We start from the raw sequence: 72,089 nt of genomic DNA, 5'->3' as shown, positions 1-72,089 counted from the left end.
TCGCGTCTCTTGCTAGTGATCAAGAAATACGCGAGATGCGGTGCTGGCCGCATCGTCGCCTGTGGTGACTGTTGATGTTCTCCAGCTTCCTTGTATTGATAGAAGTGTTCACTGGACGCGGTGCGAGGCCGCATCGCTGTGAATACTTCCGTTTTCATACACCAGATGTGATGCTATGTCGCATCACTCTACCGTTCTCATGTTCCATGTAAGTCCTCCTTCGTTACTAGGTAGATTGGATTCACCCCTTGTGTCAATGCGTTCTCGCATGGGCACAAGTAGGTTGTTAACTGGTGGGGGTTTTGATAAGGGTAATGGTCACTCGCGGTCGATGCTGACGCGAGATCTGGGACCATACCCCTTCAACATACTAAAGAGGTACGTTTGAACCAATCGCGTCTCTTCACGAAACGACATGTCTCTTGATGAGTCATCGCGACCCATTCTTCCGATTGACGTGTCTGCTTGTGTTTGGCGCCTCTTGAATCGACGTGTTGATCAGATACGTTGTATCTCTTCATACGTAAGTGAGTTTCTAACTTGTCGCTTCTAATCCTTATACTAACTTAACGAATCTAAACATAACATAAAGTTATCTATTAACTAATTAAACTTCTAACTCGTATCTTCTCTTTCAAACTTGATCAAAAACACTTAGACAATTAAAGTCCAACAATTTTGATTCAATTGATCAGTTCAATACAATTGGTATTAGAGCACCAGGCTTTAGGCTTTGGGAATCGCAAGGCAATGAATCACAGGACACTAATTGCAGCGTCTTAAAGAGTTCAATTAGATGTATATATAACATATTTATCATCTTTATATTGTTATAACAAGATAGATTATTTGTTAATTTGTTTGTTGGTTGTAGGGATTTGATGATAGGGGAAGGTTCATTTGAGAAGACAGTTAAATTAAGAAGAAAAAAACAAAGGGTACAAATGTAAAACATTAAATATTTTTTTCTTTCAACTCATTTATTATTACCATTGACTAATTAATTAGTCATAAACACTATCATCCTCTACACTTAAATTTTTGTTTACACACATCAAAATTTATCCTACACGTTTTGAAATTTATCCTACACATATTGAAATTTATCCTACACAGCTCGTAATTCATCCTACACACCTTATAATTTATGCTACACTTTAAATTATATATTTTTTTCTTTTTTTGAAGAATATGTTTTTTTTAAAATAAGTTACAAATTTAATATAGTTAGCTATCAAAAAGGAAGACTACCAATTAATAATCTATCTAAGTTTACCAATATACCCTTACAATAATATTAAATACAAAAATTAAATGAAGTAAAATGAAGTATTCTTATTGGTTGAAATTTCTTCTTTTTTATTTTTATAAAAAAATTCTTCTCATTTGAACTCTCCACTTTGATGATACTTCATCACTACTCTTTTGGATGGTTTGAGTGGTGGTGGTCGGCAGGAGTGGTGGTTGAAGTATCTGAGCGGTTGATGGCATATTTTTATGGTTTTATTTTTTAAATAATATTAAATAAAGGGGTAAAAAGACTAAAATACCATTGGGTAACCAGATTTAACAAGAAAATTTAACTAGATTAGCGCTAAAAGACATAACGTGCAACAATTTTCCCTATAAAGGGCAAAACCTGTCAACTTTCATTGAAAATGACACCGCCTGAAAAAGGGTATCAAAATAACTGACAAAACTTGTTATTTTTTCTTAGTTTTAAGCTTATATATATTTTTTTTACTATTTAACTTTTAATGATTTTCTTTTGTTAGTTATACCGGTACTGGTACCGTATAATATCGGTTTAGCATTTTATTTATAAAATAACGTCAATTACCCTTTTCGTTTTTTATTAGCATAAAATAACGTTTTATAAAATTTCGAATATACCGTCATCATGTGCCTATTCTTATGTACGATTTGATAAAATTTCTATCTAAACGGGTCATATACAGTTGATTTTTTATCATTACAAACCGAACATATACCAACCAAACAACATCGCTACCGTTACCATATACATTTTACTAGTTTTCTCAAAGTGTCAGTATAAAATTCGTTGAACACAGAGTTATATTCGCAATAAAGTATCTTTTCATAGCGTAAACTATATCAAGTGTCTGTACGATACCGGTACTGTAACGAACCGATACCAACTGAACAATACTAGTATCGATATGGGTAGTATTCACTTTTTAAGGTTTAATTTTCAATCTATCTAAAACACGAGTTGATTGTTATGTCGAGTGCCAAGTTCGTACTGATACCGTAATGAACCGGACAGATAACAATTGAAAGCGCGCAGTGAAGCGCACAAGAATCCCGCTAGTTTTGTTTATTTAAAAATTTCAGCAACAGCTGGGTGTGCATTTAAAGATATTAATCCAAGGTTGTTTGCGTTGGTTTCGAGATAGGACTTGTGAAATTGATCAATGCTAAATATATTGGGTCGGATCCAGTTTCCATGAGACAACGAGCCATAACTACGAACTTAACCAAAGAAACATAGCAATGATGTGTTCATAGTCAAATTTAAGGTTGATGATCGAGAAAATGGTAAATGAAGTCATGAAAGTAATAATAATAGCTAAAGTGAAATTAGCAATTATAATTGAAGAATTTGAAAATGGGCCATAAAATTAATCACATGGGACTAACTGAAAATCATATGGGCTTTTTTATACAACAATGTGGTTGATTAGGACTTACTTGGGCTGGAACTAAATTATGTTGTGGCCTAGAAAAGAAATTAAAAAAAAATCACATACAACGAACAAAAAGGAACGGTGAACACTACACACGGAGGTCGACAGAGTTTCTGGAGTAGGGGGAGGTTCCTACGGAGGGCCCTTGGGGCGGTTTTGCTCATAGAATTAAGCAGAAAGACATGTTTTATATGAAGAGTTTTATGGTCACAATATTTGATTCTTTCATTATAATGTTTGGGTAATTGTTTTCTCACGATCACAGCTGAGACCCAGGTTGATATTTTTTATAAGACTTTGATTTATATTTGTTTGTTTGAACTTTTGGCAATTATCGTAGTTAACATGTAAGTGTGTATGATTGCGCTTTTGTTTTGATTTTTGTGTTAATTTGAAGGACAGTTTATTTCTAGCATACCAATGATGGTCATTCCTTTTATAGAGAAACTCAATAGGGTTGTACCATGGTCCTATGTGATTGAATTATTAGACTATTTGTCGTATCGCCAACGAGTCATTCTATTATGAAGGGACCCCTCATGTTGTATTGTTTTCTATGCCACTGATTGACTTTGATCTATTTGGATAATGTGAGGTATACAAATTATGTACGTCTATGTAATTTGTGAAACATTTTCAAACTATAAATAACTAACATTGTAGTGCTTCATGTTGTTATACTTCATGCATTGGGAGCTTTTCAAAAAAAAAATATTGATTTTTTCATTGTTAACCCAAAGGTTTTATCTTTTCATTTTAACCCATTTGATTTTATTTTACTTTTAACCTAAAGTTTTCATCTTTTCAGTTTAACCCCATCACTTTTTTATTTTCAACTTTGGTCCTCCATACTTTTTATCTTTCACAACTTATTTGTTTTACGTTTCGTTCAAAATTTTGGAAGTTAACATGCCGCAACGTGCGTGTGGGGTTCAACGTTTTTTCGTCTATTTTTTTCTGATTTGATAGGCCCATCGTAACACGTAAACTTTTTCTATAAACGAGCTAGTTTAAATGAAATTGCAAGTTTATATTTGATTGATTAAACCTGAATTTGGGAGGGATTGTGTGTTTATTATCTTGTGTCTTTTTTTTTTCTTATTTCGTAATTTGATCATTGCAACCTAGCTCAAACATTAGTTTAAAATAAATCAAATATAATCTTAGGTTTCTAGCTTTTATAATCAAATAAACCATATAATTGTTGGAAAAATAGGTGAAAATAGCATTTTCCACAAATATAGGAAAATGATTTTTATCTATTTTGGACAAAAAATAAATATAAGAAAATGAGCGGGTTTTTATATTTATTTGTGGGTTTGTGTTCTATTTTGGAAGAGCTTCGCAACGAAGTAAACCACGTCCAAAACGGAGCTAAGATGAATGAGATATCGATGCTCAAAGTTGGGTGTTTGAAACATTGAATGTTGAAACAAAAGGGAAAGTAGCACCTTGTCCCACATCGGAGGAGAGATGGAACTTAAATGGGTATTTAAGGTGGAACTCTTCGTCCTTATTGTTTCATGGAAGCACACACTAAGTGTCCTCGCAAAGGGTGCGGAGCACCCCAACTCGCACTCGCACACGCGCGCGCGTGGCGTGGGCAATGTGGCGCTTAGATGGCGCACTTCGCACACTCGCATCGCCGCGAGCCGCTTGAGAGCCGCCTTTGTATTTTTGACCACGTGCGCGTGGTGGATCACAGAGGCTTCAAGGACCAAGTGGTGAAGTGGCGTGTAGGTTTGAGGCGCGTGACGTGCCAGTCCTCGCGCGAGTACAAGTGGCACGAAGGCGCGTGGTTGCGCATGGTGCATGAGGCCTGATGTGACGTGCGCGGCGTACCAGAGTGAGCCAATACGGCGCGACTGTGTGGCGTGCTCGTATAGGCTCACAGGTGACGTGGCGCACGCGCACATGGTCCTAAGTCAGTGTGGCGCACGAGCGCATGGCAGTGAGACAAGAGGACGCAGCGCGCACGAGCGTGCAGACCTGCGTGCGCAAGGACGCGCGCGCACCAGTGTGTCTTGCGGCGCGCGCAGAAGTTTCTAGCATTCAATAGCAATGCAGTTACACCTCAGCAACGAAACTGCAAAGTCGAACGGTTTTGACTGGGAATTAAATGACGTATTAAATTGCATTGAAGACGTTTAATGCAATTTAAACCTCTCATTTAATTCGCTTGTGGGCTGTTTCAAATCGGAAGCTGTATAAATACAGCTCTATACCCAACTGCAGGAGACACCAGCAACACAATAGCTTATGAAAACAACTCTCATCCTACTTCTGATCATTTTCTTGCAGTTTTCAAGGTAACCTTCGGGTTATAGGCGAACTCCGGCGGTAGTACTACTCCGGCTATTGTACCCTGGGAAACAAAACGAGTACTTCTGGGAGACTCGGAATTTGTTTTAAGGGGAAGCGTGTGTGTACACGTGACCCAGCCACTCTGCTTCTACCCCTTTCTTGTATTTTGGTTTATTTCAGTTGTAATTGTACTAGAAATATTTAGCTTTCTTATTTCTGTATTGTAATCCAAGTAATAAAATTTGTTTATTTTATTTTATTACGTGAACGGTTCCTACAATCTTAAAACAAATTTTTAAAACTATTCGTGTAATCAAAACCATTCTGTTTTGTGACTCAAACTAGTTTTGATTCACTCAGTTTGTGTTTTAAAAACAGATTTTTTTTGGTTTTCATCTTCAAAGGAGCGACTTTGGTTGAAACTTTCTGATTTGGTCTTCAAAGTTGGACTTAGAAGCAAATCAATAAGTTCTAAAGTTTATAAATTTTCTATTTTTGGTCTTCAAAGTTGGACTTAGAAGCCGAAACAGTAAATTGTGGTAAAATTAAAATTTATTAGTTTACTTCTGTTTTTGCGTAAAACAGACCTTTTGACTAAAATTTTTAATTTGTCAGCATGTCGAACGAAAATGTCAACGTTAACAACAATACCAATGTTGTGACGGGAACCCCCTGAACGCCACCACTGTGGGAGCGTCCACAGTGGCTAATCACGCTGAACGACCCGAGAAGTTCTCGGGTCTACACTTTAAGAGGTGGCAGCAGAAGATGTTCTTCTACCTGACCACCATGAACCTTGCAAGGTTCTTAACGGAAACCGCTCCCCAACCTGTGGAAGGGGAGACTGACACACAAAGACAGTGTGCGGTAGATGCATGAAAGCATTCGGATTTCATATGTCGTGGCTATGTGTTAAACGGCCTGTCGGATGTGTTGTATAATGTGTACTACAACGTCAAGACTTCCAAAGACCTTTGGGATGCCTTGGACAAGAAGTACAAAACGGAGGATGCTGGCACAAAGAAATTTGTGGTAGCCCGTTTCTTGGATTCCAAAATGGTTGATTCTAAAACAGTTATGAATCAAGTCCAAGAATTCCAAATTATACTACATGACATCTTTGCGGAAGGCATGACACTTAGCGAGACATTCCAAGTAGCAGCGATGATTGAAAAGTTACCTCCTAGTTGGGTTGATTTTAAGAATTATCTTAAACACAAACGAAAGGAGATGACTATAGAGGACCTTATTGTTCGTCTTCGGATTGAAGAAGACAATAGAATTGCCCAAAAAGGCAGCCTTGCGCAGACTAGTGCTAGCGCAAATCTGGTTGAGCATGGGCAATTCTCTAAGGGCGCGAAGGGCAAGGGGAAAAAGGACAAATAGAAAGCAAAGGCTAGCAAATTTGGACCGAAGAAAGGGGTTGTGAAAAAGAAACCTCAGACGTTCCAAGGGACTTGTTACAACTGTGACGAGCCGGGGCATCGGGCTAACCAATGCAAGAAACCAAAACGTGAGCGTGCGCACATGGTGGATGAAGACGGAATGCCTTTGGTGGCAATGATTTCCGACAAAACCGCAATGTTGGATGAGGTCAATGTTGTGACCAACACTCCAAAAGGATGGTGGGTTGATACAGGAGCGACCCATCATGTGTGCCCAGACAGGAGCCTCTTTACCACCTTCAAGGAGCTTGCGGGAGATGAGAAGTTGTACATGGGAAATGCAGCCACCGCGGAAATTAGGGTGAAGGAACGGTGATTTTGAAGTGGACTTCAGGGAAGGAGCTCACTTTAAGCAACGTGTTATATGTCCTAGACTTGCACAAGAGCCTAGTCTCGGGATGGTTGTTTAATAAGTTTGGATTTCATTTAGTTTTTGAGAACGATCAATTTGTACTTACTAAATGAGGAATGTATGTTGGTAAGGGCTATGCCCAAAATGGTATGTTCAAATTGAATGTAATGGCAGTCAAGAAGAACATAAATAAAATTGCTACTACTTCTACTTATATGCTTGAGTTTTCTGATTCGAATAAATGGCATGGTAGATTAGGTCACGTTAATTTTAATTCAATACGCCGTTTAATAAATTTAAATTGTATACCAACATTCCATATTGATTCACATTATAAATGTGAAACTTGCGTAGAATCCAAACTTACAAGATCATCATCGAAATCGGTTGAACGAATAACCGAACCCCTTGATTTAATTCACACCGATATTTGTGATTTAAAAGCGGTACCCACATGAGGTGGAAATAAGTACTTCATCACGTTTATTGATGATAGTACTAAATATTGCTATGTATATTTACTAAAAAGTAAAGATGAAGCAATAAGTAAATTTATCTCGTATAAAAATGAAGTTGAGAATCAACATCAAAAGAAGATAAAAGCTTTGCGAAGCGACCGAGGAGGCGAATATGTTGCACCTTTTGCTGATTTATGCGCAAAAAGTGGCATTGTACATGAGTGTACACCTCCTTATTCTCCACAATCAAATGGCGTGGCGGAACGAAAGAACCGAACACTGAAAGAAATGATGAACGCCATGTTGATAAGTTCTGGGGTGAACCAGGAAATGTGGGGGGAAGCCATTCTCTCGGCTAAGTATCTTTTGAACAAGATACCACTCAAAAAGAGAGACGAAACTCCATATGAGTTATGGGAAAGGAAGAAGCCTTCATACAAATACTTGAAAGTGTGGGGGTGCCTAGCAAAGGTGATTGTACCACCTCCTAACGATCTTAGGATAGGACCTAAAACTGTTGATTGCATATTCATTGGGTATGCACATCAAAGTAGTGCACATCGCTTTCTTGTACATGAGTCCAAGAATCCTGATGTACACGTAAACACTATCATGGAGGTGAATCCTAACGTTGAAAATGTGTTTCATTTGAGAAGACAAACACATGCAACGTCATCAACACCTAATTTTGAAGTAGGTGAAAGCTCATCTACACCAGTTTATGAGGTAGTTCATGATAAGACACATGAACGACCTGAGGTTGAAGAAAGTGATCGTAGGCGAAGCAAAAGGCCAAGGGTTGAAAAATCCTTCGGTCCAGACTTCGTTAGCTATATGGTTGAGGGTGAGCCCAATACATATCGCGTAGTGGTTTCATCTTCAGAAGGACCTCAATGGAAAGAAGCAATAAGGAATGAAATTGATTCTATATTGCAAAATCATACTTGGGAGTTAGTAGATCTTCCACCTGGTTGCAAACCACTTGGATATCGTTGGATATTAAAAAGGAAGATGAAGACTGATGGAAGTATTGATAAATACAAGGCTAGGTTGGTGATTAAAGGATTTAGACAAAGGGAAGGTCTAGATTACTTTGATACCTACTCGCCTGTGACGTGCATAACCTCGATTAGATTGGTTCTTGCTATAGCGGCTTTAAGAAATTTGGAAGTTCACCAAATGGACGTTAAAACCGCATTTCTAAATGGCGATTTAGAAGAAGAGATTTACATGGAGCAACCTGAGGGTTTCTCTGCCCCAGGTCAAGAGGGTAAAGTATGTAAACTCGTCAAGTCTTTGTATGGCTTGAAGCAAGCACCAAAACAATGGCACCAAAAGTTTGATCATGTCATGATTGACAATGGTTTCAAAATAAATGAGTGCGACAAATGTGTTTATTTCAAAGACACAAATGAAGGTTATGTGATCTTATGCCTTTATGTAGACGATATGCTTATCATTGGGAGTAATGATAAAATTATCAAAGCTACTAAAAGCATGTTGAAAGCGAGACTTGACATGAAAGACATGGGTTTAGCTGATGTGATTCTTGGAGTAAAGATCATAAGAACCCAAGATGGTCTTGTGTTAAGTCAATCTCACTATGTGGATAAAATTCTTGAAAAATTCAACTCGGGAGACACGAGTGTAGCTCGAACTCCAGTTGATACCTCCCAACATCTCAAGAAAAATAAAGGAGATGGAGTTGCTCATTTAGAGTATTCAAGAATTATTGGCAGTCTAATGTATCTAATGACATGTACTAGACCCGACTTGGCTTACGCGATGAGTAGGCTAAGTAGATACACCAGCAATCCATGAGCGGATCATTCGAAGGCTATCACGAGGGTGCTTAGATACATAAGATACATAAGAGATTATGGACTGCATTATACCCGACAACCAGCAGTGATCGAAGGATACATTGATGCAAACTGGATATCGGATAATAAAGATTCCAAATCAACAAGTGGTTACGTGTTTACACTTGGAGGAGCTGCTATTGCTTGGAAGTCTTCTAAGCAAACAGTCATAGCAAGATCCACAATGGAATCCGAATTTATCGCCTTGGATAAGTCAGGAAAGGAGGCGGAATGGCTACGTCAATTCGTGGAATATATTCCAAGATGGCCAAAGCCTTTGCCAGCCATATGTATACATTGTGATAGCCAATCAACGATTAGTAGAGCTCAAAGCTTGATGTACAATGGCAGATCAAGGCACATGCGATGTAGACATAAAACGGTACGACAACTACTCTCAACGGGTGTTATCACAATTGATTATGGGAGATCAACGGATAACATTGCGGACCCGTTTACAAAAGGCTTAAGCAGAGAGTTAGTAGAAACGTTGACAAGAGGAATGGGACTAAAGCCCGTGATACATGGGAATATGAGGGAAACCTAACTTAGTTGACTGGAGATCCCAAGATCTAGGTTCAATAGGACAACTTAATCATATTACCAAAACGGAGTCACTGTGGGGGAGTACCCTAAACTAAATAAAAGGGAGTTATATATACTTCCTAGTCTATTCCAATCAGTGAGATTGAAGTGAGGATAAGCATATTAAGGTTAACGATTTTGGGAAATTAATTAACCATGATGCTTTTAATGATTCAGAGGAATCACCTATGTTTGAGAGAAGTGGGGTCGCTTCAAATGGATTTGTGGGGTGCGCAAATCCTAGAGCTCTCGCAGAACCAGGCTAGTGTTCCATGACCATAATAGGACACGACAATGAGGGGTTGGCCAAACCAGGAAGAGTATTGTGTGAAGTGTATTGTCGTTTACACAAAGGGGGTATGTTCAAGGACATCGCGTCTACAAACCGCTAGTAAGCTAAGTATGCTTCACAAAAGAAGGTTCAAAGGTAACAACCTACCTATCTTGCAATACTCAACTGTCGAAGTTTATCGTTGAAAAGTGTAAGGAAAAGATCCATTTCCATACATGTGGGGGATTGTTGGAAATTTGATGAAAATAGCATTTTTCATGTGGGGGATTGTTGGAAAAATAGGTGAAAATAGCATTTTTCACAAATATAGGAAAATGATTTTTTTCCTATTTTGGACTAAAAAGAAATATAATAAAATGAGCGGGTTTTATATATTTATTTTTGGGTTTGTGTTCTATGTTGGAAGAGCTTCGCAACGAACTAAACCACGTCCAAAACGGAGCTAAGATGAATGAGATATCGATGCTCAAAGTTGGGTGTTTGAAACATTGAATGTTGAAACAAAAGGGAAAGTAGCACCTTGTCCCACATCGGAGGAGAGATGGAACTTAAATGGGTATTTAAGGTGGAACTCTCCGTCCTTATTGTTTCATGGAAGCACACACTAAGTGTCCTCGCGAAGGGTGCGGAGCACCCTAACTCTCACTCGCCCACGCCCCCGCGCGCGCGTGGCGTGGGCGATGAGGCGCAATGTGGCGCTTTGATGGCGCACTTCGCACGCTCGCATCGCCACGAGCCGCTTGAGAGCCGCCTTTTTATTTTTGACCACGTGCGCGTGATGGATCACAGAGGCTGCAAGGAGCAAGTGGTGAAGTGGCGTGCAGGTTCGAGGCGCGTGACGTTGCAGTCCGCGCGCGAGTACAAGTGGCACGAAGGCGCGCGGTTGCGCATGGTGCATGAGGCCTGATGTGACGTGCGCGGCGTACCATAGTGAGCCAATACGGCGCGACTGTGTGGCGTGCTCGTATAGGCTCGTATCTGAGCGGTTGATGGCATATTTTTTTTCTTTTATTTTTTAAATAATATTAAATAAGGGGCAAAAAGAATAAAATACCATTGGGTAACCAGATTTAACAAGAAAATTTAACTAGATTAGCGCTAAAAGACATGACGTGCAACATTTTTCCCTATAAAGGGCAAAACCTGTCAACATTCATTGAAAATGACACCGCCTGAAAAAGGGTATCAAGATAAATGACAAAACTTGTAATTTTTTCTTAGTTTTAACCATATATTTTTTTACAATTTAACTTTTAATGATTTTCTTTTGTTAGTTATACCGGTACTGATACCGTATAACATAGGTTTAGCTTTTTATTTATAAAATAACGTCAATTACCCTTTTTGTTTTTTATTAGTATTAAATAATGTTTTATAAAATTTCGAATATACCGTCATCATGTGCCTTTTCTTATGTACGATTTGATAAAAGTTCTATTTAAACGGGTCATATACAAGTGATTTTTTATCATTACAAACCGAACATATACCAACCAAAACTGTTACCATATACATTTTAATAGTTTTCTCAAAGTGTCAGTATAAAATTCGTTGAACACAGAGTTATGTTCGCAATAAAGTATCTTTTCATAGCGTAAATTGTATCAAGTGTCTGTACGATACTGGTACCGTAACGAACCGAACCAATACCAACTGAACAATACTGGTATCGATATAGGTAGTATTCATTTTTTAAGGTTTAATTTTCAATCTATGTAAAACACGAGTTGATTGCTATGTCGAGTGCCAAGTTCGTACTGATACCGTAATGAACCGGACATATAACAATTGAAAGCGCGCAGTGAAGCGCACAAGAATCCCACTAGTTTTGTTTATTTGAAAATTTCGGCAACAGCTGGGTGTGCATTTAAAGATATTAATCCAAGGTTGTTTGCGTTGGTTTCGAGATAGGACTTGTGCAATTGATCAATGCTAAATATATTGGGTCGGATCCAGTTTCCATGACACAACGAGCCATAACTACGAACTTAACCAAAGAAACATAGCAATGATGTGTTCATAGTCAAATTTAAGGTTGATGATCGAGAAAATGGTAAATGAAGTCATGAAAGTAATAATAATAGATAAAATGAAATTAGCAATTATAATTGAAGAATTTGAAAATGGGCCATAAAATTAATCACATGGGACTAACTGAAAATCATATGGGCTTTTTTTATACAACAATGTGGTGGATTAGGACTTACTTGGGCTGGAACTAAATTATGTTATGGCCTAGAAAAGAAATTAAAAAAAACACATACAACGAACAAAAAGGAACGGTGAACACTACACACGAAGGTCAGCAGTTTCTGGAGTTAGGGGAGGTTCCTATGGAGGGCCCTTGGGGCTGTTTTGCTCATAGAACTAAGCAGAAAGACAAGTTTTATATGAAGAGTTTTATGGTCAATCTGATTCTTTCATTATAATGTTTGGGTAATTGTTTTCCCACGATCACAGTTGAGACCCAGGTTTGGATATTTTTTTATAAGACTTTGATTTATATTTGTTTGTTTGAACTTTTGGCAATTATCGTAGTTAACATGTAAGTGTGTATGATTGCGCTTTTGTTTTGACTTTTGTGTTAATTTGAAGGACGGTTTATTTCTAGCATACCAATGATGGTCATTCCTTTTATAGAGAAACTCAATAGGGTTGTACCATGGTCCTATGTGATTGAATTATTAGACTATTGTCGTATCGCCAACGAGTCATTCTATTATGAAGGGACCCCTCGTGTTGTATTGTTTTCTATGCCATTGATTGACTTTGATCTATTTGGATAATGTGAGGTATACAAATTATGTACGTCTATGTAATTTATCAAACATTTAAATGAAGTTGCAAGTTTATATTTGATTGATTAAACCTGAATTTGTGTGTTTATTATCTTGTGTCTTTTTTTTTTCTTATTTCGTAATCTGATCATTGCAACTTAGCTCAAACATTAGTTTAAAATAAATCAAATATATAATCTTAGGTTTTTAGGTTTTATAATCAAATAAACCATATAATTGTTGGAAAAATAGGTGAAAATAGCATTTTTTACAAATATAGGAAAATGATTTTTTCCTTTTTTGGACTTAAAATAAATATAATAAAATGAGCGGGTTTTATATATTTAGTTGTGGGTTTGTGTTCTATGTTGGAAGAGCATCGCAACGAACTAAACCACGTCCAAAACGGAGCTAAGATAAATGAGATATCGATGCTCAAAGTTGGGTGTTTGAAACATTGAATGTTGAAACAAAAGGGAAAGTAGCACCTTGTCTCACATCGGATGAGAGATGGAACTTAAATGGGTATTTAAGGTGGAACTCTCCATCCTTATTGTTTCATGGAAGCACACACTAAGTGTCCTCGCGAAGGGTGCAGAGCACCTTAACCCTCCCTCGCACACGCACGCGCGCGTGGCGTGGGCGATGAGGCGCAATGTGGCGCTTTGATGGCGCACGCTCGCATCGCCGCGAGCCGCTTGAGAGCCGCCTTTTTATTTTTGACCACGTGCGCGTGGTGGATCACAGAGGCTACAAGGACCAAGTGGTGAAGTGGCGTGCAGGTTCGAGGTGCGTGACGTGCCAGTCCGCGCGCGAGTACAAGTGGCACGAAGGCGCGCGGTTGCGCATGATGCATGAGGCCTGATGTGGCGTGCTCGACGTACCAGAGTGAGCCAATACGGAGCGACTGTGTGGCGTGCTCGTATAGGCTCGTATCTGAGCGGTTGATGGCATATTTTTTGTTTTATTTTTTAAATAATATTAAATAACGGGGTAAAAAGAATAAAATACCATTGGGTAACCAGATTTAACAAGAAAATTTAACTAGATTAGCGCTAAAAGACATGACATGCAATAATTTTCCCTATAAAGGGCAAAACCTGTCAACATTCATTGAAAATAAATGACAAAACTTGTAATTTTTTCTTAGTTTTAACCTTATATATTTTTTTTACTATTTAACTTTTAATGATTTTCTTTTGTTAGTTATACCGATACTGATACCCTATAATATCGGTTTAGCTTTTTATTTATAAAATAACGTCAATTACCCTATCCGTTTTTAGTATAAAATAACGTTTTATAAAATTTCGAATATACCGTCATCATGTGCCTATTCTTATGTACGATTTGATAAAAGTTCTATTTAAACAGGTCATATACAGTTGATTTTTTATCATTACACACCGAACATATACCAACCAAACAACATCGCTACCGTTACCATATACATTTTAATAGTTTTCTCAAAGTGTCAGTATAAAATACGTTGAACACAGAGTTATATTCGCAATAAAGTATCTTTTGATAGCGTAAACTATATCAATTGTCTGTACGATACTGGTACCGTAACGAACCGAACCGATACCAACTGAACAATACTGGTATCGATATGGGTAGTATTCATTTTTTAAGGTTTAATTTTCAATCTATGTAAAACACGAGTTGATTGCTATGTCGAGTGCCAAGTTCGTACTGATACCGTAATGAACCGGACAGATAACAATTGAAAGCGCGCAGTGAAGCGCACAAGAATCTCGCTAGTTTTGTTTATTTGAAAATTTCGGCAACAGCTGGGTGTGCATTTAAAGATATTAATCCAAGGTGGTTTGCGTTGGTTTCGAGATAGGACTTGTGCAATTGATCAATGCTAAATATATTGGGTCGGATCCAGTTTCAATGAGACAACTGTAACACCTCAAAATTTTTGCGTCCAATAACGTATTGACACGTGTCTTGAGTTTACACGTGGTGATAAATACTGAATAAAGGACTAAAGTTGACAAACATTGAAAGTATGTAAATTCGAGGGTTAAAAATGTCAACGGGGGATAAATACATTGTACAGTAACCCTAAATGATGCTCGTACCTTCAAACGGATAAATCATGGATCGTACGGAACGAAATACGGATGAAAGTGAGAGATTACAAACTACAGGGGTTAATTGTGTCAACATGTTTAAGTGATACCTCTGAGTGACCCTTTAACATACCCGAGGCTTTGTAACAGTAAATTACGCTCACTAGAATATACGATATAAATTTCGCGAAGTTCCGTTTTAAAACGAGAAAGTTATGATCAAATCCGTATGCAAGGGGTTAGAAGCGTCAACAATGAAAGATAAGGCTTTTCGGATAGTAATTAAACTAACCGGGGACTTAACGGCGCGGGTAAAAGTCACGAGGCCCTTATTCGTAAATAATCGAGGCCCAAATCGCAAAGTTACCCTTTCGAAACCGAAAGGTCAGGCTAATAATGGCAAAAGATTTGAAAATCTTGAATTACAGGCCTCAGGCGGCCCGCATTAGAGAAACAAGGAAGCTCACGCGGGCCGCGAGCCATGTGAAGATCCGGTTCCTGACATAAGGATTCAGGCGGCGCGCGTGAGCCTAGCCTGATCCTTAATGCGGGCCGCGTCAAGGTGCCAGATGCAGAAAACATACACAGATTCACTGTTTGATGTTTTAACCGACCTTGGGTGCAATTATGGCAGCATGGGCGCCCCCTACATGTCCCCTAACACTCAGGGACAGCTGCTGATCATCCATGAGCAATTATAGACTTAGTTGTGATGATCTTATGCACAATTTTTCACTATAAAAGGCAATGTAGTGCACACAATTGAAACACACCTCAAACCTGCTTTCTTGACCACTTCTGGAGCTCAAGAGCATTCTTCTAACATCTCTGGTCGTGCACCAAGCTTCTGTAAGTATGCCTAACCCTTTGTGGCTTAGATTTTGCTTAGTTATAGCCTAAAAGTCAATCCGTCGTAATTAACGGTTGACTTGATGATAAATCACAAATGGTCCAGTGGTTTGTCGAATCAAAAGTAGTTATATGTTGGTAATCATGTGGGCATTAAACCCCTAAAAGGGCACCCTCTGATTCCCACTCTAACTAGTCCGAATGTCGAGTCAAACTTGCTTAGAAAAAGTCAACAGAATGCTATTTTACGATTTTATGCATAATCAGTAATGTAGATGGCGTGTAACATGTTTTAACACTCATATAACATGATAATAAGTATATTAGCTAGTCTAAGCTTGTTTGATCCGACCATTTACTGTTTTGACCCGGTTCGGAACCGAAAGTCGCAAAACTTTGACTTTTGCTTTGACTTCAGTTCTGACCCGTTATGGTATGATTTAGATATGCCTTAGGACTCTCTTAGGACCAGGTTACATGATGGTGTAACCCTCTGTGACCGGTTCGTTGTTTGTTCGAGTCTTTAGCACATTTCCGTTAAATGCGTAAAAGTTGACCGTAACGCCCTTTTCAATTTAAAACGGGAATTTTTGACATGTGAAAGGACAATAACCTTAGTCACTAATTTCTAAGCATCTCCCTAAAATTTCATGTCAATCCAAGGTCTAGAATAGGAGTTATGCTAAATAGCGCAATTACAGAAACTTTAGTAATTAAACGGCGCATTTAGCATAACGCCTATCTAAACCCAAATTTCGGTACCAAACCTTTTACCCACAGATGTAAAATAATATTTTGAGATTTTTAAAGATTTTTAATGATTTTTAACCTGCTCATAACCTGCGGTTATGGCATCGGTTCGGTAAGTACCGAATATACCCTTTTCGAACATAACTTGAGTTCTACAAGGTATTTTGACCCGATTCCAGTTGCTACTGATTTTAAATAATAAATAAAGTATTTTGGACTTTATAAACTGTTCGGAAAACTCAGATTTCCTGTAGAACTCAGAAACCTCTTTTATGATCCTTAAAAATGACCGAAATACCTCTACGGGGCATATAATGGATTTAAACTCGTTATGGGCATTATGGAAGGTATCCTACTGATACCACAGCCTCTTTAAAGCATATTGACTTAGGAAACCTGTGTAGGACTCTTACGGTTACCCGTTTCGCCTTTTGCGCGCACGGTTCGGCTTATGTAACTAGTTTACATAAACTAGCCGAAACGGGTCAAACCTTATCGTTTTGACCTCAAAATCCAGAGTGTCATTGTATTACCAATATAAAACAAGTCTTCAAACTTGTTGGGTCCGAATCACATTCCATTCCCGGTTTTCGCCTTTCACGCGATTAAACCGTAAATATCCTTTGAAACCAACCGGTCTAGCTAAGGCTACATTAAAGACCCGTTAGGATTCTAATAGGTTGTTATAAACCTTCGTTCCAGAATAGGAGACCAGTAAAAGATGCTTGCATTTATTTGATTGAGGATATTACTTGCAAAGGTAAATACTTTTAACTTATTTTCCGTTATACGGGCTTTGTCACACCCCGACCACGAAGAACATACAAATCGTGGCGGAAACATCGGGGAGTGTTGTAACAGAATCAATTGTTTCAAATCCATGGCAATTGAAGTTTCGTTTTATTAATCAAACATGAATGTTTACATTGTTTAAACAAGAACCAAAGAGTACATAACATAAATTAACTAGTTCTTGTCTCGTTTTAAGGCACTAAGGCACAGGTCCGCCTAAGTATGTCTTGACAAGTCCTATGCATCATCTCCTGAAAACACATGTGAAAATAGGTACGTCAGCATAAAAATGCCTGTGAGATACATTGGTTTTGTGAAAACGGAATTCACGACTTATGTTTGAGAAAATGTTTAGTCATGAACCTCGTATTTTGCTTTGTCTTGTAAATCATTTGAAAAGCGGTAAGATCAAATGGTATGTATAAATAAGAGAACACTGTATGGTTAAACGGATAACCATGTAAAATGAGTTTGTATAAGATGAGTCGTTTGTAAAACAATGTCTCGCGAAAAGTGTGTTATTTGTATAAAATGTCATATGTCTCAAATTGAAATGATTCAAATAACGCTACGATATGTTAATACCATACAAACACTTATATATAGGAAGTACCAGCGGCGTATCCACCATGCTTGTATCATATTACACACGCCTCGTTACTTAATCACTTACTCAAACCAAACCATCGAGATGAAGTGTTTAACAATCGTGGAAATGTTTATGTATAGTCAAATGTCTATTGTCATATGTAAATCATGTCAACGGATACAACTGGTTTACACGGTTCAATGGTTACAAACGGTTCATATAATCAAAAGGTTAAGACGGTTCACATAGTCAAATGGTTACAACGGTTCAAAATGTAGTATAATGTGTTCATATGCTGGATGAGCATATGCAACAGAAATGCAATGTGAAACAATGTACTACGTATGCACACAATGGACGTACGTAGCATGAAATGTATTGTAGAGTACAACGGTTCAAAATGTAGTATAATGTGTTCATATGCTGGATGAGCATATGCAACAAAAATGCAATGTGAAACAATGTACTACGTATGCACACAATGGACATACATAGTATGTAATGTAAAGCAATGTACTAAGTACGCACACAATGGGCATACATAGCATGTAATGTATTGTAAAGTGATGTACTAAGTATGCACACAATGGGCATACATAGCATGTAATGTATTGTAAAGTGATGTACTAAGTATGCACACAATGGACATAGCATAGACGGAATGAAATCATGTACTATATATGTACTATCGAACATAGCAAGTATATGATGTGAAAACCGGAAAGCATGAAAGTAACAGATAGGCACATGTGTTTCACCCCAAAACAGTTTGGAAAACGGTAAAAGAGGGGTTCAATGTACTCACCTGAGATTGCTTCGGAGTTCTTGTATAATAACCAGATAATGCTAGAGATCACGGAATATCAAACGGCACCTAAGAGGTAGCTACATTAATATACCGGACCAAAATCGGAAGGTTCGGATAGTATGCGGGTTCGTAAACCAAACGAGTATGGAGACTCGTGTAATATGGTTTAACAAACCCTACATACTAAAATGAAACCTAACCTAAGTGCTTGCGACCCATTACGACCCGTTTAGGTAGCTTATGCTACCCTAACGCGTCGTTCGCGTAGAACGCGTTCGGAACGCCTAACATCGCGACCACAAGGTATAACCTCGGAAGGTTATAGCTATGGTCACCTAATGTGTTTGGTCGGATCCTAATGATCGACCAAATGGGTCGGGTTCGAAAGTATAAGCGATGGTTTAGATCGCTTACCTTACGACCCTATATAAGCACTAAACTAAAAGTGACGAGCTAAGCATGTTAGAACATGCTTAACTAAGTTTAGAAAACAGGTTTGGCATCAAAACAAAAGGCTTTGATGCTCACGAGTAGTTTGGTTACAAAATACGCAAGAATGCGCATTTTGGCCGAAACTACGACTCGTCACTGAGCCTAGATAACGTGGTAATCAGTAGGTATAGTCACTACGGACTATAACCATCGTGATCACGCTCACGTTATGAAGTTCCACGAACTTCTTATTGACCATTGGCTGGTCAATGCAGAAAATCAACAAAACGTTGACTTTCGGACTCGAAAAGCGAATAAAAGAACGAAAGAATACTTACGGAGGGTCCCCGAATGCTAATCTAGATCAAAGAGCTCAGATATGAAGCAATGGCATCAACTTAGAGCATTTTGATCAGATTTGTGTGGGTTTTACACCAAAGGGGGGGTATTTATAGGAAAAGTAGAGCCGTTAGGATCGTTTCTTGATTTTCGTGCCACGATCCTAAGCGTCCACTTGTCAAAATGTTGTGGTTACTGAAAATGGCCCTTGGCTCTTGATTGGGTGAAAGGGCATTGCCCCTTGAACGAACGAAAGGCCAACTGCAAGTGGATTCAAACATTGAATCTGGTCTGCAAGTCTGACGCGCCCCGCGTAAGGATTTGGGCAATCCTTACGCGCCCCGCCTGAGGGTCACAGTTCAGAATTTTCAGTTTTAGTCCCTGCACTTCAGAAACATGCAATTTGGCCCATTTTTGGCACGTTTAAGCCCCGTTAACCTCATTTCAAGGCTCTAAGATGAAGTTAGAGTGTAGGGGACTTGAAATATGCTCAAAAATATTTCGGATGTCGGTTCGTTTGGTCGTACGATCGCGATGTTCGCTTAATTACGACGGAATGCGCATAAGCGCGAAAGACGATCCAAATGACGCGACGAATGGATTTTTCTCATGCCAAACACTAAGGCATAATATAAGGATGCTTACATAAATTTTTGGATGTCCGGATGTATTCAGAACGTAAGTTACGCGCGAAAGTGCAAACTTGTGCACTTTTTGACACTTTTAGTCCCTGAATGACCCAAAAGTTTATTTTAGCATACCAAACCCCTCAAAGCCTATTTCTAAGCTATGTAAAGGATATTTATGGTATGTTTAACTTATGGACATGTTCCGGAATGTTCGTTACAGTTCAAATTGGCATACTTTCGCAGTTTGTCAAGTTTAGTCCCTGTAAGCGAATTAACTTGTTTTTGCCATACCAAAGCCTTCAAAACTTATTTCTAAGTTATGTAAAGGTTATTTAAGGTATGGGTTAAGTATATGTTGATGTTCTGGAGTATTTGTCGCATTAAACTGAGTATGTTTACGCACTAGTTTGCGTATAATTCCCCAGAAAGTGTTGTAGAATTTGAAATTGAACAAGAATTGATATGTGCAAAAGATACACATATTTATACAAGATCCCAAGTATGAAATAAAATATTTCATTGGCTTGGTATTTGTTTGATGGTCGCGGTGACACAGGTGTCACAGTCTCCCCTACTTTAGGAAATTTCGTCCCGAAATTTATTCGTAGGAGTCTATTTGTGACTCTGCCAAATAACCATCAGCGATATGCAAGGCAAAATCCTGTCATTTCCTTAACGGTCATTCCTCAGAAACGAATATGAACAGACGGAGTCATTTTCCTCAACGAGTATTCTTCAGAAATGAAAATGACGGAATAAGCAAACGGATGTTCATTTCCTCAACGGACAAATCTTCAGAAACGAAAAATGAACAGACGGAGTCATTTTCAATGGCTGCTTCATCAGAAATGGAAATGAAGGATTACACAACGGATATTGATTTCCTCAACGGATAAATCGTCAGAAACGAAAACGAACTAACGGAGTCATTTTCAACGGTTGCTTCATCAGAGTTGGAAATGAAGGATTACACAACGGATATTCATTTCCCCAACGGATAAATCGTCAGAAACGAAAATGAACTAACAGAGTCATTTTCAACGGTTGCTTCATCAGAGTTGGAAATGAAGGATTACACAACGGATATTCATTTCCCCAACGGATAAATCGTCAGAAACGAAAATGAACTAACGGAGTCATTTTCAACGGTTGCTTCATCAGAGTTGGAAATGAAGGATTACACAACGGATATTCATTTCCCCAACGGATAAATCGTCAGAAACGAAAATGAACTAACGGAGTCATTTTCAGCGGTTGCTTCATCAGAGTTGGAAATGAAGGATTACACAACGGATATTCATTTCCCCAACGGATAAATCGTCAGAAACGAAAATGAACTAACGGAGTCATTTTCAACGGTTGCTTCATCAGAGTTGGAAATGAAGGATTACATAACGGATATTCATTTCCCCAACGGATAAATCGTCAGAAACGAAAATGAACTAACGGAGTCAATTTCAACGGTTGCTTTATCAGAGTTGGAAATGAATAGGGTTAACTCTAAACACATGACAGAACCTGCTGTGATTTCTGTGCACTAAATTCCATAATTATGTATGCATCCATAATTACGTAATCCCTTGCACAGTCCGCACAGTTTGTTTTGTAATGTTTTGGGGAAGGATATCAAACTTGTGATGAGGGTGACTAGACTTCCATCGGGTCCTTTTAATTAGATCGACAGGGGATCTTCTTAGTTAGGCCACCAAGGAGTCCCTTCAGCTATATCATTACATGATATCCCTAACCAGATTTTTTTTTTTGGATCAATCTGTTTAATTAGACCACACAAGGGGTCTAATTATGAAGTAGTACTTTATAATCCAAGGGACTTAACTGTAACGTAGAAGTCCATTAAGGATTTTAAGTACTACTTTTGGGTATCCTACGATGAATCTCTTGTACAAGGATGTAGGATTCTACGAGGATTTGGATAACATAATTTGGATCACACAACAAACACATAAGGGAACACATAAGCACAAAGTCACATAATTGTTTAACTTGATTATAATTTGTTATTAACTTGTTTATCGATTGAATACGGATATGGAAACCTGTCGACGGGCCTCAATGTTCACTGGAATCTATCTGAGAAGATAAGAAGATCTCCCAAAATTCGATTTTTTATTACAAGGAATCACCACATTCGAATTAAGGTATACAACAATTTAGGACTTACGGGAAATCCTTAGGTACCGTATTAAGGATTTATAGTGGTACCTTGGGTATTCGTCTCATGTTGTAACTTGCGCTTTGTACTTCGTTTCCTTAGAATAAACGGGTACTTAGGAATCTTGTGGAAGACGCAAGCGATTATAGAATGGGAGAATTTTGGGGGGTAGTTTGTTCTTTAAGGAATACGGTTCCTTGATTGTCGGTATTGTAAGGGATATGTCGTTTATACATGCAACCACAGAAATACATTGCAATGCAAATAAAAGATTTATTTATAAACAACGATAACAACTGTTTCTTGGATTTTGACAACAAAAGAAAATAATACATAAGACATGATTATTTCTAAACGATGTTGTCTTCTAGTCAGTCAGATGCTTATCCCTGTGCTGGATTTGCATTAGCAAGCCTTGGGCAATTTCTTCGGAAATGACCCATCTCGCCACAGTTGAAACAAGAGCCTGGTAGAAAACGACCTTGAGCAGGATTGTAGCCAGCTTGGTTTGGTGCAGCTGCAGCTGGGCAGACCCTTGTTGTGTGGCCTATAAGTCCACAAGTTTGGCATTTGCGGCACTGCACATTGGCGTGATGATGGAGGCTACATTGGTTGCACAAGGGTGCAGTTCCATTGTATGGTTTTCTAGCAGGGGGTTGAGCTGGTTGGTTGGGGACGGCTTGACCATTGTGAGCGACCACGGCGAAGTTCTGAGAAGCCTTTCGCTTCTTTGACTTCTTAGGAGATTCAGTCTGTTCATCCATGGTCTTTGATTCCTCGATTGGGTTCGATTCCCCGACCGGTTTCTTGTCACCCTTTCGGAAAAGTTTACCTTTCCTGATCTTTGATTCAGTCAAGGTTGCAGATAGCTCAATGGCCTGTCTAACTGTAGTAGGGTTGCTACCAGTCACAATGTCTTGTATTGAGTCAGGGAGGCCATCAATGTACTTTTCGATTGCCTTATCCAAAGGTGTAACCATATCCGGGCATAACAAACTTGACTCCTCATAACGGTCCGTGTAGGCTCGATGCTCACCGCTAACTTGCTTTAGATTGTCGAACTCCGTTTCCAAGGCCCTGATCTCGTGACGAGGACAGAATTCCTTCATCATCAGAGCTCGAAGCTCTTGCCATGTTTGAGCCAGTGCCACATCGGCACCCCTATCTCTCATCACACCATTCCACCATGTCAAAGCTCGTTTCTCAAAGATGCTAGATGCGAATTCTACCTTTCGCTCGTTTGGACATTGAACATGTCTGAAGGTGTTCTCTAAACTCTCGAACCATTGCAGAAGGGCAGTCGCTCCTTGAGATCCAGAAAACTTTGATGGCTTAGCCGAGTTGAACGTCTTGAAGTTGCAGGGGGCATTATTGTTGTTGTTGGCTTGGTTCCATTGAGCAAAGAGGTTTGGGAATTGAGCAGCCATTTGCTGCGCAATGATCTCGGCTAGTTCGGCAGTCGCTATCTGGTTTTCGCGTTGAGGAGGCATTCTAGTAGAGAAACAAGAAAGAAAACAAATGAAAGGGCATTGGGTAAGAATAGGATGTTACAATTACCGGCCATAATCATGGTTGATGGTCATTTGTTTGAATCCACGAAGCAAACAAACAACACCAAGGCTGAATCAAAGCAAATAGATCCTCATAGTGTATCGCGAAGACATGCTCGCCTATAAGTGGATACTCACCCCAAGAGTTCCCAGGTAAGAGTGACTGGTCCGATTATGTGGATTTGTACGAACACTCTAACCTTAGACAGAAAACCCGGGGTACAGGCATTCACTCTTCCAGTTTGCACGTGTTCACACTATTTAGGATCCAAAACTTTGACGAGAGTTTTGAAAATTCAAAGGGGTTCAAAACCTTATAACAGAGGGTTCAAAACCTAGTAATCAATCATCCTAGAACAGATGATTAGTATTCAAAGCGGTTTTGAAATTTATGTTCTTGTTGTGGTCGTCGCCTAAGGATAGGTGACGGTATTGTTTTATGACTAAACGCAAGTAAACTCGCGTTAGGGTCCAAGGAAGGTTATAGACTAGGTCAAAGCATTACTAATAACCTAATTCCCTATAACCATTGGCTCTGATACCAACTTTTCTGTCACACCCCGACCACGAAGAACATACAAATCGTGGCGGAAACATCGGGGAGTGTTGTAACAGAATCAATTGTTTCAAATCCATGGCAATTGAAGTTTCGTTTTATTAATCTAACATGAATGTTTACATTGTTTAAACAAGAACCAAAGAGTACATAACATAAATTAACTAGTTCTTGTCTCGTTTTAAGGCACTAAGGCACAGGTCCGCCTAAGTATGTCTTGACAAGTCCTATGCATCATCTCCTGAAAACACATGTGAAAATAGGTACGTCAGCATAAAAATGCCTGTGAGATACATTGGTTTTGTGAAAACGGAATTCACGACTTATGTTTGAGAAAATGTTTAGTCATGAACCTCGTATTTTGCTTTGTCTTGTAAATCATTTGAAAAGCGGTAAGATCAAATGGTATGTATAAATAAGAGAACACTGTATGGTTAAACGGATAACCATGTAAAATGAGTTTGTATAAGATGAGTCGTTTGTAAAACAATGTCTCGTGAAAAGTGTGTTATTTGTATAAAATGTCATATGTCTCAAATTGAAATGATTCAAACAACGCTACGATATGTTAATACCATACAAACACTTATATATAGGAAGTACCAGCAGCGTATCCACCATGCTTGTATCATATTACACACGCCTCGTTACTTAATCACTTACTCAAACCAAACCATCGAGATGAAGTGTTTAACAATCGTGGAAATGTTTATGTATAGTCAAATGTCTATTGTCATATGTAAATCATGTCAACGGATACAACTGGTTTACACGGTTTAATGGTTACAAACGGTTCATATAATCAAAAGGTTAAGACGGTTCACATAGTCAAATGGTTACAATGGTTCAAAATGTAGTATAATGTGTTCATATGTTGGATGAGCATATGCAACAGAAATGCAATGTGAAACAATGTACTACGTATGCACACAATGGACGTACGTAGCATGAAATGTATTGTAGAGTACAACGGTTCAAAATGTAGTATAATGTGTTCATATGTTGGATGAGCATATGCAACAAAAATGCAATGTGAAACAATGTACTACGTATGCACACAATGGACATACATAGTATGTAATGTAAAGCAATGTACTAAGTACGCACACAATGGGCATACATAGCATGTAATGTATTGTAAAGTGATGTACTAAGTATGCACACAATGGACATACATAGCATAGACGGAATGAAATCATGTACTATATATGTACTATCGAACATAGCAAGTATAAGATGTGAAAACCGGAAAGCATGAAAGTAACAGATAGGCACATGTGTTTCACCCCAAAACAGTTTCGAAAACGGTAAAAGAGGGGTTCAATGTACTCACCTGAGATTGCTTCGGAGTTCTTGTATAATAACCAGATAATGCTAGAGATCACGGAATATCAAACGGCACCTAATAGGTAGCTACATTAATATACCGGACCAAAATCGGAAGGATTGGATAGTATGCGGGTTCGTAAACCAAACGAGTATGGAGACTCGTGTAATATGGTTTAACAAAGCCTACATACTAAAATGAAACCTAACCTAAGTGCTTGCGACCCATTACGACCCGTTTAGGTAGCTTATGCTACCCTAACGCGTCGTTCGCGTAGAACGCGTTCGGAACGCCTAACATCGCGACCACAAGGTATAACCTCGGAAGGTTATAGCTATGGTCACCTAATGTGTTTGGTCGGATCCTAATGATCGACCAAATGGGTCGGGTTCGAAAGTATAAGCGATGGTTTAGATCGCTTACCTTACGACCCTATATAAGCACTAAACTAAAAGTGACGAGCTAAGCATGTTAGAACATGCTTAACTAAGTTTAGAAAACAGGTTTGGCATCAAAACAAACGGCTTTGATGCTCACGAGTAGTTTGGTTACAAAATACGCAAGAATGCGCATTTTGGCCGAAACTACGACTCGTCACTGAGCCTAGATAACGTGGTAATCAGTAGGTATAGTCACCACGGACTATAACCATCGTGATCACGCTCACGTTATGAAGTTCCACGAACTTCTTATCGACCATAGGCTGGTCAATGCAGAAAGTCAACAAAACGTTGACTTTCGGACTCGAAAAGCGAATAAAAGAACGAAAGAATACTTACGGAGGGTTCCCGAATGCTAATCTAGATCAAAGAGCTCAGGTATGAAGCAATGGCATCATCTTAGAGCATTTTGATCAGATTTGTGTGGGTTTTACACCAAAGGGGGGGGTATTTATAGGAAAAGTAGAGTCGTTAGGATCGTTTCTTGATTTTCGTGCCACGATCCTAAGCGTCCACTTGTCAAAATGTTGTGGTTACTGAAAATGGCCCTTGGCTCTTGATTGGGTGAAAGGGCATTGCCCCTTGAACGAACGAAAGGCCAACTGCAAGTGGATTCAAACATTGAATCTGGTCTGCAAGTCTGACGCACCCCGCGTAAGGATTTGGGCAATCCTTACGCGCCCCGCCTGAGGGTCACAGTTCAGAATTTCCAGTTTTAGTCCCTGCACTTCAGAAACATGCAATTTGGCCCATTTTTGGCACGTTTAAGCCCCGTTAACCTCATTTCAAGGCTCTAAGATGAATTTAGAGTGTAGGGGACTTGAAATATGCTCAAAAATATTCCGGATGTCGGTTCTTCTGGTCGTACGATCGCGATGTTCGCTTAATTACGACGGAATGCGCATAAGCGCGAAAGACGATCCAAATGACGCGACGAATGGATTTTTCTCATGCCAAACACTAAGACATAATATAAGGATGCTTACATAAATTTTTGGATGTCCGGATGTATTCAGAACGTAAGTTATGTGCGAAAGTGCAAACTTGTGCACTTTTTGACACTTTTAGTCCCTGAATGACCCAAAAGTTTATTTTAGCATACCAAACCCCTCAAAGCCTATTTCTAAGCTATGTAAAGGATATTTATGGTATGTTTAACTTATGGACATGTTCCGGAATGTTCGTTACAGTTCAAATTGGCATACTTTCGCAGTTTGTCAAGTTTAGTCCCTGTAAGCGAATTAACTTGTTTTTGCCATACCAAAGCCTTCAAAACTTATTTCTAAGTTATGTAAAGCTTATTTAAGGTATGTTAAGTATATGTTGATGTTCCGGAGTATTTGTCGCATCAAACTGAGTATGTTTACGCACTAGTTTGCGTATAATTCCCCAGAAAGTGTTGTAGAATTTGAAATTGAACAAGAATTGATATGTGCAAAAGATACACATATTTATACAAGATCCCAAGTATGAAATACAATATTTCATTGGCTTGGTATTTGTTTGATGGTCGCGGTGACACAGGTGTCACAGGCTTGGGTTACGGCATTTAAAATACCGCTTGGTCGGGCAATTGACCCCAACTCATTAGTAGTTGGGTGTTATCAATGTGACCCGTTTAAAAACTTGTTTTGTTGGCTTTACGCCTTTGGGAGCTTAATGACCATGTCCCGGATATCCTTGGCATCATTTTACGAAATGGCCATGACCCCGACACACGGGTGTAGGCGTACACCCGTAATGTGTCTATATTATTAAAGGTGTAACCGTTGGTTTTACCGCCATGGCTTTATGCTTTGTGGCGCGTCTATTAACCTTTAACCCGGCACGACCCGGGCGACCGAACGCATAGTAAACATGTAATTCTTTTACAAGATTTAATTATAAATTATCCCAAGTTATAAAGAGTTTGTGCCTTGTACATTCAAATCAATTTTATTAAACATTTTACAAAAGTGTCGGTTGAATGTATTTACCAGTGTAAACTGACGTATTTTCCCTAAAAAGATTAAATGCAGGTTCTAAGCGTAATTGGCTGGATATTTCTCCTTAGCATCAATAAAGAGTCTCGCAAGCTTAAGATGTCTGCGTCTGTTGAACAATACTTGTATTTTATTTTGATCCTCTGTGGATTATATTTCGACAAATTGTGATACTTTGATATTACGTTCAAAGGTTGAAATATATTTATCTTATTGCTTCCGCTGTGCATTTATATATTGTCTGGTTTGACTATATTGTTGCCAACTATGTCACGGAAATCCCCCACCGGGCCCACCGGTGAAACACGTGGAAATAGGGTGTGACAGGTTGGTATCAGAGCCAACGTTGAGTGAATTAAACACTATCTTTATGTGTTTAATCTCAATGACACAATTGCACATACTTGAGTCTAGACAAGAACATCAGACAAATTCGAATTGTTATTCCAGTTTGTCTTTTATCGTTTAGTGTGATTTAAAATTTTGTTAAGCAGGAAATATGCCACCAGCAATTAGAAGAGGAGGAAAAGGCAAAGGGCCGATCACTACTCATAATGATCACGAGGCCGGACCTTCGAACATGCGAGCTCCTTCCAGTACAAGGAGTGAGGAACCACAGAGGCGCAGGAGGAACCTCTTTGAGCCTGCAAGACATTCTACCTCGCACAGTTCGACACCTTCATACCGTCACTCTTTTGGACCAAATTTGGAGAACGATCCCAGTAACCCTCAACCTTCGTTTATACCTCTCCAGCGATCTGCATCGCACCGTTCCTATGACGATCCTACTCCTTTCTTTCAAGGCCGATTTAACCCGGCTGATTATGTCCAAGAACCAATAGGTTATAACCCTTTAGGGCCGGAATACCATTTCTCCGAAGATAATGAGGTAGATATGGATGAAGACACGGATCCCATAGAACCTGCAAGAGGTACTCCCAACCATCCAATCGAGATCTCTGATGGGTCATCCTTCCATGGAACACCCTATCAAGGTCCCGACAGTTACCAGGCGAGGTTTAACCAGTGTGATTGGTACTTCACACCTTCTCATCACTTCTCGCCTCATGAGCAGCAACAACAACAGGATCCTTCGGAGGATTCACGTTTCGTGGCAGTTACGCCACCGCCTCCTCCACCACCAGTTCAGCAAGCACCTCCTGATCCGCCAAGGCGTAGGAGATCAGGCGCACGGATGTCTACCCGAGGAGGGGAATTCCACTTTAGCACCCCTCGCCACTCGAGTGCAAGTCACTTCCCGCCAGTGCCTGAAGAACCACAGTTAGGGGAACCTTCTGGTCACCCTGCAGAGGTGAATTCTGCACCAGTTGCACCACCTCCGCCACCATTCGGATATGACAATCCGATACCAGCGTACGCCGGTTCCACCACGTACAACCCGTTTGAGCAGCCAACTCACACGCACTACAACTATAATTACGATGCCGACCCATACGTGGTAGCGGTTAATTACAATGCTCTCCATCCCGACAGAGCTTATGGAAACCTTTGGGGAACAGATTACTCAACTCATGGGTATCCAGTACCTTCTAGACCTCCGGTTCAACAACCGTCGCAACAGCCACATTTTTCTCCACCGGAGCAAGAAGAAATCCTCCACCGTCTAAACCGAGTGGAACGAGACTTTGAGCAAGAACGTAAAAGTAATCACAGATTCCTTAAGGGCCTAGCAAACCTACTAAAAGGGAGGAAGAAACGAGATCATTAGTCTCTTTATGTACTATAGTATTTACTATTACAATCATGTCCCTGCGAGGACATTTGCCCTAAGTATTTTAGTCCCTGCGAGGACATTTATCGTGTTTAGTCCCTGCGTGGACAATTGCATTTCAGTCCCTGCGTGGACTTATCTTTCAGTCCCTGCGTGGACTTATCTTTTAGTCCCTGTGTGGACATTCATCTATATATTTGGTCCCTGCGTGGACTTGTTTTCTGTAAACCTCTGCGTAGGTATTTATTTATTTAAAAAGTCCCGTTTAGGGCAGTGTGTAACCATTATTATGATTAATGGAATATATGTTATAAATTTCGTTTTGTTATTATATACATTGTTATATGAAATGAATCAAAGGTCATTCATTTTTAAATTAATCTGCCTAAATAAAGAATCTTAATGGTGAAACCTAGCCTGGTGTCATTATAAGACCCGACCAAGATGGTAAGACTTAATTAAAAGATTCAGATTCCAGGTAACCTCTGTAAACATGTTAACATCCTTGGCAGATGTGATTCGTTAAAATCACACGCGTCATTCTTATATACGAATCCATTAAGGGATTCCAAAACCCAAATTAATGATTGGTAAATCATGGGTTAAATCGTCAATAAAGATGATCATTTATTTAAAACATCCATTAGTAATGAAGTGCCTACGGGCCATACTTATTGTCATACAAGACAAAAGACAGTTGTAGTCTATGACTCCCTGTCAGGAAAGGTAAAAGAACTATGGTTCAAACCTTCATGCCTTGATTCTCTGTAATCCCGGCTTATATTATAAAAACGTCCTTGTAACTAGGCTTTCGTGCCACTAACAATATTATTTGTAAATAGGATAAGTTATATTCAAATCCTAAATAAAAGTGAGTAACAAATTAACCAGATGTGGTCTATGTTTACCATGGTTAATGAATTGCCACAACAGACAATTCCATAATAAACTCCTAAATAAAACATTGTCATTATCTTCTGTAGCAGATTCAAGTTTGCAATGGCTGAACCAAGTGGAGTTAATAGTCATTCGAAGGAGGATGACAATGATAATGCCCAGATTCATTTAACGGGCGCTGAACTAAAAGCTTTGGTAGACAACGCTGTCAAGGCAGCCTTGGATCGACAGTACGAGGAATACACCGAGTCCCGAAGCAGAACCTTGTCTACACCACACCCAAAGCCAAAAACCCACTCTAAATCTCACAGCAAACCACCCTTAGCTCCGTCTAAGCCTAAGAAGGATGACGATAGACACTCATCCAATGAGAATAGCGTCCACCCTAAGAAGAAAGTAGTCGATGATACACCTCGCGCCAGGGGTTGCACGTATAAGTATTTGTATCTTGCAAACCCCGAGATTTTACTGGGGAAAGGGGCGCGGTGGATTGTATGACCTGGTTGGACGAGATGGACACTGTGGTGGACATCAGTGGTTGTGCAGGGAGAGATTTGGTGAAGTTTGTTTCACAGTCGTTCAAGGGTGAAGCCCTAGCGTGGTGGAGATCTCTGGTTCAAGCCTCTGGGAAGGCTGTTTTGTATAGCATGACATGGGAGGAATTTATGGCTCTCATCAAGGAAAATTACTGCCCTCAGCACGAGGTTGAAAAGATCGAATCTGACTTCCTATCGCTAGTCATGAAGAACCTGGACTGCCAGGCATATCTCACGACTTTCAACACTCTGTCGAGATTGGTTCCGTATCTTGTAACACCGGAACCCAAACGGATTGGGCGCTTCATTGGGGGCTTGGCCCCAGAAATAAAAGCTAGCGTAAAGGCTTCTAGGCCTGCTACCTTCAGATCCGTGGCAGATATATCTATGCCTCTCACGCTTGATGCAGTGAGGCAGAGATCGTTGAGGAATGCCGACCGTGAGAAGAGGAAGCGTGAAGATGATGATTCGCGTAAATCCAACAAGAAGCACCGGGGAAATCGTGACCACAAGAGGGGGTCAGAAAACAAGAGAAATGACCGACAGTCGGGCGAGAAGCCCTTGTGCAAGGTTTGTCAGAAGCACCACTTTGGAAGGTGCAGGTTTGAAAAGAAATCCCCACCGAAGCCATGTGGGATATGCAAGTCCTCTGAGCATAGGACTCTTGAGTGCAAGAAACTCAAGGATGCAACTTGTTACAGTTGCAATGAGAAGGGGCATATCAAGACGAACTGCCCAAAGTTAGCAAAGAAGGCTGAAGAAGGTAAGAAGACCAATGCGAGGGTCTTTCAGATGGATGTTAAAGAGGCTATTCAGAACGACAATGTCATAATCGGTACGTTCCTTATCAATGATGTTTTCGCAAGAGTCTTGTTTGATTCTGGAGCAGATAAATCCTTTGTGGATGATAAGTTCTGCGAGTTATTAAAATTGCCTGTTAAAACCTTGAATGTAAAATACGAAGTAGAACTAGCTGATGGGACTATGGGAACAGTCTCAACTGTTTTAGATGGATGTGTTATATCCATTAGGAACCACTCATTTTCTTTATCCCTGTTACCCTTTAAACTCGCTGGTTTCGACGTAGTGTTGGGTATGGATTGGTTATCGCATAACCAAGCCCAAATAGTGTGCAACCAGAAACAAGTGGTAATCAAGACTCCGTCTAGAGAACCACTTACCATCCAAGGAGATACTCGACATGGATTTCCTGCACATGTATCTATGCTAAAGGCATCCAGATGTTTGAAGAAAGGATGTGTCATTTATATGGCACAGGTAATCATCGGTGAGGAGAAACCCAGAATTGACGACATTCCAGTAATCTCCGACTATCCTGAAGTTTTCCCAGAAGAACTGCCTGGTTTGCCACCAGACAGACAAGTGGAATTCAGTATCGACATCATTCCAGGAGCCGCACCTATCGCGAGAGCACCTTATAGGTTGGCACCCACGGAAATGAAAGAATTGAGGACACAGCTAGATGATCTGCTGGCCAAAGGTTTTGTTAGACCGAGTTCATCTCCTTGGGGAGCGCCAATCCTGTTCGTCAAAAAGAAAGATGGTTCGATGCGTCTATGCATCGATTACCGTGAGCTGAATAAAGTTACGATCAAGAATAGGTATCCTTTGCCCAGGATCGACGATCTGTTCGATCAGTTGCAAGGAGCGAGCTACTTCTCCAAGATTGATCTAAGGTCAGGGTACCATCAATTGAAGGTCAAGGACGAAGACGTGCACAAAACTACGTTTAGGACTCGATATGGTCATTTCGAGTTCCTAGTGATGCCTTTTGGGCTCACCAATGCACCTGCCGCATTCATGGATCTCATGAATCGTGTTTGCAAGCCTTATTTGGATAAATTTGTCATTGTCTTCATCGATGACATCCTTTTCTACTCGAAGAGTCAAGCTGACCACGAAAAGAATCTTCGATGTATCCTTAAACTGCTTCATCAAGAAAAGCTTTATGCCAAGTTCTCTAAATGTGACTTCTGGCTACGAGAAGTCCAGTTCCTTGGACATGTAGTCAGCGAGCGTGGTATCCAGGTGGATCCCGCTAAAGTTGAAGCCGTCATGAACTGGCAGGAGCCGAAGACACCTACGGAAATTCGCAGTTTCCTAGGTCTAGCAGGATACTACAGACGCTTCATCGAAAACTTTTCAAGAATTGCTGCGCCCCTAACTTCTTTAACTAGAAAGAAAATAAAATTCGATTGGGGCCCTAAACAGCAAGAAGCTTTTGATATCCTCAAACAAAAGCTGAGCAATGCTCCAGTGTTGACATTGCCAGACGGAATGGAAGAATTCGTCGTATATTGTGATGCATCGCACATCGGTATGGGTTGTGTGCTTATGCAGAGGGGCAAGGTGATTGCCTATGCTTCGCGACAATTGAAAGTGCATGAAAAGAACTACACCACCCACGACTTGGAATTGGGTGCCGTTGTATTTGCACTAAAACTTTGGAGGCATTACCTTTATGGCATTAAATTTGTGATCTATTCTGATCACAAAAGCCTTCGGCATCTGTTCAATCAGAAAGATCTGAATATGAGGCAGCGACGTTGGATGGAAACTCTGAATGACTATGACTGTGAAATAAGATACCATCCAGGCAAGGCCAATGTAGTCGCAGATGCCTTGAGCAGGAAAGAGAGAGTGAAACCGATAAGAATCAATGCCAAGAGCATTGAAATTAAGAACAGTCTGAATGAACGATTGTTAGCTGCACAGAAAGAAGCTGTGTTAGAAGCTAACTATCCAAACGAAAAGCTAGGGGTAACTGAGGAGCAGTTATCTTATGGCAAAGACGAAATTCTGAGATTAAATGGGAGGATATGGGTTCCTGTTTATGGAGGTCTTCGTGACGTTATCCTTCAGGAAGCCCACAGTTCCCGATATTCCGTTCATCCTGGTGCTGATAAAATGTACCAGGACTTGAAGGCAAATTTCTAGTGGATAGGCTTGAAAAAGTCTATAGCCACCTATGTAGCAAAGTGCTTGACTTGTGCACAAGTGAAAGCTGAGCATCAAAAGCCGTCGGGCTTGCTACAACAGCCTGAACTTCCCGAGTGGAAATGGGAAATGGTGACGATGGACTTCATCACCAAATTACCAAAGACAAAGAAGGGAAACGATACAATATGGGTAATAGTTGATAGACTGACCAAGTCAGCACATTTCCTACCCATAAAGGAGACTCATAGCTCTGATATATTAGCCCAGTTGTTTGTAGACAAGATTGTAGCCCTTCATGGAGTGCCTGTGTCTATCATCTCTGATAGAGATACCAGATACACATCACACTACTGGAGAAGCTTCCAACAATCATTGGGTTCGCGTTTAAATTTCAGTACGGCTTACCACCCTCAGACAAATGGACAGAGTGAGCGTACGATCCAAACGTTGGAAGACATGCTTCGTGCATGTGCAATCGACCTAGGTGGCAGTTGGGATAACCACCTACCATTGGTCGAATTCTCCTATAACAACAGCTACCATACAAGCATTAAGGCTGCACCTTTTGAAGCTCTATATGGTAGGAAATGTAGGACGCCCGTTTGTTGGGCAGAAGTGGGAGATGTCCAAATGACAGGACCTGATATTATCTTTGAAACGACGGACAAGATTGTCCAAATTCGCGATCGATTGAAAGCTGCCCGAGACAGGCAGAAGAGCTACGCAGATTTAAAGCGTAAGCCTTTCAATTTCGAAGTAGGCGACAAGGTATTACTTAAGGTATTACCCTGGAAGGGGGTGATGCGATTCGGTAAGAAAGGCAAACTAAGCCCGAGATATATTGGACCTTTCGAGGTAATCGAACGTGTCGGATCGGTTGCCTACAAATTAAACTTACCGGAAGAGCTCAGTGGTATCCACAATGTGTTCCACATCTGTAACCTGAAGAAGTGTTTCGCTGACGAATCACTGGTTATACCGCATACAGATGTACACATCGACGAGAGCTTAAAATTCGTTGAGAAACCTGTGTCGATCGAGGATCGACAGGTCAAGAAACTTCGCAGGAAGTATATACCAATAGTGAAGGTAAAATGGGATGCCCGTAGAGGTCCCGAGTACACGTGGGAGGTAGAGTCCACGATGAAGGAGAAGTACCCTCATCTATTCCAATAAATCTCGAGGTCGAGATTTCTTTTAAGGGGGTGAGGATGTAACACCTCGAAATTTTTGCGTCCAATAACGTATTGACACGTGTCTTGAGTTTACACGTGGTGATAAATACTGAATAAAGGACTAAAGTTGACAAACATTGAAAGTATGTAAATTCGAGGGTTAAAAATGTCAACGGGGGATAAATACATTGTACAGTAACCCTAAATGATGCCCGTACCTTCAAACGGATAAATCATGGATCGTACGGAACGAAATACGGAAGAAAGTGAGAGATTACAAACTACAGGGGTTAATTGTGTCAACATGTTTAAGTGATACCTCTGAGTGACCCTTTAACATACCCGAGGCTTTGTAACAGTAAATTACGCTCACTAGAATATACGATATAAATTTCGTGAAGTTCCGTTTTAAAACGAGAAAGTTATGATCAAATCCGTATGCAAGGGGTTAGAAGCGTCAACAATGAAAGATAAGGCTTTTCGGATAGTAATTAAACTAACCGGGGACTTAACGGCACGGGTAAAAGTCACGAGGCCCTTATTCGTAAATAATCGAGGCCCAAATCGCAAAGTTACCCCTTCGAAACCGAAAGGTCATGCTAATAATGGCAAAAGATTTGAAAATCTTGAATTACAGGCCTCAGGCGGCCCGCATTAGAGAAACAAGGAAGCTCACGCAGGCCGCGAGCCATGTGAAGATCCGGTTCCTGACATAAGGATTCAGGCGGCCCGCGTGAGCCTAGCCTGATCCTTAATGCGGGCCCCGCAAGGTGCCAGATGCAGAAAACATGCACAGATTCACTGTTTGATGTTTTAACCGACCTTGGGTGCAATTATGGCAGCATGGGTGCCCCCTACATGTCCCCTAACACTCAGGGACAGCTGCTGATCAGCCATGAGCAATTATAGACTTAGTTGTGATGATCTTATGCACAATTTTTCACTATAAAAGGCAACGTAGTGCACACAATTGAAACACACCTCAAACCTGCTTTCTTGACCACTTCTGGAGCTCAAGAGCATTCTTCTAACATCTCTGGTCGTGCACCAAGCTTCTGTAAGTTTGCCTAACCCTTTGTGGCTTAGTTTTTGCTTAGTTATAGCCTAAAAGTCAATCTGTCGTAATTAACGGTTGACTTGACGATAAATCACAAATGGTCCAGTGGTTTGTCGAATCAAAAGTAGTTATATGTTGGTAATCATGTGGGCATTAAACCCCTAAAAGGGCACCCTTTGATTCCCACTCTAACTAGTCCGAATGTCGAGTCAAACTTGCTTAGAAAAAGTCAACAGAATGCTATTTTGCGATTTTATGCATAATCAGTAATGTAGATGGCGTGTAACCTGTTTTAACACTCATATAACATGATAATAAGTATATTAGCTAGTCTAAGCTTGTTTGATCCGACCATTTACTGTTTTGACCCGGTTCGGAACCGAAAGTCGCAAAACTTTGACTTTTGCTTTGACTTCAGTTCTGACCCGTTATGGTATGATTTAGATATGCCTTAGGACTCTCTTAGGACCAGGTTACATGATGGTGTAACCCTCTGTGATCGGTTCGTTGTTTGTCCGAGTCTTTAGCACATTTCCGTTAAATGCGTAAAAGTTGACCGTAACGCCCTTTTCAATTTAAAACGGGAATTTTTGACATGTGAAAGGACAATAACCTTAGTCACTGATTTCTAAGCATGTCCCTAAAATCTCATGTCAATCCGAGGTCTAGAATAGGAGTTATGCTAAATAGCGCAATTACAGAAACTTTAGTAATTAAACGGCGCATTTAGCATAACGCCTATCTAAACCCAAATTTCGGCACCAAACCTTTTACCCACTGATGTAAAATAATATTTTGAGATTTTTAATGATTTTTAACCTGCTCATAACCTGCGGTTATGGCATCGGTTCGGTAAGTACCGAATATACCCTTTTCAAACATAACTTGAGTTCTACAAGGTATTTTGACTCGATTCCAGTTGCTACTGATTTTAAATAATAAATAAAGTATTTTGGACTTTATAAACTGTTCGGAAAACTCAGATTTCCTGTAGAACTCAGAAACCTCTTTTATGATCCTTGAAAATGACCGAAATACCCCTACGGGGCATATAATGGATTTAAACTCGTTACGGGCATTATGGAAGGTATCCTACTGATACCACAACCTCTTTAAAGCATATTGACTTAGGAAACCTGTGTAGGACTCTTACGGTTACCCGTTACGCCTTTTGCGCGCACGGTTCGGCTTATGTAACTAGTTTACATAAACTAGCCGAAACGGGTCAAACCTTATCATTTTGACCTCAAAATCCAGAGTGTGATTGTATTACCCATATAAAACAAGTCTTCAAACTTGTTGGGTCCGAATCACATTCTATTCCCGGTTTTCGCCTTTCACGCGATTAAACCGTAAATATCCTTTGAAACCAACCGGTCTAGCTAAGGCTACATTAAAGACCCGTTAGGATTCTAATAGGTTGTTATAAACCTTCGTTCCAGAATAGGAGACCAATAAAAGATACTTGCATTTATTTGATTGAGGATATTACTTGGAAAGGTAAATACTTTTAACTTATTTTCCGTTATACGGGCTTGGGTTACGGTATTTAAAATACCGCTTGGTCGGGCAATTGACCCCAACTCATTAGTAGTTGGGTGTTATCAATGTGACCCGTTTAAAAACTTGTTTTGTTGGCTTTACGCCTTTGGGAGCTTAATGACCATGTCCCGGATATCCTTGGCATCATTTTACGAAATGGCCACGACCCCGACACACGGGTGTAGGCGTACACCGTAATGTGTCTATATTATTAAAGGTGTAACCGTTGGTTTTCCCGCCACGGCTTTATGCTTTGTGGCGCGTCTATTAACCTTTAACCCGGCATGACCAGGGCGACCGAATGCATAGTAAACATGTAATTCTTTTACAAGATTTAATTATAAATTATCCCAAGTTATAAAGAGTTTGTGCCTTGTACATTCAAATCAATTTTATTAAACATTTTACAAAAGTGTCGGTTGAATGTATTTACCAGTGTAAACTGACGTATTTTCCCTAAAAAGATTAAATGCAGGTTCTAAGCGTAATTGGCTGGATATTTCTCCTTAGCATCAATAAAGAGTCTCGCAAGCTTAAGATGTCTGCGTCTGTTGAACAATACTTATATTTTATTTTGATCCTCTGTGGATTATATTTCGACAAATTGTGATACTTTGATATTACATTCAAAGGTTGAAATATATTTATCTTATTGCTTCCGCTGTGCATTTATATATTGTGTGGTTTGATTATATTGTTGCCAACTATGTCACGGAAATCCCCCACCTGGCCCACCGGTGAAACACGTGGAAATAGGGGTGTGACAACAACAAGCCATAACTACGAACTTAACCAAAGAAACATAGCAATGATGTGTTTATAGTCAAATTTAAGGTTGATGATCGAGAAAATGGTAAATGAAGTCATGAAAGTAATAATAATAGATAAAATGAAATTAGCAATTATAATTGAAGAATTTGAAAATGGGCCATAAAATTAATCACATGGGACTAACTGAAAATCATATGGGCTTTTTTATACAACAATGTGGTGGATTAGGACTTACTTGGGCTGGAACTAAATTATGTTGTGGCCTAGAAAAGAAATTAAAAAAATCACATACAACGAACAAAAAGGAACGGTGAACACTACACACGGAGGTCGGCAGTTTCTGGAGTAGGGGGAGGTTCCTATGGAGGGTTGGGGCTGTTTTGCTCATAGAACTAAGTAGAAAGACAAGTTTTATACGAAGAGTTTTATGGTCACAATATCTGATTCTTTCATTATAATGTTTGGGTAATTGTTTTCTCACGATCACACCTGAGACCCAGGTTTTGATATTTTTTATAAGACTTTGATTTATATTTGTTTGTTTGAACTTTAGGCAATTATCGTAGTTAACATGTAAGTGTGTATGATTGCGCTTTTGTTTTGACTTTTGTGTTAATTTGAAGGCCATACCGACATGTAAGTTAATCCAAAAATGCATGATTACATATTAAAAGATGATCCAAAAGTAAATCCATAACAAAAAATAATCGAAAAGATAATCGAAAATCATTCAATTTTCCAACAAGCTCTTTTAAATGAAGTGTACGATATGTTTAAGCCATTTGAGTGTTAAATACAACTATCTTCGTTTCATGCAATATTAAATAAGAACTTTTAGTTACGAATAATCATAATATATAAAAATTACGTTAGATAAGTAACATATATAATAAAAATAAGTAACAACCCAAGCTAAAATAACCTTGGGCCGATACCGGTATTACGTTTCAAACTGGTATACCGGATTTTACCGCCGGTACAAACCTTATGCCGTTTCACTTATTTACCGGGGTGTTTTGTACCGGATTTACATCTGGAACGGTAATACCGGTAAAACTGACCGGTATTTATCGATTTTTAAAACATTGATGCAAACAACTCTCATCCTACTTCTGATCATTTTCTTGCAGTTTTCAAGATAACCTTCGGGTTGTAGGCGAACTCCGGCAGTACTACTGCCCCGGCTGTTGTACCCTGGGAAACAAAACGAGTACTCCTGGGAGACTCGGAATGTTTTAAGGGAAGCGTGTGTGTACACGTGACCTAGCCACTCTGCTTCTACACCTTTCTTGTATTTTGGTTTATTTCAGTTGTAATTGTACTAGAAATATTTAGCTTTCTTATTTCTGTATTGTAATCAAAGTAACAAAATTTGTTTATTTTATTTTATTATGCGAACGGTTCCTACAATAATACTAACCACATGCTCCTAGTGGATACGATACCATACTTATTCTATCTATCTAGGCTATCAAGGGTTTGGAATAACGTGAAGGCGGTTATCACTTACCAAGTTGAAAAACTTGCTGCAAGGTCTCTTTTATAAGGATGATCCAGATAGTTGTGAATGGCTGTTACAAGACTACAAATAGTTTTTGGTAAACTCAGTTTTAAGGTTTATTGACTCAGAAATATTGTGAAGGTAGGGATGCTGTTAGATGGGACAAGATTTGGCTTGTCAAAGTCAACATGTCATCTTGGGATATGTCTAATGTGGGGAACAGATGTTGATTCAACTGGATGCCCAATTTATGATGGCGATCAAGAGACGTAAATCAAGTTCTTTCTTAGCCGTCCAATTGCCAAATATTGTTAGATATTAATCCTAAAACGGGTCGGACTCGAAAGCAAGTGAAAGTTGAAGGGTAGAAACAAAAAGTGGCTAAGTTTTATTAATATGTTTATCAAGTCAATGTTTAAGTCCTAGCGTGTTAAGGTTTGGTTAGTATAAATAGGCTATGTTGGTCGATGTTTTAGGTGTTTGGGTGATTTCTGTTCGTTTATTTTTGGGTTCCGGCGGGTAAAAGGTAAGCTGGGCCAACACAAAAAAGGTGTGTGGTATGGTGCACTACCGGCTGCTAGATTATCATTCAACACTGCCTTATGTGGTGCTGATTCAATACAACTGAGTTGTCTTATACACTGCTTTGTTTTAGTAATTCTGACTGTCTTTTATTCGTAGGCGATTTAAAATAGTGTATCATTGCAATTAAATGGCCAAGGAGTAACGCTTTTTGTGCTGATGTGAAGATGCTTTCGTTTCTGTAAGTTCTTATAGAAATAAACATTTGCCGTTATATTGATTAAGATTGGATTTGTAAAAGACTAGCTTCTATAAAGCAACTAAATCAATTGAAGCCATCTTAAAGAATATTAGGCCCAAAAGGTAATGAAGTTCTATTAAACGGAGAAAAAAATTGTGTACAAATATGAATTATTTGCACAATCTGATCACAAGAAAGATAAGGAAGAATAAATTAAGATCCTAATGCCTCAACTTGTGAAGCTTAAAGGTTCCTTTGTGAACCATGGGTGCCTTAATTGACGGAATCCTATTCTACCATCACCTCTTGTTGAGAATTTGCATATGAATATATGATTATCAGTCTTGCTCATCCACTTCATGGAATGGAAGAGGTACCATCTTCACAGCTCTAAACTTGCCTGCATTATTCAGATGCTCATTCTCCAATCTGCGGGACAATTCAAAAGGCCATACCGACATGTAAGTTATTTGTGAAGCAAAATGTATGAACTTTGAGGTCAAATTCTCACTTTGTGCATTCAAAATTCGCGTGGATTTGCCTTTAGTTACAGGTAAAACAAAATTAGTGCGCGTCTATAGTTGCATTCAATGTCCCACTTTTACTCTGCAAAATTTAGCAAGTTTTCTATCTTACTAATTAAAAATTGCCCATGGCCTCTTATCTTAGTGGCATAAGGTGTCACGAGTAGATTTTTGGAGATGTATGTTCGCCGTTAAAAAAGAAACTAGTTAAAAATTAGTTTATTTGCATATAAAGTAAAAAAAAAAAAGAAATTCTTTAACTCTTAATTTAATATCTTTTTTTCTTTACCTGTAGAAATTCCAGTGGCCTCTTCTAATGACTTCAAGGGCAGCTAAAAATAGCCCTGTCAATCTGTAATCAATGCCCCCAAATTTGTAGTGTAGTACAGTTTGTAACCAAGCTAGCCTCAGAACAACATTCAATCCCTGTAAAATGTGGCAAAGGGAAGATTTTAACACACTTTTGACATGCATATGCCAACAAAAGTTCAATACTTTTTTTAATTTTTCATTCTGGTTTAAGTTACTAACTATCTTGTTAATGAACATTTGTTGTGTATATCAAGCACAAGCATATATACCATGGAGAAGAAGTAAATGAACTTTCGACGAAGAATCAATTCGTTTCTTAACCAAGGGTTCTTGGAGTTCATTTGTAACAAACCCCAATCCTTAACAAAGTCCCAATACAGTTGATACACAGTTGTGATACTTGACATTATCACTACCACACATAGCCATCCCACACTCTTTTCTTTTTCATATGCCACTTTTGCCCCTGCGGCTAGCATTGCAGATACATATTTTCCTAAATTTGTCAGATGGCCTGTGTCTCCTTCATCAAGCCACCTCCGAGCACACTGTAATCGAAAATAAAAAATATAAAACAGGATGTCTGCATACTGCGGATATGAAGTCATAAATCAACTTGGATGTGGCTTGCTTTTTATCCATCGTACGGTAAGTATATGTAGAAAAAATATATTGTTCCAAACCTGCATAGCTCGCCAGTAATAAGGCAAAAAGGAAACAGCATAGGCAAGATCTCTGTAATTTTTCGTGTGAACACAATATCCGTAGTCTTGAGTTTTGTAACTGCCAGTTATGTAGTAGCATCCTACATATTCAAGGTTCCTGAGCATCGGCACCTATTTCACATGAAAGTTCATGTCAAACAATCAGTTATGACTTATATAACAATTATTCAGCGAGAATTAGAAAAGATTGTGTTTATTTCGGTTTCAACAATGCACAATGACAAAGTCAGGAAGGGTGTAACCCTCCAAGTTTTTTAGTTAATATACACATATATAGATAGGATTAGGTTCAAGAGTGAACACTAGTGTAGTTTGCAAACTGAGCGAACTAATCCTCGCCATACATATGTGTAGATCAATGGCCAGGATTTGATGATGAAATACACTAGTGTATCTTACGATTTGATGATGAAATCCTAGCCATCCACGTGTGTAAATCAATGGCCAAGATTTGTTCACTCAGTTCGCAAATACATCAGTGTTCACTCTAAAACCCCACCCTAGATAGATATTTATATCTTTTAGTATAAATTCTGAAATTGAAAAAGATTTAAGCTCCAAAAAAAGTTCATACAAAATCTGTAAATTCGGCCACCATTCATATATTTTTTGGGTTTGTATTCCCAATCAATATTTACCTATTAACAAAAAGATAATAATGATAGTACAAAGCGAGAGTCGGACCTGACTACAAAGTTGATCAGCCATGAAGAAATCCAGCATCACAACTTTGTAAAGAGGCGATAAAATGATGTTTCTTAGCACACTCAACAGACGGTAGCGGCTTGACTTATAGACTATATCGATGGGACACACAAGCAATACCAAAAAAGCCTGTATATTGAAAGCATAATTACACATGTTTCAAAATCTTTTAATATGTATTTCAAAGTCATTGAAAAGAGTTCAAGGGGTATATAAGTAATCACTTTACCAATAACAGCAGGGCGGGCATCAACTCAACTTGAGAATAGGAATACCCTTTATCCATTAGCGAAAGATGAACAAACAAGACCCCCACTACAGCTGTTATCGACATGGTACATATCAAGAAGACATCTCTATACTTGAGTTCTTGTGTTGGAGATAGCTCAAAGATAAAACTATAATTTATACGGGTTTTTCTCCACATGAAGATGTTGCATCCATATAGGAAAAAGTGCAAAAACAATAAGCTGAACATGCTGCAAAATTAGGAATATATTGTCACTAACCAGTACATATCATCTATAGATATTTTTTATATTAATGTGTAATAAGATCACGGCATACCTAAGAAGAGGGTACACCGTTTCCATGTATATGGTATTGGTTTGTGGTCTATATGTTCCAGTGGTATGAGCCATGATGGCATACCCAGCGAAGAGCGCAATGAAACATCCCGTAAATAGCCCTATAAAAACCATGAACGGAAATCAGACACAAATTTCTGATATAATTGTAAGTGTTCATTTTGTTTTTAGCCTTGGAACATCTCTGGTGTATATCGAAGTTTTTTTTCGTTTCCGAAAGAAGCTATATTTCTTTCAAACTTGGAAGAATACGATTTATATCTTCATAAATCACTTGTTTTTCATTGGAATTCCCTAGCTTTAGATAAAAAATAAATTAAGCTACTACAGAAATCATTTGTTAGAAATAATCTTTAATTAAATTAAAGTATCATGATGTAAAGATAGATTAAGTTAGAATAAAAAGATAGAGTGGATTTTTCATGCACATGATTGATTAGACATGTATTACTTTAAGCAAAAACTAGTAATAAGGCACGCGCGCATTGCGGCGTGAGTACATTGCAAACATCGAATGGATTTGTTCAAGTGTTAGGTGATGCGTTAACCATACGAAAATACGTGTTTCGACATATCTGATTGAACTCAATATAACATATATAAGTATTGCGATTGTATCATTACGTAAAGTAAACTGAATCTATCTCGTACAATCCTAACTTATTCTATTGGATTAATTAAAGCTTTGAAAAAAAAAAGAAATCACAATTTGACTCTACTGTGTTCGGAACAAAATTTATAAAAACGTACATAAAATAAGTAAGAAAACGTATTATATTCAAAAAAAGTATATCCAAATGAAAACGTACAATTGGTTTTTTAAACGAAAACGTGTTATATTTGACCTAACTCGTTTCTAGAAAAAGTTTATGTCGAAACGTAGACACCTTTACATTTATACGGATACGTACATAAAAATATGTATGGAAAAATAGTTTTTTTAAGTAAAAAAATGATATGGATAAACAAAAGAAATTAACAAATGAATGTTGTCGAAGAAAATTTAAATTAGTAAAAAGCTATGGGCTAAAGATGTCAATTGTTAAAGTAGAAGTATAGTAAAGTAAGATAAGGGACTAAAATTGATTAATCTAAAAGTGAAGGGGCCTTAGCAAAATTGAGGGGCTTGAAATGCGATATTGTAAAAGTTTAGGGGGTAAGGCAAAGCCTGAGGAAAATCCACCGACTTTGGTTTTTAAGATAGAATAGAATATTATTGAAATATGCTCTTTTAGTGTGCATTTATTGAAAAGTAGCAATAGAAAATTGTTGTCTAATTTCTTGGGACTGGTGTCTATTTTACGAATGATGGAAATAATATTCTAACCAATATTATAACTTTGTGACTATAGGACAAACAAATGTTTTTGTTCTTCTATGAGAAACACTAAGATATGGTGCTGAGACTAGTGGGTATGGGGGCCGGCTTGGCCCGGCTTGGCCCGGCGCCGGACCCCCACACCGCCCCCCTGGTCCGGCTTCCATCAACATCGGCCACCCACAGCCGGGTGGGCCGAGCCTCATTCAAAAAATCCGACCGTTATTAAACGGCTAGTTTAATAAAAAAAAAAATCAATTTCCTTTTAAATAAATACCATAATCCCACACCTTTTTTAAACCAATTTCTCTCATTCTACTCCCATTCTTCTCCATTTCTCATCCTTTTTTATAAAAAAACTCTATATTTTTTATACCATTCTCTCCCAAACATGAATCCATTCAACCCAAACAACCCCAACCCGAACAACCCCAACCCGAATAATCCAAATCCGAACCAACCTAATTTTTTTTCTAGTCCCGCTTACACTCCGACTATGGATCCTTCGTGGGGGGCTTCGCCATTTCCGTTTTCGGGTTTCCAACAAACACCCAACGCCTTCTCACAAATGTCTCAACTACAACAAGTTCAACAATATCAAGCGCTCCAACAAATCATGCAACGCAACACGTTTGAACAACTACAATCCCAATCGCAACCCCCGGTTCAACTTGAAGATGATGATGAAGAAGTCGTCCCCGAATCACCACCGCAAGAGCTCACGCGCAAAAAAAAGAAAGGTAAGGGAAAGATGGTTGAACCCGAAACCGCGCAAAAACCGAGAGCAAAGGCGAGGCAATGGACTGAAATTATTTATGGAATGTAATTTTTTTTTTCGGTTTCTTTTTTTTTAGGGAATGTAATTTTTTTTTTTTATGGAATGAAATTATTTATGTTGTTTGATGTGGTGTTTTTTAAATTTTATAAACTTTTTATTACCTTGGTTATTAAATTAAACAATAGAAAATTATAAAATAATGAGGTGGGGCCCCATCCTCCATCCCCCTCCATCCCTCATTTGGCTCATCCCCCACGAGCCGTCTACGTGGCGCCTACGTGGAGGCTCATCCCCGTGGGGATGAGCCAAACCATACCCACTAGTCTGAGAAAGATCACACTTCAAAGTGATGTACTAGAAATCCGTGCTGTGTTGGTTTTCCACATATTTTAGTGGCAGTCAAAAAAGCCAAGTACCATATATGTTGCCCTTTATCTTTGTAGGGCAAAAGATAAGTAAATAAACTCTGCATGGATTTATTATTATATGAGGATAAAAAGGTCTATTTTTACCGGCTTTTAGCTAACGAAAGTAGATCTATAACTTTGACAGCCGAAGAAGTCCTTTGATAGACTATATTGTAGTGGCAACGTGGCCACTTGAGCATCTTTTAAAAAGTAAACTATTTTTACTTATTTCTCAGTGTTGCACAATTCTATTTTTATGCATTTACATTAAACCATGAAGAAATCACATAATTGTTGTAGTGAACCAAGGAGACAATATATTATATAGGACTTTGGACTCAAAACATTTTGGTCATACAAACTTAAAATATGAGTTTTGTTAGACAATATTGTAATTGTGATACATTGGAAGTGTTATATATCAAATTAATGGTTACAAACTTAAAACTTACTGTTTGCGATGTTGGGTTTTTGGGCCAATGAGGAAGCCCATCAATTTTTCTTTGGCCCATTTGGTTTTCTTTGAAGATTAATAAAAAGGAGAAGCAAAGTTTGATCAGCTAACACCCTAAAAACATTCACAAAAGGCTCACACAAAAGAAGAAGAAATTTTCGCTCATTTCCGTCACTTCAAAACCTAGTTGCAGAGTTCGTTCATTTCCCGGAGATTGAACCGTTGGATCGCTCTGATTTTTGGACACAGTCATTCTGACATCAGGGCGATCTTATCCAACGGTGGGTTTGTCGAAATCAGCTCTGGAAGTCTGTCTGCACAGCCCCTGTTCGCTGCTGCAGAATTTGGTTGTATCTTCTTCTTTTGTCTTTGTATTTGATTCCATATGCTTGATGTTGTTGATTCCAAGTGTATGATGATTATTGTATGCCTCTAGTAGACCTAGGGAAGACTTTGTATTGCTCTAATTTGGTGATAGTGGATTTGAAGCGGCTCTAGTAGTCCCGTGGTTTTTACTCTCCTTTCTTGAGAGGTTTTCCACGCTAAAATTTGGTGTTCTTATTATTATTGTTTTCGGGCTGTTTGGGGCTGTTTTGATTGTAGTTGGGATACCCTATTTGTTTGCATCCTCACAGGTTCATTCTAGTTTGGGAAAAGTCTTGGTCAAACGAAGTTTGCTTCCGCGTTTGTGTTTACCGTTTGTGACCGGGTTTTGCGTTTTCCCCCATCAAAGTGGTATCAGAGCCAGGGGCTCTTGTTATTGGGTTGAAACTTGATTGAACGATGGAAGCTAATACAAGTAGGATTGTAAATTTGAATGGTTCTAATTATCATGTTTGGAAAGGAAAGATGGAAGATCTCCTTTATGTTAAGGATTATTATATGCCTGTTTTTAATACTGACAAACCGGGTGATAAAACAGATGAAGAGTGGAATATATTGCACAGAAAGGTTTGTGGTTATATTCGCCAGTGGGTTGATGATAATGTTTTGAACCATATTAGCGGGGAGACTCACGCTCGTACTTTGTGGAACAAGCTTGAGGAATTGTATGCTCGGAAGACCGGAAACAATAAACTGTTCTTGATTAAACAATTGATAAATTTAAAGTACAATGATGGAACTCCTGTTTCTGATCACTTGAATGTTTTTCAGGGTATTATTAATCAGCTTGCAGGAATGGGTATCAAGTTTGAAGACGAGGTACAAGGCTTATGGCTTCTTGGTACTTTACCGGATTCTTGGGAGACTTTTAGGACCTCATTGTCCAACTCTGCAGCAAATGGTATTATTACTATGGAAATGGCTAAAGGCAGTGTTTTAAATGAAGAGATGAGAAGAAAGTCACAAGGTTCCTCTTCACATTCAGATGTCTTAGTTACAGAAAGCAGGGGGAGAGGTCAAAGTAGAGGTCCGAGTAACAAAGAGAAGCATCGTAGTAAGTCTCGAGGTAAGTTTGCTGATTATGAATGTCATCATTGTGGTAGGAAAGGGCACACAATTAAATTCTGCAGACAACTGAAGAAGGAGAAAAAGAAAGCTGACTACAACAATAAGAAGAACAACCATAAGAAAGATGATGGTGGCAATGACACAGCTGAAGTTAATACTGCTACCGAAGAGTTCTTTATTTGTTGTGATGATGATGTGGTGAACATTACACGTGATGATTCGAGTTGGGTTGTTGACAGTGGTGCTACTTGTCATGTGACATCACAAAGGGATTTTTTCTCATCTCATACACCTGGTGACTTTGGGGTTGTTAAGATGGGTAATAATGGGCTATCTAAGATCATTGGTGTTGGAGATGTTTGCTTGAAGTTTGATACTGGGATGGAGTTGGTTTTACATAATGTAAAACATGTTTCAGATATTAGACTTAATTTGATCTCTGCAGGTTTACTTGATGATGATGGTTACCATAGTACCTTTGGTGATGGTGTTTGGAAACTCACTCGTGGTTCTTTGATCGTGGCAAGAGGTAAAAGAAGTTCAAAGTTATATATGGCACATCCGAAGATCTCTACAAATTCAGTCCACTCATTAGTCGATAATGATATGACCGAGTTATGGCATAAAAGACTTGGTCACATGAGTGAGAAAGGGATGCATATATTGTTGAAAAGAAATGCCTTGCCAGATTTAACTAATGTTCATTTGAAGAAGTGTTCTCATTGTCTAGCAGGTAAACAAAGAAGATTTTCTTTTAAGAGTCACCCTCCTCATAGAAGAAACAATATACTGGATTTGGTGCATTCAGATGTTTGTGGTCCTATGAAGACTAGAACACTTGGGGGCTGCTTATATTTTGTCACATTCATTGATGATCATTCAAGAAAGGTATGGGCTTATACCTTGAAATCTAAAGATCAAGTTTTAGATGTATTTAAGCAGTTTCATTCCTTGGTTGAGAGACAAACTGAGAAGAAGCTCAAGTGTATTCGAACAGATAATGGAGGTGAGTACATTGGTCCTTTTGATGCTTACTGTAGAGAGAAAGGTATTCGGCACCAAAAGACTCCTCCAAAGACACCACAGTTGAATGGTTTAGCAGAGCGGATGAATAGAACATTGGCTGAAAGGGTTAGATGTTTGCTATCACATGCAGGGTTGCCTAATTCCTTTTGGGGTGAAGCTTTGAACACCGCAGTAAATGTTATTAATCGTACTCCTTGTGTTCCTTTGTCTTTTGATGTTCCTGACAGGGTTTGGAGCGGCAAAGATGTTTCATACGATGATTTGCGGGTCTTTGGATGCAAGGCTTTTGTGCATATTCCCAAAGATGAAAGAACAAAGCTTGATGTAAAGACCAAGCCATGTATATTCGTTGGTTATGGGGGAGATGAGTTTGGACACAGGTTTTATGATCCAATCTCGAAGAAACTCATAAGAAGTTTCGATGCTGATTTTATTGAAGATCAAAGTTTGAAAGATATTGAGAAGACAAAGATAGTTCCTCAACATACTGATGATCTTACTGATTTGGATCCAGTTCCTCCACAGCACTTTGAGCCGCATAATGAAGATGATATTCAACATGATGAACAACACGGTACTGATAATCATGATATTCCAGAGCAACAAGAGTTAGATGAGGGTCCTCATCCAGAGTTACCAGTACCAGGTATGCCAACATTTGTCCCACTCAGACGGTCTACAAGAAACCGTCATCCTTCCACCCGTTATTCTGCTGATGAGTATGTCTTGCTCACTGACGGGGGAGAGCCCGAGTGTTATGAAGAGGCCATGGAAGATGAACACAAAAGGGAGTGGGTTGAAGCCATGCAAGATGAGATGAATTCCTTGTATGAGAACAATACCTTTGAATTAGTAAAGTTTCCTAAAGGCAAGAAAGTTCTGAAGAACAAGTGGGTCTATAAGGTGAAGACTGAAGAACATACCTCGCGGCCTAGGTACAAAGCAAGATTGGTGGTTAAAGGGTTCAGTCAAAGAAAGGGTATTGATTTTGATGAGATTTTCTCTCCAGTCGTGAAGATGAGTTCCATTCGGGTGATTCTTGGTTTGGCAGCTAGTCTTGATCTTGAGGTTGAGCAAATGGATGTCAAGACAGCGTTCCTTCATGGTGACTTGGATAAAGAAATCTATATGGAGCAACCTGAAGGTTTTCAGGTTAAAGGTAAAGAAGACTATGTCTGTAAGCTTCAGAAAAGTCTTTATGGGTTGAAGCAAGCACCAAGACAGTGGTACAAGAAATTTGAGTCTATTATGGGGAAGCAAGGCTACCGAAAGACTATTTCAGATCACTGTGTTTTCTTTCAGAGGTTTGGTGATGATGATTTTATCATTTTATTACTCTATGTTGATGACATGTTGATTGTAGGCAAGAATGCAGAGAGAATTGTTCAGCTGAAGAAAGAATTGAGCAAGTCGTTCTCTATGAAAGACTTGGGGCCAGCAAAACAAATTCTTGGTATTCGGATTACTAGAGATAGAGCTTCAAAGAAGTTGCACATGTCACAAGAGCAATACATTGAGAAGGTGCTTCGCAGGTTCAACATGGATAAAGCCAAATCGGTTAGTTCACCTCTTACTCCCAATTTTAAACTAACCGATAAAGATTGCCCTTCTTCGAAGGAGGAGATTGAAGACATGGATAAAGTTCCATACGCGTCAGCGGTTGGAAGCTTGATGTATGCAATGGTGTGTACAAGACCTGATATTGCCCATGCAGTAGGTGTTGTTAGTCGGTTTCTATCAAATCCAGGTAAGAAGCATTGGGAAGCAGTTAAGTGGATCTTTAGATATCTACGTGGTTCTTCCAAATTGGGTATAACATTTGGAAATGGAAAGCCAATGCTTATTGGTTATACGGATTCTGATTTGGCGGGAAACAAAGACAACATGAAATCCACTTCTGGATATTTGATGACTTTTGCAGGGGGAGCTGTCTCATGGCAGTCAAGACTGCAAAAGTATGTTGCTTTGTCTACCACTGAGGCTGAGTATGTGGCAGCAACAGAAGCATGCAAAGAACTGTTGTGGTTGAAAAGGTTTATGCAGGAGCTTGGCTTTATGCAACAGCGCTACGTGGTTCTTTGTGATAATCAAAGTGCTATTCACCTTGCAAAGAATTCTATGTTTCACAAGAGAACAAAACATATTGATGTGAAGTATCATTGGATTAGAGATGCACTTGAAGACAAGTTGTTTGAACTTGATAAAGTTCATACCGATGATAATGGTTCCGATATGTTGACAAAATCTTTGGCAAGGGAGAAGTTGAAGATATGTTGCTCAATCGCCGGGATGGCGAACTCTTCCTCATAGGCCAAAAAGGGGGAGAATTGTTGGGTTTTTGGGCCAATGAGGAAGCCCATCAATTTTTCTTTGGCCCATTTGGTTTTCTTTGAAGATTAATAAAAAGGAGAAGCAAAGTTTGATCAGCTAACACCCTAAAAACATTCACAAAAGGCTCACACAAAAGAAGAAGAAATTTTCGCTCATTTCCGTCACTTCAAAACCTAGGTGCAGAGTTCGTTCATTTCCCGGAGATTGAACCGTTGGATCGCTCTGATTTTTGGACACAGTCATTCTGACATCAGGGCGATCTTATCCAACGGTGGGTTTGTCGAAATCAGCTCTGGAAGTCTGTCTGCACAGCCCCTGTTCGCTGCTGCAGAATTTGGTTGTATCTTCTTCTTTTGTCTTTGTATTTGATTCCATATGCTTGATGTTGTTGATTCCAAGTGTATGATGATTATTGTATGCCTCTAGTAGACCTAGGGAAGACTTTGTATTGCTCTAATTTGGTGATAGTGGATTTGAAGCGGCTCTAGTAGTCCCGTGGTTTTTACTCTCCTTTCTTGAGAGGTTTTCCACGCTAAAATTTGGTGTTCTTATTATTATTGTTTTCGGGCTGTTTGGGGCTGTTTTGATTGTAGTTGGGATACCCTATTTGTTTGCATCCTCACAGGTTCATTCTAGTTTGGGAAAAGTCTTGGTCAAACGAAGTTTGCTTCCGCGTTTGTGTTTACCGTTTGTGACCGGGTTTTGCGTTTTCCCCCATCATGCGAAACTATGGGACTAGCCCAGATGGCAGAGGTGTAATACGTACGTGGGAGGTCTTGGGTTTAATCCCATGAAAGGAATAGATATGACTAGTTTAGTACGTGTAATTTAGGAGTGAATAGAGGTAGAATAACATTCGACGTTAAAAATAAAACTAAAATAAAACGCTTGCACAACGACGTGTTTTGTTTTGGTCCATAATATGTAACCGCTATTCTCAAAATAGAAATTTTGAGCATCATTTCAGTCACAGTGGTACGGAGGTATATACCGCACAAATGCTCACTAATGGAAAGATGATTTGGAGAAAAGGGATTTTCTTGTTTCATATATTATCTTCAAATTCCTTATCTTTAATTTTTTTAGTGGCCAGTTATTTCTTGGTCTATTCCTTCATCATATTCAATCTTTCAAAAAGGAAAAGGAAACAAAAGAAAGTAAAGGCACACACCTATGAAAAAGGTGACAGCATGAGACTCTTTGCGCTGAGTCGGTTTTAAGTATTTCATTGCCTTTCTTCGGTCATCTTCTGTAAACTGTTTCATGAAAATCTCCTCAACTTCATCTGCCAACTTGATAATCTGCCATACAAATAAACTGATTATGCTGTGAATATAGGAAAGATATAACATGAAACTAATGAATCTTTAATTTTCTACAGTTTGTATATTGGCTATTTGGCTATATGGAAAAATCCACTTCATATGGTCTAAAATCTCCTAATTAATTGCAATCATCATCCTTTGACATATTACTGTGTCTATGTCATAGGGCACTACTAAATTTAATTACTTAAACTAAAGTTTTTTTTTTTTTTTTTCAGTTTGACCTTGTTGGAACTGTTGAAGTAAGAGCTCTCGACAACTTTAAGGTAAATGGGAAGAACTTGCTTGTTTGTAACCTGAAAAGAGCAAGACAGCATAAGGTGGCATATCTAATCTAGTCAACAATATAAATTTGTAGGAAAAAGTAAAACAAAAGGATAAATAAATAAGATTTTGTCAATCCACTTGAGATATCAAACCTACACTATCTACTTACTTTATCAAATTTCTTTAGAATCTTCGCAAAGGCAAGCATGTTCAAATTCCTGCAAATAATTAATCGTCATGGAAATTGTGATTGCTTTTGATGAATGAAAATTCTCTATGCAATAATGTGGACTGAAGTATATGGTATAAACTTCAGAATAGAATAGTTAGAGAACGTTAAATAAATAATAATTTAGCAAAAGCAAAACAATACCTGTAAGTTTTGAGATATCCCAATCCTTTATAGAGCTCAATGTAAGCTCCCCGAATCATTTTTTCAGCATGATGGAGCTTTGTTTTATTAATGTGAAGCTTTTTTCCCTGGCCATTTTGCTTTTTGGATGACTGATTGATCAAATCTTCCCAAAGTAGATAGGAGAATGTGCGTGTCGGATTAGTTAGAGGAATGCGAATTTTCAAGTTTTTTTCATGGCAATCACTAATACAACGAGAAAGTTGTCGTTCCCCCTGGCTTTTTGATCTTTCTTTACCAAGTTCTTCTGATCTTGGTAAGACATTAAATTGCATAGCATATCTGTCCAGATCTTCTGCTAAATTTTCGACTTCCTGAAAATCTTGGTCTGTCATGCCCCTACTGGATTCTTCATCTATGCCCAGATAGAAACAACGCCAATTAAATTAGACAGATAAATTATCAATTGAAAAATGAAATGGCATAACTAAAAGTAGAATAATTTTATTTCAAATCTAGTTAAACCACATTGACCGCTTTTAGATTTTACTTTCGTACCACATGAAACAGTGCCGGATATAGAGTCTTCATCCTTGGAGTCATGGTAGGATGAACTAGCTTTATTTTTGTGCTGATCTTTTAGCGCGGTTTTGAGCTCTACAAGAATATGTAATTGTTTCTCAAGACACTCCCCTCTTTCAAGGAACTCTTTTTCTTTCTTTCTGTAGAATTCGTTCACTTTGTTAAGTTGTTGATCCAAAAGGGCAAAAAATGCACTAGTTGCTTTAGTGTGATCAAGCTGATCTAACAATTCGGTTTCGTATACAACTCCCCTAGTAGTTGTGGATGTAAGTTTACTGTGAACCTGATACAAAATAAAGAAAACCACATTACGAAAACCATACATATTTTTAAACAAAACGGTTAGCCTTTGGCACACGTCATAATGATCATAAAATCTGTCCGTAATTTTGTATTTATACCATCATACTTTTTTAATTACGAATGTAACTTTTGTGCGATAATCCCTTATATTACCTATATATATCCCGCCCATGGGCCTCGGTGAGGTCATGGGAGCAAGAAACATAATTTAAATTATAGCTAATTTAAAATGGAGGGGGAGAAAGTATGAGTACATGTATGAATTCTCTCCCTCGATGCTGATTCCCAAATAAGGAAAGCTTATTTATAGAGGAGAAGAGTGTGTTGGTTAAAGATCCTTTTTGTTTAGGCTTTGATGCAAGAGAAGAGGCACAATGGATTTTCTTGATGTCTTTCTTGAGTTGCCAATAATCAACAAAGGCTTCTTTCCATTCCGGAACTAGTTGACCCTCAAACTGCTTAGTGAATTTAACCATCTTCTTTCTTGAAGGTGACTGAAACAGTTAACCTCCAAGTGAGAGTGTTTTCGTTTATGCACTTGTAAGTTGAGAGTGTCTAATAGAAGCCTAGGATCACAATATTTATGGACACATGAAATTGGTGTAATGATAAAGGGTAACTTTAAATGAAGTGGCTCGTACTGATTCTCTAGTGTAGCACATTCTAAAATATCCTGTGTTCTATTTCTCATTTATCCTATGCTGCCCTCCACTTGTAATTATATAAGGCCTAAGTTTATAATGTAGTTCATAAAATAAATATTGGCAAACTTTCTAATATGACGTGTCAATGCTTGGGTGCACATATGAAAAGTTGGAATTTCAAGGAGGAATGTGTGGAGATGTAGACATATGCTTTAGTAGCACCAACGAGCCTAATATTTAATGCTAATGCCCATGTTCCCCAATAAAAAGTAATAGGCTTGTTTATATGTTTTAAGGTTGATTTGCAGTTCGAGAAATCTTATCGATCGTGTATATGTTGTTGAATGTCTAGTCTTTGTTTTTCGTTTGGAAATATCAGGTGGCTAGCCATGGCCGGCCTTAGGGGTGGGCGGGAAGGACCACTGGCCAGGACCCGATATTTCAAGGGGTACGGTTTTTATAAAAAAAACCCGATATGGATACGTAAAATATTTTTTTAATAGGGTACGCCCATACACCAACAAAGACCAACTTACAAAACTATTCTTATGGTTTAGATTAGTTATTAACCCCTTTGACATTAGGTTTAAACCTTCAGTGAGCCCAATACCCCATTTCGTTAAGGACTAAGGGCACATTTTTTCGAGCTCGAACAGGGTACACGAATTCTTAGAGCCGGCCCTATGGCTAGCTTCACCTAACTTTTTGTTTAATTACCGTTGAATCTTTCTGTTTTCTTCTTTTGTGTGTTAAGTTTTTAAGCCTTAATTAATGTCTCCAAGAAGATAGTCTGGTAAGTAAGTGGTCCAACCGTTGGGTCGCCAGCTCAACTCCGGTTCAATACATTTACGGCCCGATACCATGATCCGGACTGGCTCAACCTTCGATTCCCGGTCCGATCGACCGATCCGGTCCGTGTCTGAAAACACTGGTGCATTTTCTTAACCATGTGATTGTAGGTTCAAATTCTACAAAGGCAGGTATGGTGTGATTTTAGCCGTTAAAAAAAGTTTTTAAGTCTTAATGTATTTGTGATCAAATTCGTATACCTATGTGGCGGATCTAAACCAAAATTTCAGATTTAACATTAAAAAAAATTACCATCATACAATGTAAACGAAAAAGATAATATATAAAGTTAAACACATACCTAATAGATTTATCTTCGGTTTTTGAAAGCTAAAAGTCGAGCTATGACATCCTCGTTTTTTTTACTTTCTCAAAAGTTTCTCTTTTGGCTCGAGAAAAAAACTCGAAACGAGCCAAGCCTTATCGAGTATGACCCGAGTTTGAGCCTAAAATAAATCTCATTCATTTACCGAGCTCAAATTCGAGCCTGACATGTGAAGCTCATCACACTCATCAAGCCTTGTCGAGCCCTAGTGTAATCTTAGTTTTTATTGATATTTTGTAACATTTACCGTTTATTTAAAGTTGTCTAGTAAACGAGCCAAGCTTATAATTTAAACTTGTTTACGAGTCAAGTCCGAACCTAAAAATAAGCTTATTTAGTAAACGAGCCTGAGTTTCACTTATCGAGCTCGCGAGCCTAAACGAGTCTATTGTTCATATGATTTTTATTTAATTTATTAAATAGGATGCACAGAAACTGCTGGCAGACCCAAGCATTAAAATCACACCTCCAAATTGGAAGTTTGTTAGTAAAAGACAACCAACTCCAGAAGAAGTAAGAAAGACCTTTAAGATGAGACATGAACTAATTCTTATGAATTGGGCTCCTAAAAGCTCAATTATAAGGTGGAAGGAGCCTACTCTATTAAAAGAGTATATAAACTACATAGATGCAAAGAAGAGAAATCCTAACAAATATCCACTAAGACTAGACTGAGAGAACACAGGGATCTACCTAGCTGAAAAGAAGAAGGAGTTTGCTGTTGTTTCATTTAAACCCCAAGAAATCTTCTCCTACAATCAAAAGATCATGAAAAATTACATGAACATCTAAAAAGAAAAAAAACATTGTTTTGCAAGATGGATTATTGATTAGGATGAAGAAGAAAAACTACTACTAGTTTCCTGTATGCCTGATACTACACATGTGTTTACCAAGCCAACAATAGGAACCTACATAGTTGCATGAAAGGAAGGAATCTCCAAAAGAAGATTCACAAAATCTATTACTTCAAAGAGCCACTTAGGACTTAGACTTGCCGCACAATCTCCCTAACCCAAAGATTACGAGATGGAAAACAATTAAGGAATCAAATGATGTGACGTTTTTTAGAGTAGATGGCTCTAGAATCCAGGTGGATGGGTATGAAGTCCTAAGTTTGAGCCCAGAAGACGTCAAAGTCATGCTTGACCTTGAAAATGAAAAGTATTCTTATGATGACCAAGCTCTAAGTCTTGAACTTGGAATCAAAGGCATGATCAGGGAAAGGCTGAAAGACTCCATCAAATATAAGAATAAAATATAGGTATTAATAATTGTGATTTTGGCATCAGCAGATCTAGGGGGAGATTGTTAGGTTATATAAGATCTGCTAATGATGAAAGCCCAAACCCAAGAAAACCATCTTCCCTGCCTGATGGAATAAGTTGAAGTACATTCTTTGGTCCATAAGTTTTCCCCCATGAAGGCGTCACAAAACAACTCCTCAAACTACTGATACAAAACTGATGTGTTCAAGAATAGATAACAGAAGTACAAGTGTTGAATTGCTAAAGTGCTTGTCAACAAGTCAACTAAAGTCAAGACTGAAGACTAGAATATCAAGTCAACAAGTCAAAGACCCGACGTACTGGATTCCTAGAAGTATTGGTTCTCACCAGAAGTTTCAAGGAATCCGGTTGTTTTCTCTAACTTTCACTAGAAGCAATAGTCCAATGTAACAGTGTAATTATATAGCAGTTTACTAAATGCTGGAACTTACATCATTTAATGAATTGTTTGGGGTCGCTTTCATGGTGATGTCACCAGCAGTTCTCTTCCTTTGTATATAGTTCTTCGTATTCATTGTAAAGTAACATTAAGAGCCAAAGGGTATAAGAACTTAGTGAGAGAGAATGCACCTAGTGAGTGGGGTAAACTTTGTACCAATTGATTGTATTGTAAACATTTCGAATGTATCATTATGCAATCATTTTCAAATCCAACTGTGTTTGTAATAATTGTTTTTACTTGAATTTTCATAAATGTTTAATCTGTTCTAATAAAAAAACACACACATCACACTCCCTTGGATCCAGCAGATAAAGATAGAGAGTCAGATGAGAGAAGGGTTTTAGAAAATAAATAAAGTTTAGAGAAAATTATGTTTTAAATTGAGTTATATATATATATATATATATATATATATATATATATAGGGAGCCGCTAGAATGAGAACCACCTCGAGTTGTAAGAACCGCGAGAACTACACCCCACGGAGCGCCGTTCGCCATGATTTTTTTTTTTTACAAGTAGATGTGTATATTATAAACACAGCCGTAAAAAATCATGGCGAACGGCGCTCCGTGGGGTGTAGTTTTTTACACCACAAGTTTGGTGAAAAAAAAAAAGAAAAAAGAAAAAAAATTAAAAAACACCAAACTTGTGGTGTAAAAAACTACACCCCACGGAGCGCCGTTCGCCATGATTTTTTACGGCTGTGTTTATAATACACACATCTACTTGTAAAAAAAAATCATGGCGAACGGCGCTCTGTGGGGTGTAATTCTCGCGGTTCTTACAACTCGGGGTGGTTCTCATTCTAGCAGCCCCCTATATATGTTAGCTTGAAGACCACCAAGGAATATATGTTAGCTGAATTGTTGAATATGCTTGATGAACAGCTTGAAGACCACCAAAAACATTTGAAATTGTTATTATTTGATCTGATTTGGTAATAAAACAGACAAAGGAACATGTTTGTGTGGTATATATATATATATATATATATATATATATATATATATGGAGATAAAATAAAAATACATCCGCAAAATCTAAAAGACCCTTTATAGTGTAAATATGCTATTAGTAATAATATTATTATTACAAATAACTGAAAAAATAAATAATGAATAACTATATTCCATTTTATGAATATAAATTAACAATTAATATTGTTACGAGAATACCAATATGTAAAACTTAAAAAAAAAACCTTGACATAAAACTTGAAAATGGTTTAAGGTTAGGGTAGAGAAAAACAATTATGAATATTTAATGCATAACTAGTTTTTTACGTCGCGCGTTGCAGTGAAATCGAGCAAATGATAATATAAAACAAACGTGATTTAAAAATAGAACATGTTGTTTAGAAACCATTAGAACTATTTAGTTTATCATCGTATCATTTTATGATACATACTTTATTTTGAGTAAAACTTTTTTTAACAAAACTTATAACGGAATGTTAGGGAAAAATTACGTACAACTACATACTTAAGTTTTTAGAAAAAAAAGTTATAAACGTAGATTATTAAAGAAGTATCAAATTAATCAAATGATGAATTAATATATGTTCTACAAAAGAAAAAATAATTATTAAAAAATGGTAAAGAAAATATATGGTTTTAAAATAAATAAATAAATAAAAATATGTTATTAAAAGTAAAATATAATAATAAACTATTATAACATATTAAATAAAAAATAATAAATAGCTATAAACTATTATAGAAATATAGTTACTATTCATCGCTGTTCATCAACAATATATATATATATATATATATATAAAAAAAACTAGTATTAAGAACCCCTCGCGTTGCGGCGGGGGCGAACACCAATGCCACACTATTACCAGCGACCTCCAACACTGAAGTTGCAGCGTGTTAATGTTAAGAAATTAAACCGAAACGTAAAACATATAAAGAAATAACTAAGTCGATCTAGGACCCGAGCGTTACGATCAACATGTCAAACGGAAAAAAATAGACAATGTAAAAACGTTTAACCACACACACACGTTGCGTCGTGTTAACTCGCAAAATTATTTATAGTATTTAAATGAAATACAAATTTGTCTTTGTGTTAATGCGAAGAAATTAAATCGAAACGTAAAATAAATAAAAAATAACTAAGTCGATTTAGGACCCCGAGCGTTACGATGAACCTGTCAAACGGGAAAAAATAGACGACGTAAAAACGTTTAACCACACACGCACATTGTGTCGTGTTAACTCGCAAAATTATTTATAGTTTTTAAATGAAAGACAAGTTTGTCTTTAGTGGATACAAGTCACTAAGCATTATGGTACAAACCATAATGCATAGATGTGTTGCAAATTAGATTTATATATAATTATGAATCGTTATTGATATTGGATGAAATTTTTGAGGACATTAACTTTGAATTAAACTAGGTTTAAAAAAGTTCGCCGCGTTGCGGCGAATTTCTTTTGTTATTTAGTTTGTGTTTACATGTGTTTTGAAATCATTACGAGCGTGTTGCGAACGGAAATGCTGACAAGAATAAAAAGAAAATGTAGAAAAAACACTAAAAGATAACCGAAAGAAAACCAACCAAAAAAGTTGTATGGTAACGATGTTGTTCGTATGAAACCCTTGGTCAGAGATGAGCAAATTGTTCTTGGTACTGGTACCAAATTTGCCGAACTGAAAGATCTTAAGTACCAATTCGGTACCGACTTTTGGCGTTCCTGGTACCGGTTCACTACCGTTTTTTACCTTCATATACTGGTACCGTAACTGGTATTTTCGGTATCAGTACTGATTCTGTATCGGTTGGCACCGAGCTCATCCCTTCCCTTGAAACTAAAAAAAGAAAAAATTAAAAGTTGAAAAAAATCAACAAAAAAAAAGTTGTACGATGCCGTTGTTCGTACGATAACCGTGATTAGGGATGAGCAAATGGTACCGGGTAGCAGCACTGAATTTCCCGAACCAAAAGATTTCCAATATCAATTCGGCACCAACTTTTGGCGTTTTCTGTATTAGTGCCGGTTTTTACCTTCATGTACTGATACCGAACAGGACCGTCCCGGTATTTTCGGTACCAGTACTTGTTCGATACCGGTTGACACCAAGTTTATCCCAACCCCCTGATATAAAAAAAGGATTAAAGTTTAAAAATAAAGAAAATAACTATTATTATAATATTAAAATAACAAAAGTATTAAAAAAATTATATACTATTATAATATTAAAATCACTATTTATTTCAATTCCTTTATTATTATATAGTAATAATAATAATTAGGCTATTGATTCAAGTTCTTTTTTTTAAAGTAAACTTCATTAAAATGCATCTTTAACTTAAACTGGTAATAGGCCAAACAACAAACAACACCTCCAACCCAAACGAGTAAAGGGCAGACAGTTACAATATATACAACGGGTATTTACAGCACTCTACCCAACTAATATAATTACAAGACGATCTATTTTTAACTCAAGCGAAACCTCTCGATTTTATCTCCCCTAAAATCTCTTGCGGATTTCATCTAATCTGCTTGAATACCAACTCGTTCTTTCCTTTCCAAATACACCAACACGAAATTATCACCAATCCTTGAATGAAAGTCTTCACTTTCTTACCTAATTGAGTGAAATTGTGGATATCCGATATGTATTTGAAGTCGAAGGTATAGATCGAAGGAATGTTGCACCAGACACTGAATGTCGACCACGCCCGATCCGCCACCGAACATGCAGTAAATAAATGCTCCACCATTTCCTCAAAATCTTCGCAAAAAGGGCACATAACCGATGTAATATCCACGTTCCTTCTTCTTAAATTAACTCCCATAGCTAATGTATCCAAATTACCTCTCCACGCCACAATATTACATTTGAGAGGCACCCATTTACACCATTCAAAGTTAGCAAGATGACTAGTTCCTCTATCTACAATTAAAGCCTTTTTGACGGCCTTCACCGAGAATCCATCCCAATTACCATCGTTCCAAAACCATAAATCCTTATTATTGGAAAGCATCACCCTGTTAAGAACATCTGGACATTCCTGCCATTCTTTAAGCTCAGTGTCAGACTCAGGCTGTCTAGACCAATTCCACACAAATCCGCCATTTCCTTGGTTCGCATTCATTCTATCTGCAACCCTGTATATTTTAGACAATTCCAAACCGAACAAATGTAGCCATCTTTCCATGAAAGGCATATCGCCCATCCAGGTGTCTAAGTAAAATCGAATCGCCTCCTCGTTCCCTACCTTACGCAAGATCAGACGGTTTAAACCCTTCTCATTTAATTTCATATTAGATATCGAATTCACGATATTTTTCCAACATCCCGCAATGTTTCCATTAATCGGGAGGAAACTCCTTTCATTGATTTTACCATGGCAAGCTTCCACCACCTTCCTCTATAGATTTTGTTTTTCAATCATGTACCTCCATCCCCACTTAAAAAAAAAGAGTCACATTAACCTCTTTAAGTCTGTTGATACCCAACCTCCTTTTTAACTTAGGCCTCGTGACCCAATCCCAAGCCACCCAGTTCATTTTGTTATTATCACTAGAACCCGCCCAAAGTAATTTTCTCATTTTGGCTTCGAGAATCTTAACTATTGTTAAAATACTAGTATATTTCCAGTATAAATGTGCCTATTATTTATATTTTAATCGTTTCCTTTTTTATCTTTGTTTTCTAAGGTTTGGGCTATGGTTTGGTCTACTTCTTATTTGGGTTCCCCTTCTTCTTGTTGCTAGGCTTTTGGCTGTTCTCTTGTGGGCTAGTGACAACTGGACATAGTTGTCTAGGGTTTGGGGCCTATATCTCTCGGTGGTTCCAAAAGCATAAGGCACTCGAGCTCTTCATTTCTTGTCTTCATCTCATTTTGCTCACTGCTCTTGTTCCCTATCCTTACACATACATTCGTGAGTCTAGGTTTTGTTTCAATCTTGTACTGATCATCATGTTGGAGATCTCTTGCTTACTTGTTAATCTGTGATGACAGATTTGTTACCCTCTTGTATTTAATGCTAAGATCTCATAATAAAACTGTTTGTTCTTTTGATCTTTAAGTTCTGACATGGTATCAGAGCTCCGAGGTTGAATCGGTGCTCTGGTGATCTTCCGCTGCATCTCTTGAAGGTCTGTTTCTCTGGAATCATTATAGGGTTTCTCCGATCCGAGGCGTGTTTGTATCTCCGGTGAACTTGAAGTCTTGGTAGTCCTAAGGGTCTGTCGGCTTCAATATTTGGTGATCCCCTTCTCTTGCTGCCTGTACCACTGCGGTGTTTTGAAACCCTAATTTCTAGGGTTTGGTTGTTCTTAAGCTTTGACCTCTGATAAAGACGCTGCCGTGAAGAATTGGGATCCTGATTGTGCTCTTGGGTACGCTTGTGTCTTATGCTTGGTTTTCTGATCAAGTGCCTGTAACCCTAAGTGAAGGTTACAAGCCTGATCCGCTGGAGTTTTTACGCACCCACTGTGAGATCGTTCCTCTTCCTTTTTAATTTATTTGTTTTCTGCATCATTAAGTCTTGTGTCTAGGCATATTGATACCGGGTTTTAGGCAAGACCGGCTTGTATTTGGGACACAGAGAGGGTTCACTCTGTTGCATTTGTTTGTCTTGTGGTTGTCTAGTCTAGTTTTTTTGTTTTTGTGGCTCCCTTGTTATCGTCTTCGGAGGCACCCTTTGTAACACCTCGAAAAATTGCGTCCAATAATGTCTTGACACGTGTCATAAGGTTCCGTTATGTGAAAACATACTTTAGGAGGACTAAAAGTGACAAACAGTGAAAACTATGGAACGTAAGGGTCCAAAGTGTCAACAATGGATAAATAGGCTCTATGATAACCCCACATAATGTTTATAACATTTAACGGATGGTTCATGGATCATACGACGCGGAAATTGCCCAAAAGTGAAGTATCGTAAACTATAGGGGCCAAAAGTGTCAACATGTTTAATTTATACCTCTGAGTGAACTTTTGGCAGACCCGAAGCTTTGTATAGCTAAAATATACTCACTAGAATATGTGGTAAAAATTTCATGAAGTTTCGTCAACGTATGAGAAAGTTATGGCCAAAACCGTACTTAAGGGACTAAAAGCGTCAACGTCGAATTCAGGGCTTTTCGGTTGAGCGCAAAGTTATCCGAGGGCATTACCATGTTGGTAAAAGTCCTAAGGTCCTTAAAAGCCAAGGTTGGGGGTTTACGGATCAAGATAAGTAGCCAAACCATCGCATCTAAAGTTCAAGGACCAAACGTGCAACAAATGAGCCAAGTTTGACCAGCTGACCCCCAGGCGCCCCGCCTGAGGTGCCACGCGGGCCGCGACCCAGCGCCCAGCGACAACAGTCGCGAATTGGGCTGTTTTGGCTCCGATTTTGAGTGGAATCCAGCTCACTTGCACCTCCAATCGACCCAATAGCATGCCTTGCATGCCTACAACTACAGGAACCTCGAAAATACTGATTTAAAACAAGAATTGATCTCATTTTGATCATTTGCACTTGAAGAACATAAGCTCTCAACATTCAAGAACTTCAAGCAGGCTTTCTGGGGCATTTCTGAAGATCAAGGTCGACTACTAGTGATCATTTAACATCTATAGGACCATTGTAAGCATTCAATTCGTTCTCTAATCCATTCTTGTTGTGATTATTAGTAAAAGTCAAACTGGGTGTTCATAACCTTTGACTTTCTGATTAAACGGATTTCTTTCAGTATTTTCTCGAATTGAAACTTGTTATAGATTGGTATTTGTGTGGGAAACAAACCCTCTAAAGGGTACTAACTGATTCCCACTACATGCATGCTTAATGTCGAGTCAAACCTAATTCTAAAAAGTCAACAGAAGTGATTTTTGCGAAAAATGACATGATTAATGATATAGATGACATGCAACCTGATTGATCATTGAAAATAACTTGTAACATATATATAAATGTGTTTTAATCATCATCAACTCGACACTCTATAGTATAGCCACGAATCGGAACCGAAAGTCTTGTAAAACGATTATTTCGTAGACTATCGATTCGGATTCATACATGCATGTACAAGATCTGTATTGGAAAGTATTTTTGACTACTTTTATTTTAGTTAAACTTTCTGGAATTTTCGTTGATTGAGTCTATGTTTAGCCTATTCGAATGCTTGTTTCCGGTTTATGCATAAAGTTGACTATTTTGCCCTTTTTGATTTAAAACGGGATTTTTGGAAAAGTGAAAGGATAGAAATCTTTATTTTTATTATATAAACTTGCACCGAAAGTTTCGGATCAGTTGGTGGTCCAGATTGTGAGATATGGCCATTAGCGTAAAACTATATTATAAATTTACATAAACGGTCCTTTTTGCGTAGAACCCGTTTCTGGCCACGTTTTGGTATAAAACTTTTTACCAACTGATTATATATAATATTCTGGGAATTTTGATGATTTTTAATTAATTTTTGGCTGAACGGATCCTCGATCACCTAGCCGTTTCGGCTTATGTCGGTTTTGACCGTTTTAGCTATAAAAGGAGTTTTACACATCCGTTTGACCCGAAACCTTTTTCTACTGATTTTATATGATGAATAAATTATTATAAGACTTCTGGAAATATAAAAATCTCAGATTTACTGTGAAAACCCGAAAACGCCCTTAAATCGTATTTTTTAGCGTTTTAAGCGCATAGTAAGCGTTGTACTTGTTTTAAACCTATAAAACTTATACCTACTGATGTAAATCACATATTTTCATATAATAACAGTAAGTATAATATCTTGAACTCAGGTTTCCAGTTTTGGCATTTTTAGCCCTTGTGAAATTACTAAATTACCCCTACGGTGCATAGTTTGGTTTTAAATGATATATTTGATATATGGGTCATACCCTACTGATATAATATGTTATATTAAGTATATTTACTGTATGAACCAGACCCGAGACTCAGATTTCAAATCTTATCCTTTTATTATCTTTTAAATGACCAAAATGCCCTTCTAAGGCATAAATTGAGTTTAAAATTATCCCGGGCAATATAGAACATAACTTACTGATATAACATCATATTCTAAGCATATTAATTCAGGGAACTTGCATTTGAATCTTTTGGCTACCCGTATCGCCCTTTTCGCGTTCGGTTCGGTTTACGTAACTAGTTTGCGTAAATTGACCGAAACGGGTCAAACGACATCGTTTTTGCTTCAAAATCCAGAATGTATTTAGTATACCCATATTATACAAGTATTCGAACTTGTCGGGTCTAAATCACATTCTATCCGGTCTTTCGCTTAATCGTGCGTAAACCGTATCATTCCTAAAACTAACCGGTCAAAGCTTAAGCTTAAATAAAAGGCCGTTAGGAATCTAATAGGGTAATTATAAACCTTTGTTCCAGATTAGGAAGCCCGGTAAAAGCTACCACCACTTATCGTTTGTGACTTATACTTGCTCAGGTAAATACATTTTGACTTATTTTCCCTATACGGGCTTGGGGTACGGTATTTAAAATACCGCTTGATCGGGCGCACAAGTCCTGCGCCCTATGGGTGTACAGTCTTGAATAGCTTGTGTGATTTCGTTTAAACAGTCTTGTTTTACTTAAAGGCTTTGGGGGGTTATTGACCATGTCCCGGATATCCTTGGCATTATCTTACGAGATGGCCACGACCAGAGCACGGGGTGTAGGCGTACACTCGTCGTGTATAACTCTTTAATGTGGTGTGTCAATTAAATCTCTAGCCCGGACAGTAGATCCCGGGCCACCAGAGATACAAGTGCATGTAAATCGTTCACAAGTTTATATTATATAATTATCCCAAGTTAATAAAAATATTTATGCCTTGTGCATTTAAATAAATTTTCAATCATTTTCAAAATGAGTCAGTCGATTTGTATTTACCAGTGTAAACTGACGTATTTTTCCCAAAAGGTTAAGTGCAGGTACTATACGAAATAGGCTGGCTGTTTCCTAAAGAGCGTCCACTATAGTCTCGCAAGCTTGGACGACAAATATCTGTTGAACTATTTTTATCTTATTTTATTGATCCGCCTGTGGATCCATTTCAACTACTGTGATATTTATTATTACACTTTATTTAAAAGTTGAAATGTTTCTATTCTGCTTCCGCTGTGCATTATTATATTGTGTGGATTGTCTATGACGATGCCAACTACGTCACTGTACCCCACACCGGGCCCACCGGTGACACGTGGAAATCGGGGTGTGACAGGTTGGTATCAGAGCCAACGCTGAGTGAATTAAACACTATCCTAATGTGTTTAATCTCAGTTACACGATTGCACATTCCTCGATTTTCGAGTCTAGACAAAGAACTTAGGAAATGTTCGACATTTCGTTTAATTTATTTTATTTATTAATGCATTGTCTTATATATTTTGTTGCGCAACTTGTTTGATTTTTGACAGGATCAGGATGCCGCCAAGGATGAGAGGTCGTGGAGGATTTCCTACATCGCACGATCATGAGGCTGGTCCCTCGCATAGGCGGGCCCCATCTGCTACACACCACACAGCCGCCAACGACCTTTGGAGGTCTATTGCCGAGCCTGCTAGGCATTCGGTTTCCGCGAGCACTTCTCCGTCATTACCCCACTCGTTTGGGCCCCATTCGGAGAACGGGCCCCACGATTCGCTTGGATCATACATACCGTTGCACCAGTCACCACACCAGCACCCAGCGCCAGCCTACCAGGGTTTGTATAACCCTAATGCTTATGTGGAGGAGCCAGTGGGCCATAACCCACTTGGACAGGAGGACCACTTTCCTGGTGGTCACGAGATGGACGTAGACGAGGAGACGGACCCTTCGCTCCCACCATCAGGCACACCAAACCACCCGATTGAGATATCGGATGGGTCGCCTTACACAGGATCACCATTTAATGGTGTGGACAGCTTCCAGGAGAGGTTCAAGCAGCATGATTGGTACTTCACCCCTAGCCACAACTCTCCTATGCTTCAATCACTCCATGGTACTCCGATGCTTCAATCGCTCCATGGTTCGCCGGTGCACTCACAGCACCACTCGCAGCAGCAGCAGCTCCAGCAGCAGCCGCCTCTACCGCAGGACCTATCTGAGGCCCTGTGGCGTGACGTGATCACTCCGTCACCACCGCCGCCGCCAGTTTTACCTCCTCCGCCTCAGAGGCCTAGGAGGAATGCGCGCATGTCTACGCGCGGAGGGATTCGCATAGGCACCCCTCCACGTGTTAGTAGCAGCCGCTACACATCTCTACCCGGGGAGTCTGAGACAGGGGAGTCTCAGCATCCCGTATCGGAGGTTACTTCTGTTCCGATCCCGCCTCTGCCGCCGCAGAATTTTGGAGAGCCGATCCCGGCTTATGCTAGTGCCGCTCAGTTCAACCCGTTCGAGCAGGTGTTCCCTCAGGGTTATGATTACACGGGAGACCCTTATTGGCAAGCTGTGAACTACAGCTCACTTCCGCATAGTGGTCCACTTGGAGACCCTTGGGCTGCTGGCCCATCTACTTTTGGTTACCCTCCGGGTTACCAGCAGCCACCGCAGCCGCAGCCATACCAGCCGCCGCAGCCGCAGCACTACCAGCCACCACCACCGGCGCCTATGATGTCGCCACCGCAGGTTCAGGAGATCCTGCAGGGGATTGATAGCATGCGACGCGAGTTTCAGCACAATATGCGAGAGGATCGCCGACGCACCAGTGGCCTGTTTAAGAAGGTATTCGATTTGCTCAAGGGTAAGAGCAAGAAGGATCGTTGAATCCTTCGATCATCATTTCATGTACTCATGTCCCTGCGTGGACATTTATTCCAGTACTCTACCCCTGCGTGGGTATATCTATCTTATTCTACCCCTGCGTGGGTATGTTATCCTGTTAACCCCTGCGTGGGTTTGTTTTATTTTATTTTGTTATTGTTGTACTTGTTTAGCCCCTGCGCGGGCATGTTATTCATGCTAGTTATGTTATTTCAAAGTCCCGTTTAGGGCAAATATGTACTGGTATTTTATTTGAAATTGAAATGGTTAATTTAAATTTATCATTTTATTTATATGCATGAATATAATATTAAAATAATGGAAAATATCAATTTTATTTGATTTGCCATTTTATAAGAATCTTAGTAAGGTATAACCTAGCCTGAATGCCTTATTAACAGGCCTGGCCCTGATGGTAAAACCTGGTTGAAAGGATTCAACTCCCTGTTAACATCTGAGAACATGTTAACATTCTGGCCAAGCGTGATCTGTAGAATCACACAAGCCACCCTTTTTAATAAAATTATCTACAGATTTTATCTGTATACAAGTCTATTAATGACTTGATACCTACGGGTTATGACTATGTCATATAGTGGCAGTTGTGGTCTATGACTCCCTGCCTAGTGAAGAAATATCTACAGATTATATCTGTACACAAGTCTGTTTATGACTTGATACCTACGGGTTATAACTATGTTATATAATGACAGTTGTGGTTTATGACTCTCTGTCTAATAAAGGATTATTTGTTTAATTATACAATTTATAATCCTATAAAAATCTAAATTTATAATTTAGTAATTGTCCTTGTGACTAGGCCTATGGTGCCAATATATATATTTTCATTCCTTGATTGCTAATAAGAGCCTGAATGAAATTTATTAAATTAACTGCTAAGGTTTTTGATACCATGGTTAATAAATCGTCTAGAACGATAATACTGTTAGGTTCTAAATAAGACCTTGTCCTTATTGTAGCTTAAAGCTACGATGGCCAAATCGGAAGAAACCAACAGTCATTCTGGGGAACGCTCAGATAATGCAAAGATTCACGTTACCGGTGCAGAATTGCAAGCACTGATTGATAATGCTGTCGCCAAGGCTATGGATAGGCAGTTCAGAGAATCTAGTGGTACTCAGAGTAGAACCCGTTCAGTGACGCATGTAAAGGCTAAGACTCATTCTGGGGCTCATAGTAAGCCGCCGTCTAAAAAGAGTGAGCCAAAGAAAGTTGAGGATGATAATCATTCCTCCAACCACAGCAGCGTCCCGAAGCAGGAGATTGAGCTGAGACGTGACACGTACAGCAGGTCCTGTACGTACAAATACTTTGTATCCTGCAAGCCCAGGGATTTCACTGGGGAAAAAGGAGCCGTCGACTGCATGACGTGGATTGACGAGATGGATACTGTAGTTGATATCAGCGGGTGTGCTGATAGGGACGTCGTTAAGTACGTGTCCCAGTCATTCAAAGGAGATGCGTTAGCATGGTGGAGGTCACTCCTACAAGCTGCCGGTAAGGCCACACTGTACGGTTTGTCATGGGAACAGTTCGTGGCCCTGATTAAAGAGAACTTCTGTCCACAGCACGAGGTCGAGCGAATTGAATCGGATTTTGTATCCTTAGTCATGAAGAACCTCGACTGTCAAACGTATCTTACTACGTTCAACACGCTGTCTCGTTTAGTGCCTTACTTGGTGACCCCGGAGCCGCGTAGGATTGCTCGATTTATTGGGGGTCTGGCACCGGAGATTAAAGCCAGCGTCAAAGCTTCAAGACCTACTACATTTAGATCCGTAGCGGATCTATCCCTCTCCCTCACTCAAGACGTGGTTAGATTGAGAGCCATAAGGAGCTCTGAGGAGAACAAGCGGAAACGTGAGGATGACACCTCACGAAGATCTGAAAAGCGACATAGAGGGAACAACGACCACAGGAAAGGGTCGGGGTCTAGGAAAAATGATCATCAGTCGGGTGAGAAACCCAGATGCAAGATCTGCAGAAGGCACCACTTTGGGAGGTGTCGGTTGGAAACTAAATCCCAGTCTTCGGAGAAACGATGTGGAATCTGCAAGTCCACAGATCATAAGGCTGTGGATTGCAAGAAGATGAAGGATGCAACCTGTTTTGGTTGCAACGAAAAAGGTCATATTCGGCCCAACTGTCCAAAGTTTGCGAAGAAGGCCGAGGAAGGGAAGAAGACTAATGCGAGAGTCTTCAAAATGGACGCAAAGGAAGCAGTCCTTGACGATAACGTCATTACCGGTACGTTTCTTGTAAACGATATATTTGCTAGAGTCTTGTTTGATTCAGGAGCTGATAAGTCATTTGTAGATAATAAGTTTTGTAAACTATTGAACCTTCCTGTTAAAACCTTAAGCGTGAAATATGAGGTGGAATTAGCCGATGGAACCTTAGAAACCGCCTCGACTGTTCTAGATGGATGTGTTATATCCATTAGGAATCATTCTTTTCCGTTATCCTTGCTTCCCTTTAAGTTAGCTGGATTCGACATAGTGATAGGCATGGATTGGTTGTCGAGTAACCAAGCCCAGATTCTGTGCAATAGAAAGCAAGTAATAGTGAAGACTCCGTCCGGTGAGTCACTTACTATTCAAGGAGATACCCAGCATGGATTGCCTGAGCAAGTGTCCATGCTCAAAGCATCCAGATGCATGCAGAAGGGATGTGTCATTTATATGGCACAAGTCACCATTGATGAGCCGAAGCCGAAGATTGAAGATATTCCTGTTATCTCGGAATATCCTGAAGTGTTTCCAGAAGAACTACCCGGTTTGCCACCGGATAGGCAAGTAGAGTTTCGGATAGATATCATACCAGGTGCAGCACCTGTAGCCAGAGCACCATACAGATTGGCACCAACGGAGATGAAGGAATTGAGGACGCAGTTGGATGAGCTTTTAGCCAAAGGTTTCATTAGACCTAGCTCATCTCCTTGGGGAGCGCCTATCTTGTTCGTTAAGAAGAAGGATGGATCGATGCGCCTGTGCATCGATTACCGTGAACTTAATAAAGTCACTATCAAGAATCGGTATCCGTTACCCAGGATCGACGATCTGTTCGATCAGTTGCAAGGAGCAAGTTATTTCTCCAAGATTGACCTAAGGTCAGGATATCATCAGTTGAAGGTCAAGGATGAAGACGTACACAAGACCGCGTTTAGGACTCGTTATGGACATTACGAGTTCCTAGTGATGCCGTTTGGGCTCACTAACGCACCAGCCGCATTCATGGATCTCATGAATCGCGTCTGCAAACCTTATTTAGATAAGTTCGTCATCGTCTTCATTGATGACATTCTTATCTACTCGAAGAGCCAAGCTGAC

General features: G+C 38.9%; 1 protein-coding gene across 1 annotated transcript; it reads right to left on the bottom strand.

Moving 5' to 3' along the window:
- Positions 1-41,127: 41,127 nt before the first annotated feature.
- LOC110914953 (phosphate transporter PHO1 homolog 1) lies at positions 41,128-55,152 on the bottom strand. The gene is made up of 13 exons (XM_022159552.2): positions 54,718-55,152; positions 54,137-54,443; positions 53,600-53,993; positions 53,396-53,444; positions 53,184-53,255; positions 52,806-52,935; positions 43,849-43,969; positions 43,511-43,760; positions 43,261-43,410; positions 42,535-42,687; positions 42,121-42,399; positions 41,829-41,965; positions 41,128-41,444 (listed from the first exon to the last, which is right to left on the bottom strand). The coding sequence occupies exons 1-13, from the start codon at positions 54,937-54,939 to the stop codon at positions 41,354-41,356; spliced, it is 2,355 nt and encodes a 784-aa protein (XP_022015244.1). The 5' UTR covers positions 54,940-55,152; the 3' UTR covers positions 41,128-41,353.
- Between the last annotated feature and the right edge of the window lie 16,937 nt (positions 55,153-72,089).

Source organism: Helianthus annuus, chromosome 16 (genome assembly GCF_002127325.2).
Source record: "Helianthus annuus cultivar XRQ/B chromosome 16, HanXRQr2.0-SUNRISE, whole genome shotgun sequence".
Classification (NCBI taxonomy): Eukaryota; Viridiplantae; Streptophyta; class Magnoliopsida; order Asterales; family Asteraceae; genus Helianthus; species Helianthus annuus.
The sequence above is the reverse complement of the archived record's forward strand: the minus strand, read 5'-3'. Positions and strand labels throughout refer to the sequence as shown.

Coding starts and splice junctions, on each gene's coding strand:
- LOC110914953 (XM_022159552.2), bottom strand. CDS start 54,939: ATGGTTAAATTCACTAAGCAGTTTGAGGGTCAACTAGTTCCGGAATGG. Junction 52,936..53,183: donor ACTTCAACAGTTCCAACAAG/GTCAAACTGAAA, acceptor TTTGTATGGCAG/ATTATCAAGTTGGCAGATGA. Junction 41,966..42,120: donor TCATTTACTTCTTCTCCATG/GTATATATGCTT, acceptor CACATTTTACAG/GGATTGAATGTTGTTCTGAG.